Consider the following 72,089-nt stretch of genomic DNA (forward strand, 5'->3'; position numbering starts at 1 on the left):
CGCGCGGGAAGGGTCGTCGCCGGCGGGCGGCTTCAGGCGATGGCATTGAGCGGCGGGGGGGGGGGGGGGGAACGACGCGGTGGGATCGTGCCCTCGATCTCGATCCAGATCGGGGGAGAAGGGAGAGAGCGTGTGGGGGGGGAGGGGAGTGGGTGTCGGCGCTAGGTCACGGGGAGGGGAGGAGGCCTAGTAGGCCAGGGGGTGCGGGAGTGGGTCGACTGGGCCGGCCGGGCTAGCCCCGTGGCCAGCTGGGCCGAGGCCCAGCGAGGGGTGGGGCTTTTATTTTTCTTTTGTTGTTGTTTTTTTATTCTTTTCTGTTTTATTTTAGTTGCACTATATTTTTGGTTTAGTAAAATATGAAAATAGCTCCAAAAATAGTGTGTCAAATTAATCCACTGTTCTAAGAAGTTTTACCTCAGAATAAAAATAGTTTAGTATTTGGTAAAATATATTAGGAGTATAACTAATTGTTTTGATGTTGTTTTAATCACTTAAGGGTATTTAAATATTTTATAAAGATGTTGTTACTCCACCAATAATATCCATGATTTATTTGTCACATTAAGAACATTTTAGTTTTGACTTTTGAAAACTTTAATTGTTTGACTTGATTTTAAATTTGAATTCAAACTGTTTTTGAACCATCGCGAGATTAATAATAGTAACCGAGGTGACGTGGTATCATTAGCGTGAAATTACTGTAGCCTAATTATCCGGGCGTCACAATTCTCCTCCACTACAAGAAATCTCGTCCCGAGATTTAAGAGGGGAAGTGACGGGGAAGCGATTTGGTTACGAAATTCTAACGAACCCTCTCGGTCTTGGTTTATCTTCTCGAAGAGGTCGATCCATAACGTTGATGTCTTCATTTCTCTGCTTCAGATCGTCATTAGCGTGAAATTACTGTAGCCTAATTATCCGGGCGTCACAAGTTACTTCACAAAGCCTTCTGTCTGACAGAAACTTTGAAAATTCACCGAGCAAAGTTGGCTAGGCAAATGAAGTTCAATTTTTCCATGAGGCAACGCTTTGGATGTAGAAGCATGCCCAAAAAATTTGGGAGCAAACAAGATAATATAAATGGCACTTCCTTCACAAAATGCCATTCAGGACAGAATAGGAGAAGGAATATTGGGGAATTATTTTTGAACTGGACAAGGAATGTTTTTGGCATATTTGAGCAATATATGACCCAAAGGAATTATGAGAATTTTTTGGGAATTTTTGGGTGGACAAAAATATAGGTTGCTTCACAACCTAGGGCAATTAGGGTTATTTCTTTAATAGAAAAGGAATATTCCTTAGAAAAGAATTTTAGGGTTTGGGCTAGGATGGAAATGGCTTGGTCTTGGGATGATTTTGAGAACGAAGAGTCACTTGGGAGAAGAAATGAGGATGATCTCCCAGGTTGCAAGGCCACAGATCCACTCCAAAAAGAAAAACAAAGCAAAAACCAAATAAATCAAAAGAAAAAGGAAAGGGCCAAAAACCAGGCTGTTACATTATGGCACAATACTTATGCCTTTTGTCACTTATTTTACAAGGTTTACATGAAGAGGGAGAATGCCGACAACTGGAATTTTGGAATGGAAAAGGAGCAAATCTGAGAGACCTATTCTGCACAACTCCAAAAGTCCTAAAAATTTACGGAGAATTATTTTGCAATATATAAAAAATATTGGGTGAAGAAAGCACCCAAGGGGACCCACCAGGTAGCCACAAGGGTAGGGGCGCGCACTACGGGAATCAAGAACTTTGCCGTCTGTCATGGCTGATGGCAAAGGCATGCCTGGCGGACGGCAAAGGCCTTTGTCGTCAGCCAACAGACGGCAACACCTTTGGCTGAACAAACTATGGTAAAGGGCTCTTTGCCGTCTGCTGGCGGATGGCAAAGATGCAAAGGTCTTTTCCATGTGCCAGCATACGGCAAAGGGCCTGGACAGCACAAGTGGCAGCTTAGGTCCGTTAAGGGGTTAATGGCGTGCTTTGCCATCTGCCAGCAGACGACAAAGTGCTTGTATAGGCCAGCCCAGATGCCCCTAGGTAGCTGATATGTGGCATGCTTTGCCGTCTGCTAGCAGACGGCAAAGATGCAAAGGTATTTGTCGTCTGCTAGCAGACGGCAAAGCATGCCATATAGGTTGCACAGGTAGCTGACACGTGGCAGCTTTGTCGTCTGCTGGCTAATGGCAAAGCTCTTTGCCGTGTGCTGGCTGATGGCAAAGCTCTTTGCCGTCTACCAGCAGACGGCAAAGTGCCTGTATAGCCCTGTTTTTTCTTAAATTCAATGAATTTCACAAAATTTCACAGATATATATATACACATTTGAAAATACTTTCAACAAGCATACCAACACATATACATACCAAATCATATCCCTGCCATATCGATATGATCATCCAACACATATACATACCAAATCAAAAGTCCATATGCAACATATATATATATAGCTAGCCAACATATCCAAGAACAAGCATACAATGGTTTCATCCATACATACATATATAGGTAGCAAGTTTCACATTGTTCATCCTACAAAATCAAAACAAAAAGGAAGCACAAGGAGAAGAGTAGACTCCATCAATGCAAGCTTCCTCATCTAAAGCAAATCTGCAAATTGGGAAAGAAGAAAGTTATGAGAAGAAGACTATAAGAAGAAGACTAGCTAGAAGAAGAAGAAGAAGAAGAAGAAGAAGAATTTTTCTTCTCTTCCTTTTTCTCCTCTCCTCTTCTTTATCTTCTTCTTCTAACTAAGGTAGGTAAAAATACCATTTTTTAGCTAAGCTAGGTAAAAATGTAAGTGTAGGTCATTTTAGAGCTAAGCTAGGTAAATATGTCATTTTGGAGCTTAGTAAGATTATTATGTCATTTTTGAGGAAAATAAGCTAAGTCTATGTCATTTTGGAGGTAACAAATATTATCATGCCATTTTTGACCTAAGTATGCTAAGTATGCCATAAATGAACTGAAGAAGCTAAGTATGGGTCATTTTTGTGCTAACATAGGTGATGACGTCTTTTTTGAGCCAACTTACATAAGTATAGCTCATTTTTTTATCTAACTTAGGTAATTATGCCATTTAGGAGGAAAATAAGCTAAGTATGCATTTGTTAAGAAAAACACTAGAGAAAACTTACCCTCATCACAACAAATGCAATGAAGATGCAACTAAGGTAACAATTGATCCAAAGGCATAATGATACCAAGCCTCATTATCAATGGCATATTTTCTAATCTTCTTAATCTTCAAGCGCATTGCATCCATCTTCAAGCGCATTGCATTCATCTTCATCTTGTGATCATCGACGATATCGACAACATACAACTCCAATATCATCTTCTCTTCTTCAATTATTTTAATTTTTTCTTTCAAATACTCATTTTCTTTTTTCAACTAAATTTAACTTCTCGACAAGAGGGTCGGTTGCAATTTCCGGTTCACATACCTCCTAGATAAAAATATCTCTATGTCAACTTGATGGCCATAATTGTCATAAATGTGAAATGCAACAAATAGTTATAAAAGAAAATTTACCACATCTGAATCATAAAGCGGGCGAGGGACGACGAGGATGGATATCAAGACCATGGCACTATGTATAACAAACAATCATACAAAGTAAGAAAATTATACGAGTAACTATATAAATCACACAATCATACAAGTAACTATATAAATCAAGTACAACGTAAAAAATTGAATACCAATAATAATCTGCATCATCGGGTTCAATAAATGCTCTGGGATCAATAAATGCATCATCATCATCACTATCAGTAATGACGTGCTCATCATCATCATCAATAAATGCAGCATCATGTGGAAGTACACCTTTATGTAATCGGTCAAGCATTGACAGGTCATCCGTAGCAGTAACCTCTTCTAGTTCAGGATCTTCTTGTTCTGGCTCTGGGGTGAAGTCAGGTTCACTGTCGCTATCTACTTCAATGTTCTGGAGTGAAGTAGAGCGGTTCTTGAAACGTTTTTTTGGAAAGACGTGTTTCTTGGAAGAATTCTCCTTCATATGTGTCCGGGTTAATGTGAGGTTCATAATCCTCTTCATTGGGGGGAGGTGGTCTAACATGTGGCGCACTTCATAAACGACATCCCAACCATTGATATTTGGGTCACTTTGACAGGCCCACGGTAGATAGAAAACTTGGGTTTCCTATGGAGACGTAATATAGACATCGGGAACATCCAAATTGGTGCTTTATTTGATTTCCACTAGCCCTATATGTTCATGAGTCCTTCTAATCTCCTTCGGCTTTGATTTCCACTTACTCGATGTACGGTCGCACTTCTGTTAGGTTGCTCAAGATATACAACGAAATGGTTTGCCATTCTTCCACATCCAACGTTAAGGAATTAGAAGCACCGGCTGGTGCGACATCCCCTTTGAATAGGCTGAGGTTGGATCCACCCTTTCTAGGGTCGCCAGCATTGTACCGAGGCTTTGGATTATGCAAATGACGATTTTTGGCTTCGTAGTGTGCTGTCATGAAGTTTGATGCCTCCTTAGTAATGAATGCCTCGGCCATCGATGCTTCAATTCTACGCTTATTTTTACATTTTGCTCGAAGCGTCTTCTGCATCCTCTCAGTTGCGTAGCACCAATGATTTTGCATTCCCCCCCCAATCTAGCCTCGGTCGGGAGATGCAAAATCAAGTGCTGCATTGGATTAAATAAGCCCGGCGGAAAGATCTTCTCTAACTTGCAGATCAACTCTGGCGCCAACTCTTCCATTTCTTCTAGCAGGCCAGACAATAGTTCTTTCGCACAAAGAACATGGAAGAAATAGCTTAGCTCTGCCAGTACTAGCCATTCATCCCCAGGGATGAAGCCACGCAACATCACCGGCATTACCCGCTCAATCCATATGTGCCAATCATGACTCTTGAGACCAAATATCTTTAAGTTTTCAAGATTCGCTCCCCTCTTTAGATTCGTTGTAGACCCATCGGGGAACATCAATTGCATTTTCACACACAAGATAATTTCCCTCATAGCTGGCCTTCCAAGATTGAACCATGCCTTTGGCTTTATCCAATTATGCTTTCCTTTCGGTAGTTGCATGTTTTGTAATGGTCTATCACATAGCACCTCTAGATCGACTCTAGCCTTAGTATTATCCTTTGACTTCTGCTCTATGTCGAATAATGTACCAAAAAGTGCCTCGGCGATATTCTTTTCAGTATGCATCACGTCGGTGTTGTGTGGGCAAAGGAGGTCTTTCAAGTAAGGCAGAGCCCACAAGCATGTCTTGTGAGTCCAGGCGTGTTTAAAATTATACCCCTTGAAATACCCTGGACGCTCTGGATCTAGCTCGAGAGCGTTTAACTGATCCAGGGTCTCTTGGCCTGTCAATGCGGGTGGTGCAGAGTTTTTGACAACTCTACCTTTGGTGAAGTTCTTCTTGTCTTTCCTGAACTTATGGCGAGGATCCAGGAACTGTCTATGCAAGTCGAAGCAAGAAAACTTGCGACCGGCCTGAAGCCAACGAAACTCAAGAGCTCCCTTGCATGTGGGGCATGGGAACCTTCCATGCACACACCATCCAACGAATAGCGCATACGCCAGTAAGTCATGTGTCGAGTACATGTACCAGACATGCATTATGAAGTTCTGTTTGCTAAAGGCGTCGTATGTCTTGAACCCATTATCCCAGGCTTCTTGCAATTCGTCCTTCAGCGGGTGCATGTACACATTCATATTCTTCCCCGGATAGTTGACCCCTGGAATTATCAACGTCAGGAAAATGTTCTTTCTTTGCATAATCTGTCTGGGGGGAGATTGAGTGGAATGACAAATACGGGCCGACAACTATATTGGGTTGCCGTCAGACCAAACGCACTGAACCCATCTGTGTTGATGGCGACTCGAGGGTGCCTTCGATATGCCGCTTTTTCATGATGTAATGCATCGAAGCGCTTCCACGCTTCACCGTCTGATGTGTTCATCATCATCATCTTCCCATCTGCATCTAGTTGGGTTCTTTTTCCCATTTGTGTCATGTCATCTATCTGGCCGTCTCTTCGACCGTGAAAAGGCGTTGAAGTCTTGGTACGATTGGCATATACCGAAGAACATTAATGGGGATTTTGGTCTGCGTCTTCTCACCCATACCGTTGTCTACCACAACATACCTGGATGACTTGTAAATGGGACAATAGTTCAAGTCCGCATACTGAAGCCTAAATAAGGCACATCCTTTCTCACAGGCATGTATCTTCTCATAGGGCAACTTAAGAGCGTGAAGGATTTTTTGTAACTGGTAGATGTTTGCAGGTAGTACATGGCTTTTGGGTAGAAAACGTCCAAATACTTTCATCATCGCGTCATAGCATTCTCTGCCCAAGTTTAATTGAGCCTTCAGAGCCATTATTTGTGAGATGGCATCCAACTGACAAAGCTCAGTGTGCTCGTGGAGAGGACGTTTTGAAGACTCCAACATTTCATTGAAGGCCTTTGCAGATTCCTCCATCTCATCATCCGAGTCCCGAGCATCATCAAAGTCTTGCACCATGTCTTCCATCCCGGTACCATGCTCGTCGGTGCGACGATGAAGCACCTCAGCTCTGGCACATTGGGCAGACTCGCCATGAAATGTCCACACCGTATAACCTAGCATAAAACCCCTCTTCTGCAGGTGTTTTCCCATTTCATCCTCTGTCCTCTTGTGCCAATTGTCGCACCCGGCACAGGGGCACCAGGTTGTCCTCTGGCCATTTGCAAATGCGGCTCTCAGAAACCCCTTGGTTTTTGTTAACCATTCAATGGTCATGTCTTTCTGACTAGTGTGACCAGTGTACATCCACGCACGATCACTCATCTTGCCTAGCTACTGGACATAGAAGAAATATATATATATATATATATATATATATATCAGCTTGTATATATTCATCAGTTAATGGAGTTTGTCACTTTTATTACATCCATGCAACCTAGACGCTAATAGGTAAATATAGGTCCTAGTCCCACCCGAGTATGTGTAGATTGGGTTCCTTTTCCCATGCTCTGCTCTGGATCCGACGCAAAATTTCAGCAACACCTCCCCGCTGTTCTCCTGATACACGTCTCGGCAATAAGCATAGAGGATGTGTACCCGGATAACAATAGGGAGGCACTGACGAAATTCTGCATCAGATCCGGAGTAGAGCATATGGGAAAACGAACCCAATCTACACATACTCGGGCTATCCATCGATAAGGTTGGACAATTTGAAAGAGTGACGGTTATAAATATGCAAATGCATGCATATTTATAGATGTAACCCTTTCAAATGGGAGACGCATAGTGGTCACGCATACTGATGACTGAAGACACCTATAGCTAGCAAGTTTCATCGGCACGAAGACCAGAACAGAGCAAATGAAGGGGGGAGGAGAAGATGCCATTTATGCTCACCCACGAACGCAGGGGCGGAGCTTGTCGGATGCACGGGGAGGTCGACGAACACCAGACCCTCGCAGCGACGAAACAACTACACATTTAGAACCACCTGATCAACACAAATATGATGTTTTTATAACAAAATCAAAAAATATATGAACTAACTCATAATTCACAAATATATGACCCCGTCGGCCTCTGGAAGGCCGAAGAGCACCTTTTCAGTCAACAAGAGGCCGAAGAGGTGTCGGAGGTCGGGGTGTCGGGGTGTCGTGTCGGGGTCGGGGTGCTATGTCGGGGTTGGGGGTGCCGTGTCGGGGTCGGGGTGTCATGTCGGGGTCGGGGTGTCGGGGTGCTATGTCGTGGTCAGGGGGTCAGTGTGTCGGGGTCGGGATGGCAAATCCTCGACCCCTCGACCCCTCGGCGACCCTCGATCCTCGACCCCTTGACCATCGACCCCATCTTCTTCTTCTTCATTTTTTTCCTTTTACCACTTCTTCTACTTATTCTTCTTTTTTTCAACTTTCTTCTTCTAATTATCTAAACCTAAACCTAGCACTAACCTAAACCTACCCCTAACCTAAACCTATTAATAACCTAAACCTAAACAGCAAAGAATGGTAGAAAAAACAAAACAAAAAGGTCACCTTGGATCCAACGGTGGTGGAGGAGGAGGAGGGCGGCCTGAGCGGCGGGGCAGCGGGGCGGGGCGCCTTGCGGGTCGGGGCGCTGGGGTCGGGGCGGCGGTGGCTCGGGCACGGGGGCGGCGGCGCGGGTGAGGTGAGGGGAGAGAGGGGGAAGAGAGAGAGGTGTGGGGCGCGGGGGCGGGCGTTGGCCGGTTTTTAGTTAGGTCATAGCTCTTTGCCGTCTGCTAGCAAATGGCAAAGAGCCTAGCTACTGGGGTGGGGCCGGGGGAAATGGCCATTAGGTTGGCCACTTTCTTTGTCGTCTGCTAGCAGACAGCAAAGAAAGTGGCCATTAGGTTGATCTCGTTAGTGGGCCACCCACCCTCTTTGTCGTCTGCTAGCAGACGGCAAAGAGCAGGCTGACAGCAAACATGATCTTTGCCGTCAGCTCATTCTTTATCGTCAGTTTTATGTAAGCTAATGGCAAAGACGTTCTTTGCCGCCAGCTAGCTGATGGCAAACAGCTGGCTGACGGCAAAGATCCTGATTCCAGTAGTGGCGCCCTACCCCCCCCCCTGGGCGTGCCCCTTGCCTTGTGGGCCACTTGGCAGGCCTCCGGTGCCCATCTTCTGCTATATGAAGGGTTTTGACCTGGAAAAAATCAAGAGGGATCTTTCGGGATGAAGCGCCGCCGTCTCAAGGCGGAACTTGGGCAGAACCAATCTAGGGCTCCGGTGGGGCTGTTCTGCCAGGGAAACTTCCCTCCCAGAGGGGGAAATCATCATCATCGTCATCACCAACAATCCTCTCATCAAGAGGGGGTCAATATACATCAACATCTTCACCAGCACCATCTCCTCTCAAACCCTAGTTCATCTCTTGTATCTGATCTTTGTCTCAAAACCTCAGATTGGTACATGTGGGTTGCTAGTAGTGTTGATTACTCCTTGTAGTTGTTGGTTTATTCAGTGGAAGATCATATGTTCAGATCCTTAATGATAATTAATACTCCTCTGATTATGAACATGAATATGCTTTGTGAGTAGTTACGTTTGTTCCTAAGGACATGGAAGAAGTCTTGTTATAAGTAATCATGTGAATTTGGTATTCGTTCGATATTTTCATGAGATGTATGTTGTCTTTCCTCTAGTGGTGTTATCTGAACATCGACTACATGACACTTCACCATGATTTGTGCCTAGGGGGAGGCAATGGGAAGTAATAAGTAGATGATGGGTTGCTAGATGACAGAAGCTTAAACCCTAGTTTATGTGTTGCTTCGTAAGGGGCTGATTTGGATCCACATGTTTCATGCTATGGTTAGATTTATCTTAATTCTACTTTCGTAGTTGCAGATGCTTGCGAGAGGGGTTAATCATAAGTAGGAGGATTGTCCAAGTAAGAACAGCACCCAGGCACCGGTCCAGACACATATCAAATTAACAAAGTAACGAACGTGAATCATATGAGCATGATGAAAACTAGCTTGACAATAATTCCCATGTGGCCTCGGGAGTACTTTGCTTTATATAAGAGTTTGTCTAGGCTTGTCCTTTGCTACAAAAAATATTGGGCCACCTTGATGCACATTTGTTACACTTGTTACCCATTACGAATTATCTTATCACACAACTATCTGTTACCAATAATTTCATTGCTTGCAAAGAATGCCTTGCTGAAAACCGCTTGTCATTTCCTTCTGCTCCTCGTTGGGTTCGGCACTCTTACTTATCGAAAGGACTATGATAGATCCCCTATACTTGTGGGTCATCAAGACTCAAGGTTTACTATAGCTTGGATTTTTTCAGGATTTGCCTCTATCCCCTGCTGGGATACAATGAACCCCAGTAGCTATCCGGCGGGGGCATGCGTTGCACTAGTGCTGGTGGGCCCCACCCAACATCCTTCAAGCTGAATCATTTCCTAAATAGAATCCTCACGTTGATCTTTTCCTTGCTGGGCAGGAAAAGAAACATCAATAATCTTCTTGTTTTAATAATCCTGACGGAGCAAGTAACCTTGGCAAGCAAACACACAAGATCAAACCTAGACTCCTTGTACCCCCCTTCAAAACGTGGCTTACCAAAATAATTAGAATATTCTTTTTCCTGATTTCCGTCAGATGCATGCACGTCCATCCCAATAGCAATTATCATCTCAATTTGAACATGTCTCTCATCTTTTCCTATGCACTGCAACACATCATCGTGCATTAACTTAACTTCTACAAGTGGTTGTTCATCTCCAGAACTTAGGCGTGGTTGCTCCAGTGTATATGCAGTGTATTTTCGGACAACACCAACTTCAGGCGAAACAACAATATTGGTATTTAAATTACATGCGGTCGTATCAACCCCAAAGACACATTTTTGGGGGGTTCGCTTCATGCTGAAATCGCGAAGGTTGTCGAAGGTTTGCTGGAGGTCATCGAGAAGACTTGAACCTTTTTTTTACTTGACCACAATGTCATCGTTGTATACCTCCGCATTAATTTTGATCTTCTTGTTGAAGCATCTCTGCACTGTTCGCTAATATGTAGCCCCCGCATTCTTGAGGCCAAAAGGCATGGTGATGTAGCAAAAGGGTCCATATGGCGTGATGAATGAGGTCGTATCTTGGTAAGACTCTTTCATCTGTATCTGGTGGTATCTGGAGTACGCATCCAGGAAACATAGGCGCTCACAGCCTGCCATGGACTCGATGGTCTGATGGATCCAGGGTAGTGGGAATGGGTCCTTGGGGCATGCTTTGTTGAGGTCAGTGTAGTCCACGCACATGCACCATGTGTTATTTTTCTTCAACACCATTATGGGGTTTGCTAGCCATTTTGGGTGCATGAGCTATCTTACGAATTTGGCCGCGAGCCGACGTGTTATTTCCTCCTCTATCACCATCCGCTTCTCTATGCTGAAGCGGCGTAGGGCTTGTTTCACCGGCCTCGCGTCCTTGCGGGCGTTTAGCCAGTGTTCGGCCGTCCTGGCTGGCACCCCTGGCATGTCAGCTGGCTTCCCTGCAAATATATCCTTGTTTGCTCGGAGGATGGCGCGGAGCTCCGCTTCTTGGCTCTCCGAGAGGTCTCCGCCGATGGTTACTGTTTTCCTAGGATCTTCCCGGTGTACCTAGAATTTCTTTGTTTGTTTGGCCAGTTGGAACATGGGCCCCGGCCTTCGATGGACCTATTCTTTTTCTTATTTTGGCGAGCTCGGCAAAATCCAAGGCGGCTTCGGCGAGCTCACATTGGCCACTTCAGCTTTGTAATCTTTTTTGAGCTCCCCATTACGGTGATCATGTCATCCGGGCTCAGCATCTTTAACTACAGATAGGTGTAAGACGGGACCACCATGAATTTCACGTATGCGGGCCTACCCAAAATTGCATTGTAACTGCTCTGGAAGGGAGTGACGCCGAACTGGATGGCCTCGCTTTGATAGTTGTGCTCGTCTCTGAAGACGACCTCAAGCTCGATCCGCCCGAGGTGGTGGATCGGGCGGCCTGGCACCACCACCTAGAAGCCCACATCCGATCTCTTCAGACTGGACAGTGAGATCTTCATCTTCTCTAGGGTGTTAGTAAAGATGATATTGAGGTCGCTGCCTCTATCCATTAGGACGCATGACAGCCGGCAATCCCCCATGATCAGATCTAATACCAAGGCGTGCTTTCCTGGATAGACGACATTTTCCGGGTGGTCCCCGACGTCGAAGGTCACCATTTCCTGGGACCACGCAAGCCTTTCACTGGTTATGTTTTTTGCTGCATAGATCGCGCATCGTACGAGCTTGTGGTTTCGGGGTGTATCCACTGTCATCAATATCATGTTCTTGGAGGCCTCGCGGCGAGGGGTCTCGCAAGCGGGCTTATGGTTGTGTGGAGCCCGCATGATGCGTATCCATGCGAGGTGGTTGGGGAGATTGTAAACCCCTTGGCCCGCCCTTGCTCATCGTACATGCGGTTGACAAGGCGTGAAGGCGAGATGTCAAGGAATTGTCCTGATCCATTAGCGACCAGCTCAAAAGAGCTAAACATGAGGCAATGGCTTGACTGGAGATCGCCGGCCTTTTCTGTTTCTCCACACCGGTTTAGGTCTCCGATCAGCGTCGCCCTAACCTGGCGCTCCAACTGACGGAGCAAAATACCGTCAGATCCCTCGGTAGGGTTCATGATGAGATCATAAGTATCGGAGTGGAGTCTGCACGCACAGTTTACCCAGGTTTGGGCCTCCGAAGAGTCATACCTTACATCTTGCATCTTCTTGTTATTCATGGTGAGGGGATACCCCATGCAAAGGATTACAATGGGTATGGGGTTTCTACCGAGAGTTTGGATCTGAGATTGGATGATGAATGAAGCCCTAGACCTCCCTTTGTATAGGTAGGGGAGGTCTAGGGTTTACACGAGGGGTAGGTGAGTCGGTTGTAATGTCGGCGTCCTATCTTGGCGATTACGAAGATTGCCTCTGGTTCCTTAGGATTTTCCTCCAGCGTTGGACCTAGTAGGCCCCTTACATTAGGTATCACGGGTACAGGACCCGTCACTTAAAATCTTAAAGTTTGATTAGTGGTGTGCATCCTAGATGTTAAATGTTGTTGAACATCACACTAGCAGCGTTTAGGCGGAAAAACACGCTGCTAACTGCACTAATATATTATGTTGTTCTAAAATAGCAAACCCACCTCATATAAAACCAAAAAATGGAGATGTGCTTTGATTTGTCCACATTAGATGTGTAAAAAAATTAGGTTGCAAAAAATAGCAACACAACCTTGCCCCCTCACAAATCGGACACTTCCTCCCTTGGAACCTTACGAGTCTCCCATTACATCGATAGGTCGTTAACATATCCCATAACTTTTGCGTAACACATTAAATTGTTAATCACATATCTAGTGATCACATGCATGATGACACCATGCAAAGTTTATTTTTCTCAAACAACATTTACAACATTTTGTAAATCTGCTTAAAATCTTAAAGTTTGATTAGCAGCGTACACCCTGGATGGTAAACACTGCTAAACATCACACTAGCAGCGTTCGGGCAGAAAACACATTGCTATTGCACTAGTATACTATGTTGTTCTAAAATAGCAAACCCACCTCGTATAAATCAAAAAATTGGAGGTGCAACTTTGATTTGATTGCATTAGATGAGTACAAGATTTTTAGGTCACACAAATAGCAACACTACCTGCCCCCCTCACATATCGGACACTTCCTCCTTTGAACCAACAAATCTCCCCTGACATCAATAGATCGTTAACATATCTCATAATTTTGTGTAACACATTGAATTTTTAACCACATATCTAGTGATCAAATGCATGATTAGACCATGCAAAGTTGTTTTTTCAAAGAGCATTTACAACATTTTGTAAATCTACTTAAAATCTTAAAGTTTGATTATAAGTGTTCACCTTTGATGGTAAACACTGCTAAACATCACACTAGCAGCGTTCGGGCATGAAAACACGCTGCTAAATGCATTAATATATTATGTTGTTCTAAAATGGCAAACCCACCTCACATATACAAAAATTCGATATGCAGGTTTGAGTTTTCTGCATAGATGTATACAAGATTTTTAGGTCACAAAAATAGCAACACTACCTAGCCCCCTCACACATCGGACACTTCCCCTCCTTCGAACCTACAAATCTCCCCTGACATTGATAGTTCGTTAACATATCTCATAACTTTGGCATAACACATTGAATTTCTAACCACATATTCTAGTGATTACATGCATGATGACACCATGCAAAGTTTTTGTTTCAAACAACATTTACAACACTTTCTAAATCTGCTTAGAACACTATAATTTTTGCTCTATTTTGTGGCATTTCACTTGTGTCACGTAAAACTGTGTTTCATCATGGAAAATACCCTGGTGAAGTTTTCCGGCCATCACCTTCACCATCACTGAAGCGTCGTCACAGAAAATAAAATCTTGACGATTACATGCATGATGACACCATGCAAAGTTTTGTTTCAAACAACATTTACAACACTTTCTAAATCTTCTTAGAACACTATAATTTTTGCTCTATTTTGTGGCATTTCACTTGTGTCACGTAAAACTGTGTTTCATCACGGAAAATACCCTGGTGAAGTTTTCCGGCCATCACCTTCACCATCACTGAAGTGTCGTCACAGAAAATAAAATCTTGACGGTACCACTTCCTCCATCACGGAAGATCATGTCTTAGGTGACGAACCCAATCCGTCGCCAAAGCTCCACGATGGCCAAAAAATGTCACTAGAATCGTCACTATATACGACTTGCTCGTCCCTTATCATAGTTTTCGGTGAAAATACATATATCACTAACAACCGACCCACCATGTTTCACCAGTCAACATTTCTGACATACGAGCTGACATGGCATCTTACAGCTGGGCTTGGCCGAGGTTTTATCACTAATGGTGGCTCTCACTAACAATCAAATTTGACCAGTCAAAGATCCTGGCATGTGGGCCCACAGGATGCTGACGTGGCTGCTGTGACGCCCTCGATTCAATCATACACTAATCATACACACAAATGTGTACGATCAAGATCAAGGACTCATGGGAAGATATCAAAACACAACTCTAGACACAAAATAAAATAAAACAAGCTTTATATTACAAGCCAGGGGCCTTGAGGGCTCGAATACATAAGCTCGAATACACAAGAGTCCGCGGAAGCAACAATATCTGAGTATAGATATAAGTTAGACAATTTTGCCTTAAGAAGGCTAGCAAAAAAAATAACAATGATTGAAAAGGCAAGGCCTCCTGCCTGGGAGCCTCCTAACTACTCCTGGTCGTCGGCAGTCTCCACGTAGTAGTAGGCATCGGCGGTGGCATCTGGCTTCTGGGCTCCGGCATCTAGTTGCATCAACCGAAAAGAAGAAGAAAGGGGGAAAGGGGGGAGAGAAGCAACCGTGAGTACTCATCCGAAGTACTCAGCAAGAAAGGATCTACACTACATATGCAACATTATCAAAGGAAGGCTTTATATGTAGACTGGGCTGTAGAAATGCCAGAATAAGAGGGGGAGAAGCTAGTCCTATCGAAGACTAGCATCTTCTGGAAACCACCATCTTGCAGCAACAAGAGGGAGTAGAGTAGCATAAAGTAAAGTAGTAGTAGTGTTATCAACCTTGGCCAGAGATCCTTTCTCGACTCCCTGCGAGAAAGCAATCCCAGAGCCATACTATCCATTTCTCATATCCATGTCTCATCTCAAGTATCCAGTTCTAGTTGGATCGATCGGGATACAACTCCAAGTGTCCGTTACCGTAGGACAGGCTATCGATAGATGTTTTCTTCCCTGCAGGGGTGCACCAACTTACCCACCATGCTCGATTAACTCTGGCCGGACACACTTTCCTGGGTCATGCCTGGCCTCGGCCAAACAATACGCCGCAACCTGACCTAGGCTTAATAGAGAGGTTAGCACGCCGGACTAAACCTATGCCCCCAGGGGTCTTGGGCCATCGCCCCGGGAACTCCTGCATGTTGTGTGGGCGGCCGGTGAGCAGACCAAGCTACCTCCTTAAAAAAGGTAGGAGCTTACCAGTCCAACCCAGTGCGCACCTCTCAGTCACTGACGTCTAATAAGCTTCGGCTAATGCATACGACGCAGAACGCCCATACTATGCCCACGTGATGGTTAGTGCTATCAGGCCAGAGGCCCCTCGGATCAAATATCCAAATCGTAGTGGATTAGGAACGTGCAGTAACAAGCAGAGACTCACGAAAGATGTGACCCCGTCGCCCTGTCTCGAGGACTTGCGGCAAGGGCTAAGAATGCCCGGCCACACCTTGTAAGAATCTCGCGGGCACCTTCCAGGTCAACCCGACTCCACATCACTCGCAAATAAGCTCGCGCGGGTACCCCTCAGGGCCGACCCGTCGTTAGTAACATGGTTCAGTGTAAAGTCATAGTAACCATAGTAACCGTGTGTCCAAACATCAAGGGGAAAACCCAAGGAATCACCCCCGGTGAATTCCACTCGATGTAATCATCAAGGTGAATGTAAGAGGATCCACCCTCGAGATTCACACTTGAGGGGTTGCACGACAGAGCCGTATCGTAAGTGGTTAAGGAGGAAATCACCCTCGATGACCACGACTGGATAGCTACACTACAGAGATCTCATCAGGAGTGATGTATAAGGTTCCACCCTCGGCACTCGATGGTAACTCTGCAGAGTCGAGCAACAAAAAGGGGTGTGATGTGATGTGAGGTGTCGGGCTATGGTCTTCGATCCCGTTGAGCGGGTCTTCGATGATGAAGCAGGGGCAACAAGGACAAGGTGGGGTCACAGATGGATCACTAACCAACCTATACTAAGTAGTTTAGGATAAGCAGGTAGGTAACAATAAGCAGGTTACAAAAGTAGGCTATGCATCAGAATAGGAGCAATCAATTACAGTAGCAAAATCTAATGCAACATTGAGAGAATGGAATGGATGATATCGGGATGATCAAAGGGGGGGCTTGCCTGGAAGCTCTGCTGAAAAGGAAGAAGTGTCGTCGTCGACGTAGTCGATCACAGGGGCAGCATCGGTCTTGGGGTCTACTAGAGAGAAGAGGGGGAAGAAACAGTAAATACAGAGCAAACAAAGCATCACAAGGCATAACATGGCAATACGCAGCGCTAGGAGTGTTCTAACGTAGTGCTTCACGAAACAGGTGAAGGGGGAATTCAACCGGGAAGGTATTCCCGGTTCCGGACCTGTGTCAGACAGATGACCAGAGGGGGAATGTTCCATATTCAGATAGTTAGAGGCATCTCACAGGAAAACGGACCGCGGATTCGGATTCATTGGATTTTACTGAGCAACTTTCATGTATAAAGTTTTTCGATCCGAGCTACAGTTATTTTTCTACGATTTTTCAAAGATTTAAAAAATTTCTGGAATTATATAAATTAACAGAAAAGAAATACTACGTCAAGATGACATCACTGTGACATCAACAGTCAACAGGACGGCTGACCAGGTCAAACTGACCACTGGGTCCCAACTGTCATAGACATAGGGGCTAACAGTGTTCTATTTTAACTAACCAGAGTTAATTAGCTATTGGACCCCACCTGTCAGTGACTCAATAACTAACTAATTAATTTTAATTATAAAAACGTTTTAATTAGAGGATTAAGCGGTGGGGCCCGCACGTCAGAGGCTGGGGGCTACCTAGTCAGCACAGTTGACTAGGTCAACTGGTCAACAGGGGGCCAGGGCCCACTGGCAGTGACCTAGGGGGTGGCCCCATGTGTGCCAGCTCAGCAGAGCCGCCGGAGTAGCTCCGGCAAGCTCGCGCGCAGCGGCCGAACGCCGGCGAGCGTCGGGATTCATCTACGGGACACCAAATCGAGCGTTGTCTCTTGCGTTCGAAAGAGGAGAGTGCCCCGCGTCTACCTACGTCGTCGGAACGCGTGGGGGTGGCCGGAAACAACGCTAGTGACGAACGCGGCAGACGGCAGTTCGGGCGCGGACGGGGATCGTGCTACGGGGCTCCAAAACGACTGCGGCTGGTCGCATTCGAACATGGAGACGAAGCCGTGTCGAACGGCATCGGTGGAAGCGGCTGAGGCGACCAGGAACGTCGACGGCGACCACCGCGGGCGGCGCCAGATTTCAGGCGAAGGTGGTTTCGGTGCTACGGGGCACGGCAAGCGATGTGGAGAGCGACGTTGGGCTCCTATGAGCCCCAGGAGCTCGACTACGAGATCGGACGCGAGCTTGGGCCACGGTGGCCATGACGGTGGGGTGATCTGCGGCGACGAGCTAGCTAGGGGGAATCACGCGGTGCGAGGAGAAGAATGGAGGGAGGGAGGAGCTCACCGAGCGGCTACGAAAAGCCTGCGACAGCTTAGGAGCGCAGAGGTGGTCAGAGACGGAGAAGATCGCTGGAGCCTGAGAAGAGAGGGGGTGGCTCGATCTGCTGCCTGTGATGCTCCTCGAGCTCGATGGCAAGGCGTAGTCGAGGTAGAGGTCGACGGCGCGCCTTGTGGATGTGCTGGCGAGGCGCGGGGTGGGCGGCGGCCACGGCTACGGCACAGCCATGGCGACGGCGACGCTTGGTTGAGGTGGGGAATGAGGGGGGAGCAAGGAGGGATCTGGTAGAAGAGGGAGAGGCGGAGCGGGCGACAGTGGAGAGCGGGGGGAGATGACCGAGGCGTCTGGAACCTTATCCCCTCGTCGGGCGTCGCCGGCAAGGTGGTTGGACGGCGACGGGCGCGTGCTGTCTTGCCCGGTCGAAGGAACAGGAAGCGACCGGGGGAGGGGGAGGGGGCCGGCCTAGCTGGGCCAGTTGGCTCGGGCCAGGCACTGTGCACTTGGCCCAGTGCATAGTGGCCTGTGCTCTTTCATTCATTTTTGTTAATAAAATCTTTTGTTTATTTAACCGAGATAGAAAGGGAATTATTTGGGCAACTATTTCACTTAGCAAAAATTTGGGAGGTGTCCCATTAAATCCCTGGTGATTATAGACAGTGCCAAAAAAAATTGGAGACCAGAAGAATTCATTTGGTATTTTCCATAGATAGGATAGCATTTAAAAATGCTGAATTGGTGTTGTTTTAATTAATAATGCTCATCTTTGCACAAAAGTGATGTTGTGTTCCTTAACAAATAATTGTTATGGAATTTTTGACAAATGATGAACATTTTTGCAGCAACTTTTGGGCAACTTCAAACTTCTCTTGAATTTGAATTGACTGGAATTTCCAAATGGGGTATTGAACAAAGGTGATTAAGAACTGTTTGGAAAATGATTAGTTTAATCACAGAGGGTTACTGTAGCATGACATTGGGGGTGTTACAGATGCTTACATGTGGATCCGGAAGCTAGTGACGACACGCATTTCCATCACAATTTGTTCAATGTTGGAACTGGCAACCTAATTTAAATTAGTATTTGAACTTTAAAATTAGTAAAATTTCAAAAATGAGAATGAAATGACTTTCTTTATCACTAAAAACAAACATGCTTGACACAATTATAATAACGATTAGCCAACTGAGGAAGTATCACACACGACATGAAAGAAAATAGATAGAGTACCACACATTAGAAAATATAATAAGGGACGACCAAAGTTTTCGGGCGAAGAGCACCATTAGGGTTGTGACATGCTATTGTTAGAGCCCCCCTAAGTGGGTTGCGACATGATGTTATCAGAGCCGTCGTGCATCTTCCTTAAGAGAAAAACAAAAGCTCCTTCTAGTTCTGATTGCTTCTTTTCCATAGAAACGAATTTCTCCTCTTGTTCATTCTTAAGAGCTGCAATTTCATCTCTTCGATTTCCTATTGCTATGTTGCTATTCTGGCATTCAGCTCTTGTTGATACATGTCAGTTGTTGATCTTGCAGCTAGCTCCTTAGTTACAAGCCTCTCTTCAATCTGGAGGCAGAAGACTCTCCCATACTTGTGAGAAACGTGCTATGCTTGGTAAAATCCTTAAGAACCTCTGCAACAATTTGCACATCTGTTTTTGGCTCTTCACCTTCTGCTGAAGTTGCGTTTTGCTTTTCCTTCATTTCCTTCCGCAATATGATTGAAGCATTGTTGGTACATTGTTAGAAACATAATATTTTGGGTGGCACAATACAGGTGAAATCTAAAAATTGTAGAACGCGTACGAGTGTCGTTGCTGCAGTCTCACTCTTGACCGCCATCCTTCTTTATGGTGTGGGTTGCTTCAAAAAATTCAACAATTGTAGGTTTCTAGTTTTGCTCATTACACTAGTACATCAAACAGGACATGGTAAACATTATTTCCACATGCCATTTACTTATGAAAAAATATGATAATTTGCATGTAGGAAGCTGAGGTGCTTACCTTACTGTGATAAGCTGCAATGTAGCATCTAGAGCCAATAGTTTGGTGGAGTTTCACAGCACTTCGGTTTGCTTTACTGTTGGCACATATCTCCTATGGATTGATGCATAAATTTTATGGTATAGTAAAGGTTGAATCTGTTAGATTAAGCACGAATTAGCTGGTAGTGCTCATCCTTCCACTGTTTACTGGATCTTTCCATTCTTTATCTATAACTAGTAAATGTGCACGTTAATATTTAGGCAATATATTAATTGCACACGGATATTAGATATGCTATTATTTGTGTGTTAATTATGTGATTAAAGAAATCTTTGGTATGATGCTAATTGCATGTTCAACACGTTGAACGCTCGCCATTGGAGTAGTCTAGGTCGCTGGATTGACTTAATTTGATGGCCGAGATCAGTTGGATCTGCCCTTTTGGGTCTTTTTATGTTGGTATAGACAATCAATGGCTTCAACTGCAATGCTTACTCATCGATGAGATTTTTAACCTCATTGTAATATTTCATCTTGAGTCGGTGCATGTGTGACCACCCTCTTTTCTGAATGATACCTTTAGTCACTACTTTGGCCAATGGAGCGTTATTTGAAAACTCAAACTTTAGTTGCGGACATCATACACACGGCAAATTTGACAATTTTGACCTCGGAACAAAATCAAATCATAGAATGAACTGCCCATGAAAGTATTTCACGCAGCTGACCTTTTTGTGTGGCGCCTGCGCACACCCTACGGTTCAGTGCCTAGCCCTGGGGCGTTGCACCTCTGTCCACCGTGGCAGCCCCTGGGCCCGCACCCAGCAGTGCAACGCCTCCGAGCCAGGTGCCACACGTTTAATGTGCAGCGCCTGGTGCTTGGGCGCTGCATTGTGACTTATCCAGCTGCTTGGCTGGCCCCCAGCCCACACACCCCAACCCGAGCTCTGCCCCCTCTCAAATCCTCTCCCAAATCTTGCAAATTTGAAGAATTTGTCCATGGATTTTGAAGCCAAACCCTCCCTCAATGTAATCTTCTCTGATCCCCTTGTTTTTATCCAAGTAATGTTATCAAATTTCTCATTTGTTGCTAGTTTGGGGAAACCCTAGTTTTGTTTGGATCTAGAGATTTGCATGGAGATGTGAGATGTTTGTTTGCCAATTTCCTATGATTAGGCTTGTTAGTATGTTAGGGTTATTCTTATGGGTTTTCTTATGTTGGTGGTAGTGTTAGGTTTAGGGCTAGGGTTAGGGTTGTTGTTTCATATATATTTTAGGGTTTGTATTCCGTGTTAATCCTTGGATTAGTACTCATGGAAGCAATGTTACATTGTGTTGTTTGAATGCTTATAGGGATGGGAAGAACATGTGTGTTTGTTCATCATGGGGACAAAGATGCCTTCTTGAAAGGCAATATTGAACTGGACCCGGATGAGCTTGACATGGTGTTTGATAGTAGTCCTAGCTATGCAGAGCTCATGCAACAAGTGAGGAAAGATTTGAATTGGATGGACCCTAGTGATATCGTTGAGTTGGAGGGAAGGCATAATGTTGGTTTTGGAATGCACATCTGTTGGAAGACAATGCATGTCAACTCATAGCAACGTTGGGTTGCATACAAGGAGACGGTGGCCGAATCACTAGACAAGGCTCTTGAGTTATTTGCAACGAAGAAGGTTGATTCAAGTTTGCATTTGGACTTGAACCGGAACCCCTCCCCTTTGGTTGCCAGTAGCCCCCCACCCTTGAAGCGAGATGAAATTGTTGAACCTATTTTGACCCAAGAAGTGAGGCCAACATTGAGCACGTTTCCAAACAACCAAAATGAAGCTTTGCAAGAGGAGAATGATGAGTATGCGGATGATGACAATGAAGTTGATCTCCATGACAACAATGTGGGTGATCTCGACAAATATCATTTACAAAAGACAATGGACCATTGCATCCCTTATTCCCGTGTCTATGCATCGGATTCGGATGATGAAGGTCCTGATGAACAAGTTAATGAGGAGGGGTTCACGGTGAAGGAGGCCGAAGCTTTTGAGAAGGTATTCGGTCATGATCATCGGACTACATTGTTCAAGGATGTTAGTCTCACGGATGAAGCCGTGGTAGATGGTGGCCAAGGTATATCTCTTGGGGTTAGGCCAAGATCTCATCGTGATTTGGATGACGGCAAGAACGGGATTGCTAAAGGGTCTAAGTTCGATACCTTCTTGGAATTGAAGATGTGGCTCGACAACTACTCGGTTACGCATTATCGTCCACACAAGGTGGTGAACTCGGACGTCAATGTGCGCTACATGGTTGCATGTGCATGTGAAGATGAAATATGTCTGTGGATTGTGCGTGCAAGACCATGGAAAGGAGGTCCCACTTCGCACGTAGTGAGTTGTGTGCCAACTCACATGTGCCGAGGCAAAAGGGTGGATGGCAAGATTATGTCCCAAGATCATAGACAACTCACGTCCGATTTCATCGCTTACAGGCTCTCCAACTCAATATCCACACTTCCAACAATGAGCATCCAACATGTCATTGACCTTGTGAAAGCCATCTTTCATTACAAGGTGAAGTACGGCAAGGCATGGAAGGCGAAGCAAGCCGCATTTAAGATGTTGTATGGTACTTGGGAGGAAGCATACAACTGAATACCTAGGTTGTTGTTAGCCATGGGCGCCACAAACCCGGGCATGGTTCATGTGGTCGAGGCTCATGGGGAAAAACAACGGTTCATGAAGGAAGGAAAGTCCGAGTATTTGGCCGTGCATTTTGGGCGTTCGAGCAATGCGTGAGGGCTTTCGAACACTGTAGGCCGGTCATCGCCATTGATGGCACGTTCTTGACTGGACAATACAAGGGCACCTTGTTGGTTGTGATAGCAAGTGATGCCAATAACCGGGTGTTGCCATTGGCATTTGCTTTGGTTGAGGTGGAGAACAATGACAACTGGGAGTGGTTTTTGCGTCTTTTTAGGACGAAGGTGTTACCCGCTCAAAGGGAAATTTGTGTCATATCGAATCGGCATCAAGGAATTCTTAACGCGGTGGAGATTGACATTCCCGGGCATGCTCCGTTGCACCATCGATGGTGCATGATGCACTTTTGTTCGAACTTCTATAGGGCATGTGGCCTTAAGGAGTTGGCCGATGATCTTCAAGATTGTTGTCTCGCTTTCTCCAAGAAGCGGTTTGCCACTTTGTTCAACAAATTTCTCGCACACAAAAAACTTGATCCCGGGGGTCAAGACTTTCTCAATAGGCACATTCAATACCGGAACAAGTGGGCGCATGCTTTTGATGAACATGGCCGAAGATACGGTCAAATGACAAGCAATATGGCCGAATGCTTCAATAGGGTGCTCAAAGGTGCACGTGGATTACCCGTGACTGCAATAGTTCAATACACATTTGACAAGATGAATGCGTACTTTGTAAAGTACTCGATGGAAATGGATGCACAGATAGCGGGTGAGAACCCGCGCAAGTACAAGTACAAGTTCCCACCCAAGGTTGATGAATGGTTGGAATTTCAATCATGGAAGGTGGACTTAGAAGAAGCTATATTATATGACAACGAAGAGTGGAAGTACGAAGTGAAAGAGCCAGGAGGAACCACAAACGATGGCCGCCAACATGGAGGTCGGGCTTTCAAGGTGTCGTTAACACAATGTGATTGCTCTTGCGGAAGGCCATTGTTGCTTCATCTCCCATGCTCACACTTGTATACCGCTGGTCGCGTTAGGAATGTGGACATCAATCACCCACGCACCGTGAGGGAGTCGGAGTTCTCAATCATGACGGTCAAAAAAACATGGGCTCCCCACTTTCACCCGTACTTTGACCAATCACAATGGCCAGAGTACCATGGAGTTCAACTATGGCCGGATCCGGAGTTGAAGATTGTTAAACGGGGTAGACGTAAGACAAAGCATCTTAGAGGCGACATGGACGGATGGGGCCATGGTGGCCGCCGCGAAGCGCGCAACGACCAATTCCAAGAGCCTCGTGAGAGCTCTCGTTGTGGGGAGTGCAAAGGTCATGGCCACAACAAAAGAAAATGTATGAAACCAAGGAAAAGGTCCAAAAAATGACACAAGCACAAGCCAACAAGGAGCTACACAAGGGAGCCAACCAAGTGGTAGACAACAAGTGCCAAGCCAACTAAGAGGTAGCCAACAGTGCGAAGGCAACCACGTGGTAGCCAACCTAGTGGTAGCCAACAAGTGCCAAGGCAACCAAGTGGTAGCCAACAAGTGCCAAGGCAACCAAGTGGTAGCCAACAAGTGCCAAGGCAACCAAGTGGTAGCCAACCTAGTGGTAGCCAACAAGTGCCAAGCCAACCAAGTGGTAGCCAACCTAGTGGTAGCCAACAAGTGCCAAGGCAACCAAGTGGTAGCCAACAAGTGCCAAGCCAACCAAGTGTTAGCCAAAGAGGATCTAGGCAACAAAGAGGTCGGCAACTAGGACTTACAAAAGGCCGTGGTGGTGGTAGAGCTCGTGGTGGTGGTGGTGTTGGCCGTGGTGATGGTCTTGGTCGTGGTGATGGTGTTGGCCTTCGTGATGGTCTTGGCCTTGGTGGTGGACTCTGTTAGGCAACATAGTAATTTCAAAAAAAAAAAATCCTACGCACACTCAGGATCATGGTGATGCATAGCAACGAGAGGGGAGAATGTATCCACGTACCCTCGTAGACCGAAAGCGGAAGCGTTAGCACAACGCGGTTGATGTAGTCGTACGTCTTCACGATCCGACCGATCCAAGTACCGAACGTACGGCACCTCCAAGTTCAGCACATGTTCAGCTCGATGACGTCCCGCGAACTCCGATCCAGCAGAGCTTCACGGGAAAGTTCTATCAGCACGACGGCATGATGACGGTGATGATGATGCTACCGACGCAGGGCTTCGCCTAAGCACCGCTACGATATGACCGAGGTGGATTATGGTGGAGGGGGGCACCGCACACGGCTAAAAGATCAATGATCAATTATTGTGTCTCCAAGGGGTGCCCCCCTCCCCGTATATAAAGGAGTGGAGGAGGGGGAGGGTCGGCCCTCTCTATGGCGCACCCTAGGGGAGTCCTACTCCCATCGAGAGTAGGATTCCCCTTTTCCTAGTAGAACAAGGAGCCCTTCCAAGTAGTAGGAGTAGGAGAGAAGGAAAGGGAAAAGAGAAGAGAAGGAAGGAGGGGGCTCCGCCACTCCCCCTAGTCCAATTCGGACTAAGCATTGGGGGGGCGCAGCCTCTCCTCTCTCTTTCCCCTAAAGCCCAATAAGGCCCATATACTCCCCGGCGAATTCCCGTAACTCTCCAGTACTTCGTAAAATACCCGAATCACTCGGAACCTTTCTGATGTCCGAATATAGTCATCCAATATATAGATCTTTATGTCTCAACCATTTCGAGACTCCTCGTTATGTCCCCGATCTCATCCGGGACTCCGAACTACCTTTGGTACATCAAAACACATAAACTCATAATACAAATCGTCACCGAACATTAAGCGTGCGGACCCTACGGGTTCGAGAACTATGTAGACATGACCGAGACACGTCTCCGGTCAATAACCAATAGCGGAACCTGGATGCTCATATTGGCTCCTACATATTCTATGAAGATCTTTATCGGTCAAACCGCATAACAACATACGTTGTTCCCTTTGTCATCGGTATGTTACTTGCCCGAGATTCGATCGTCGGTATCTCAATACCTAGTTCAACCTCGTTACCGGAAAGTCTCTTTACTCGTTCTGTAATACATCATCCGCAACTAACTCATTAGTTACAATGCTTGCAAGGCTTATAGTGATGTGTATTACCGAGTGGGCCCAGAGATACCTCTTCGACGATCGAAGTGACAAATCCTAATCTTGAAATATGCCAACTCAACAAGTACCTTCGGAGACACCTGTAGAGCAACTTTATAATCACCCAGTTACATTGTGATATTTCGTAGCACACAAAGTGTTCCTCCGGTAAACGGGAGTTGCATAATCTCATAGTCATAGGAACATGTATAAGCCATGAAGAAAGCAATAGCAACATACTAAATGATCAAGTGCTAAGCTAACGGAATGGGTCAAGTCAATCACATCATTCTCCTAATGATGTGATCCCGTTAATCAAATGACAACTCATGTCTATGGTTAGGAAACTTAACCATCTTTGATTAACGAGCTAGTCAGGTAGAGGCATACTAGTGACACTATGTTTGTCTATGTATTCACACATGTATTATGTTTCCAGTTAATACAATTCTAGCATGAATAATAAACATTTATCATGAAATAAGAAAATAAATAATAACTTTATTATTGCCTCTAGGGCATATTTCCTTCAGTCGCCCACTTGCACTAGAGTCAATAATCTAGTTCACATCGCCATGTGATTTAACACCAATAGTTCACATCACCATGTGATTAACACCCATAGTTCACATCGTCATGTGACCAACACCCAAAGGGTTTACTAGAGTCAATAATCTTGTTCACATCGCTATGTGATTAACACCCAAAGAGTACTAAGGTCTGATCATGTTTTTCTTGTGAGAGAAGTTTAGTCTACGGGTCTGCCACATTCAGATCCGTATGTATTTTGCAAATTTTTATGTCAACAATGCTCTGCACGGAGCTACTCTAGCTAATTGCTCCCACTTTCAAAATGTATCCAGATTGAGACTTAGAGTCATCTGGATCAGTGTCAAAATTTGCATCGACGTAACCCTTTACGACAAACCTTTTGTCACCTCCATAATCAAGAAACATATCCTTATTCCACTAAGGATAATTTTGACCGTTGTCCGGTGATCTACTCCTAGATCACTATTGTACTCCCTTGCTAAATCAGTGTAGGGTATACAATAGATCTGGTACACATGATGGCATACTTTATAGAAACTATGGCTGAGGCATAGGGAATGACTTTCATTCTCTTTCTATCTTCTGCCGTGGTCGGGCTTTGAGTCTTACTCAATTTCACACCTTGTAACACAGGTCAGAACTCTTTCTTTGACTCTTCCATTTTGAACTACTTCAAAATCTTGTCAAGGTATGTACTCATTGAAAAAACTTATCAAGTGTCTTGATCTATCTCTATAGATCTTGATGCTCAATATGTAAGTAGCTTCACTGAGGTCTTTATTTTAAAAACTCCTTTCAAATACTCCTTTATGCTTTCCAGAAAATTCTACATTATTTCCGATCAACAATTCACATATATTTATCAGAAATGTTGTAATGCTCCCACTCACTCTTTTGTAAATACAGGCTTCACCACAAGTCTGTATAAAACTATATGCTTTGATCAACTCATCAAAGCATATATTCCAACTCTGAGATGCTTGCACCAGTCCATAGATGGATCGCTGGAGCTTGCACATTTTGTTAGCACCTTTAGGATTGACAAAACCTTCTGGTTGCATCATATACAACTCTTCTTTAAGAAATCCATTAAGGAATGTAGTTTTGACATCCATTTGCCAGATTTCATAAAATGTGGCAATTTGCTAACATGATTCGGACAGACTTAAGCATCGCTACGAGTGAGAAAATCTCATCATAGTCAACACCTTGAACTTTGTCAAAACTTTTTTCGACAAGTCTAGCTTTGTAGATAGTAACACTACTATCAGCGTCTGTCTTCCTCTTGAAGATCCATTTATTTTCTATGGCTTGCCGATCATCGGGCAAGTCAACCAAAGTCCACATTTTGTTCTCATACATGGATCCCATCTCAGATTTCATGGCCTCAAGCCATTTCACGGAATCTGGGCTCATCATCGCTTCCTCATAGTTTGTAGGTTCGTCATGGTCAATTAACATGATCTCCAGAACAAGATTACCGTACCACTCTGGTGCGGATCTCACTCTGGTTGACCTATGAGGTTCAGTAGTAACTTGATCTGAAGTTACATTATCATCATCATTAGCTTCCTCACTAATTGGTGTAGGAGTCACGGAACCAGATTTTTGTGATGAACTACTTTCCAATAAAGGAGCAGGTACAGTTACCTCATCAAGTTCTACTTTCCTCCGACTCACTTCTTTTGAGAGAAACTCCTTCTTTAGAAAGGATTCATTCTCAGCAACAAATATCTTGCCTTCGGATCTGTGATAGAAGGTGTACCCAACAGTTACTTTTGGGTATCCTATGAAGACGCACTTCTCCGACTTGGGTTTGAGCTTATCAAGATGAAACTTTTTCACATAAGCATCGCAACCCCAAACTTTAAGAAACGACAGCTTAGGTTTCTTGCTAAACCATAGTTCATACGGTGTCGTCTCAACGGATTTAGATGGTTCCCTTTTTAATGTGAATGCAGTTGTCTCTAATGCATAACCCCAAAACGATAGTGGTATATCGGTAAGAGACATCATAGATTGCACTATATCAAATAAAGTACGGTTATGACATTCGGACACACCATTACGTTGTGGTGTTCCAGGTGGCATGAGTTTGTGAAACTATTCCACATTGTTTTAATTGAAGACCAAACTCGTAACTCAAATATTCGCCTCTGCGATCAGATCATAGAAACTTTATTTTCTTGTTATGATGATTTTCCACTTTACTCTGAAATTCTTTGAACTTTTCAAATGTTCTAGACTTATGTTTCTTCAAGTAGATATACCCATATTTGCTCAAATCATCTGTGAAGATCAGAAAATAACAATACCCGCCGCGAGCCTCAGCACTCATCGAACCTCATACATCAGTATGTATTATATCCAATAAGTCAGTTGCTCGCTCCATTGTTCTGGAGAACAGAGTTTTAGTCATCTTTGCCCATGAGGCATGGTTCGCAAGCATCAACTGATTCATAATCAAGTGATTCCAAAAGCCCATCAGCATGGATTTTCTTCATGTGCTTTACACCAATATGACCTAAACGGCAGTGCCACAAATAAGTTGCACTATCATTATTAACTTTGCATCTTTTGGCTTCAATATTATGAACATGTGTATCACTACGATCGAGATTCAACAAACCATTTTCATTGGGTGTATAACCATGGAAGGTTTTATTCATGTAAACAGAATAACAATTATTCTCTAACTTAAATGAATAGCTGTATTGCAATAAACATGATCAAATCATATTCATGCTCAACGCAAACACCAAATAACACTTATTTAGGTTCAACACTAATCCCGAAAGTATAGGGAGTGTGCGATGATGATCATATCATTCCTGGAACTACTTCCAACACACATCGTTACTTCACCCTTAACTAGTCTCTATTCATTCTGCAACTCCCTTTCAAGTTACTACTCTTAGCAACTGAACTAGTATCAAATACCGAGGGGTTGCTATAAACACTAGTAAAGTACACATCAATAACATGTATATCCAATATACTTTTGTTCACTTTGTCATCCTTCTTATCCGCCAAATACTTGGGGCAGATCCACTTCCAGTGACTAGTCCCTTTGCAGTAAAAGCACTTAGTCTCAGGCTTAGGTCCAAACTTGGGCTTCTTCACTTGATCAGCAACTTGCTTGCCGTTCTTCTTGAAGTTCCCCTTCTTACCTTTGCCTTTTTCTTGAAACTAGTGGTCTTGTTAACCATCAACACTTGATGCTTTTCTTAATTTCTACCTTCGTCGATTTCAGCATCACGAAGAGCCTGGGAATCATTTCCATTGTCCCTTGCATATTATAGTTCATCACGAAGTTCTAGCAACTTGGTGATAGTGACTAGAGAACTCTGTCAATCACTATCTTATCTAGAAGATTAACTCCCACTTGATTCAAGTGATTGTAGTACTCAGACAATCTGAGCACATGCTTACTGGTTGAGCTATTCTCCTCCATCTTGTAGGCAAAGTAATGTCAGAGGTCTCATACCTCTCGACACGAGCATGAGTATGAAATACCAATTTCAACTCTTGGAACATCTTATATGCTCTGTGGCGTTCAAAATATTTTTGAAGTCCCAGTTCTAAGCCGTAAAGCATGGTGCACTAAACTATCAAGTAGTTATCATACCGAGCTTTTGTCAAAATGTTCAAAATGTCTGCATCTGCTCCTGCAATAGTTCTTTCACCTAGCGGTGCATCAAGGACATAATACTTCTGTGCAGCAATGAGGATAATCCTCAGATCGCGGAGCTAGTCCGCATCTTTGCTACTAACATCTTTCAACTTATTTTTCTCTAGGAACATATCAAAAATAAAGCAGGGGAGCTAAACGCGAGCTATTGATCTACAACATAGATATGCTAATACTATCAGGACTAAGTTCATGATAAATTTAAGTTCAATTAATCATATTACTTAAGAAATCCCACTTAGATAGACATCCCTCTAGTCATCTAAATGATCACGTGATCCAAATCAACTAAACCATGTCCGGTCATCATGTGAGATGGAGTAGTTTTCAATGGTGAACATCATTATGTTGATCATATCTACTATATGATTCACGCTCGAACTTTTGGTCTCCAGTGTTCCAAGGCCATATCTGCATATGCTAGGCTCGTCAAGTTTAACCCGAGTATTCTACGTGTGCAAAACTGGCTTGCACCCGTTGTAGATGAACGTAGAGCTTATCACACCCGATCATCACGTGGTGTCTCAGCACGACGAACTTTGGCAACGGTGCATACTCAGGGAGAACACTTTTATCTTAAAATTTAGTGAGAGATCATCTTATAAAGCTACCGCCGAACTAAGCAAAATAAGATGTATAAAAGATAAACATCACATGCAATCAAAAATATATGACATGATATGGCCATCATCATCTTGTGCCTTTGATCTCTCCAAAGTACTGTCATGATCTCCATTGTTACCGGCATGACACCATGATCTCCATCATCTTGATCTTTTATCAACATGTCGTCACACGGTCGTCTCACCAGTTATTGCTTTTGCAACTATTGCTATCGCATAGCAATAAAGTAAAGCAATTACATGGCACTTGCATCTTATACAATAAAGAGACAACCATAAGGCTTCTGCCAGTTGCCGATAACTTCAACAAAACATGATCGTCTCATACAACAATTTATATCTCATCACGTCTTGACCATATCACATCACAACATGCCCTGCAAAAACAAGTTAGATGTCCTCTACTTTGTTGTTGCAAGTTTTACATGGCTGCTATGGGCTGAGCAAGAACCGTTCTTACCTACGCATCAAAACCACAACGATAGTTCATCAAGTTAGTGTTGTTTTAACCTTCTCAAGGACCGGGCGTAGCCACACTCGGTTCAACTAAAGTTGGAGAAACTAACACCCGCCAGCCACCTGTGTGCAAAGCACGTCGGTAGAACCAGTCTCGCGTAAGCGTAAGCGTAATGTCGGTCCGGGCCGCTTCATCCAACAATACCGCCGAACCAAAGTGTGACATGCTGGTAAGCAGTATGACTTGTATCGCCCACAACTCACTTGTGTTCTACTCGTGCATATAACATCTACGCATAAAACCAGGCTCGGATGCCACTGTTGTGGAACGTAGTAATTTCAAAAAAAATCCTATGCACACTCAGGATCATGGTGATGCATAGCAACGAGAGGGGAGAGTGTGTCCACATACCCTCATAGACCGAAAGCGGAAGCGTTAGCACAACGCGGTTGATGTAGTCGTACGTCTTCACGATCCGACCGATCCAAGTACCGAACATACGACACCTCCGAGTTTAGCACATGTTCAGCTCGATGACGTCCCGCGAACTCCAATCCAGCAGAGCTTCACGGGAGAGTTCCGTCAGCACGACGGCGTGATGACGGTGATGATGATGCTACCGATGCAGGGCTTCACCTAAGCACCGCTACAATATGACCGAGGTGGATTATGGTGGAGGGGGGCACCGCACACGGCTAAAAGACCAATGATCAATTGTTGTGCCTCCAAGGGGTGCCCCCCTCCCCGTATATAAAGGAGTGGGGGAGGGGGAGGGTCGGCCCTCTCTATGGAGCGCCCTAGAGGAGTCCTACTCCCACCGGGAGTAGGATTCCCCTTTTCCTAGTAGAACTAGGAGCCCTTTCAAGTAGTAGGAGTAGGAGAGAAGGAAAGGGAAAAGAGAAGAGAAGGAAGGAGGGGGCGCCGCCCCTCCGCCTAGTCCAATTCAGACTAAGAATTGGGGGGCGCGCAGCCTCTCCTCTCTCTTTCCCCTAAAGCCCAATAAGGCCCATATACTCTCAGAAGAATTCTCGTAACTCTCCGGTACTCCGTAAAATACCCGAATCACTCGGAACTTTACCGATGTTCGAATATAGTCGCCCAATATATCAATCTTTACGTCTTGACCATTTCGAGACTCCTCGTTATGTCCCTGATCTCATCCGGGACTCCGGACTACCTTCGGTACATCAAAACACATAAACTCAATACAAATCGTCATCGAACGTTAAGCGTGCGGACCCTACGGGTTCGAGAACTATGTAGACATGACCGAGACACGTCTCCGGTCAATAACCAATAGCGGAACCTAGATGCTCATATTGGCTCCTACATATTCTGCGAAGATCTTTATCGGTCAAACCGCATAACAACATACGTTGTTCCATTTGTCATCGGTATGTTACTTGCCCGAGATTCGATAGTCGGTATCTCAATACCTAGTTCAATCTCGTTACCGGCAAGTCTCTTTACTCGTTCCGTAATACATCATCCCGCAACTAACTCATTAATTACTATGCTTGCAAGGCTTATAGTGATGTGTATTGCCAAGTGGGCCCAGAGATACCTCTCCGACGATTGGAGTGACAAATCCTAATCTCGAAATACGCCAACTCAACAAGTACCTTCGGAGACACCTGTAGAGCACCTTTATAATCACCCAGTTACGTTGTGACGTTTGGTAGCACACTAAGTGTTCCTCCGGTAAACGGGTGTTGCATAATCTCATAGTCATAGGAACATGTATAAGTCATGAAGAAAGCAATATCAACATACTAAACGATCAAGTGCTAAGCTAACGGAATGGGTCAAGTCAATCACATCATTCTCCTAATGATGTGATCCCGTTAATCAAATGACAACTCATGTCTATGGTTAGAAAACTTAACCATCTTTGATTAACGAGCTAGTCAAGTAGAGGCATACTAGTAACACTATGTTTGTCTATGTATTCACACATGTATTATGTTTCCGGTTAATACAATTATAGCATGAATAATAAACATTTATCATGAAATAAGGAAATAAATAATAACTTTATTATTGCCTCTATGGCATATTTCCTTCAGACTCCAAGTTCAATATTACATATAGAGGATGAAGACTAGTTCCTTGAGCGCTTTTTGGCTCCTCCCCCCCCCCCCCCTCCTGTTGGCTATCTTCTTCGCCTTCCTAGGAAGAGCAACCTGCTCCGGCTCTGGCTCCGGTTCCTCCTCGTCATCCACATAGGCATCCAAAGCCGTCATCCGCGAGGTGTCGACCGTCCTTTTGCCTCTTTGGGTGAAGTATTCAGGAGTGTATTTATTGATTCCTTTCCTAGGCTTTAGCTCGTATGCAGACCGAACTTGGTAGGTCCCCAAGGTCATATCATCGGCAACCTATTACAAAAACAAAAGATATGGAAAGACCGTGTGTCAGGATATAGGATATAGTTAGCAATGCATCAACAATTGAATATATGCTCATGCCATACCTCTTGGGTGACCACACCCACATCCTCATCCTCCAAAGGATCAGCATTGCCAGAAGTGGGATCTGATGGTGTCACCGACCTAGACCATTCTGGTGATACATACTCGGGCTCACGACAACCGAAAAGGTTTGATAGCCGCCTTAACTTTTGGCCCTGGTGCTGCAACATGTACAAGTGAATGAGACATCGAACATAGCAACACATGTTAAGTGCTAGTTTGAAGGAGATGTGAACCTTAATGAAGGCCCGAAGTGCACCTTCCCCATCGCTTTAGCCAGCCGGGGTTGTTTCTAGAATAGTCTCGGTCTCATCAGTTGCTTTCTTGATCTGGGCACGCTATGAACAGAAACGGTATTAACGTGTTAGGCAAGCGAAGATGTGAATAGTGCGAATGGAAAAGCAAAAAGGGAAAATACCACAAAGTTCATCATTGGAGCTGAAGGGATCACTGAGTTGCCTTTCCTGACTAATGTGTTGTACTGGTGCTGGGCTAGCTCATAAAACGGTGGGATCTTCCAAAATCTCATCAGCATACGCCGGCTAGCATACCTCCACATGGGTACTTGCAAGAAACCATGTGAGATAGTTGTTGAACGCGATCGGGCAGCGCTCACGAAGCTGGGCTCATTTTCTAGCCCTAGCTTGCTCCACACTAAGCACAAATTGTACGACATACTTCCTGTGATGCTTGGCCCAATCCTTGATCTTTCGCTGCTTTTTCCTATCCAACCTGCAAGTTAGAAACAGAATATTAGCACCATCAAAACCGCCGAGAAGCTGCTAAGTGCTCAAGGTTAATTTTATCTTACACGTATAGCAACTTGTCCGTGTCCTCCCACTCCGGCGGGTGTGGCTGGAACAAACCAAACTGGCGGAACACCCGATGTGGCAGGTGAAGCTCAACCGCCCAGTTGCATATGAGTGGGCACCGCATATGCCGGAGATCTCTGTCCCTAGTGCACATCGGATTCAGCCTGAACTCTCTAGGGTTACCAAAACTCTCTCATTTTCCATACGGCTCCCATTCCACCTGCAAAATGGGATAGAATGCAAAATTGATATCGAGTTACAATAGAAGCATGATAATCACTTATGCAATGTCGATTCACGTGCTCTGGCGTGATCGTGTCCAGCTCGCTCTTGTAAAACTTGTACATGGCCGAGGGATCATCCGTCGTCTCATTTAACACATCCCACTTGTAAGCCCAAGTGGGGAGCCGTAGTGGATCGTCTTTGTCGTCCCAATCCTCGTACTTCACGGTCTTCGGTCGTCCAAACGGCAAACGCTCCCAGCTCCATATGGAAAGTGCGAGCAAACAACCACCAATACTTCCAGATGGCCTACAACAGGCTTCGTCCAACTGCACATAAAAGAGAACATAGTTGAATTAACAGCAAGATCGCATTAATAATGTAGCAATGAAGTGAAAAAGAAACAACTTCATACCTGTCTATACAAGTAAGCCAGTGTCGCCGAACCCCAACTCCATTTGATATCGAAGACGGTCAACGCCTTCAGCCACATCCATGGAGCATTCTTGCCTGTGTCATCAGCAAACATAGTCATGGATATCACGTACCACATGTAGACACGAGAATATGTCTTGACCGTGTCCTCATTAGCTTCCTCAGGGCAAGTACCAAAGTGCAATGTAATCCATGTGAAAGGAGCACCGGCTATGACTCTTTCCTTCTTGTCTTCTGCTTCTGGTTCCCGAGGCTCCGGAGGAACCATACCGATAAGGGCATGCATCTGCGCGCGCCACCCATAAAAATCGGTGTTCATACATAGAGGATTCCCATCGATAGAAAGACCGGTGATCATAGCAATATCCAGGAGCGTCACGGTCATCTCCCCGGTCCGAAGATGGAAACTGTGTGTCTCCGGCCTCCAATGATCAATAAGCGCGGTGAGTGCTGCAGCATTGTTGGATGGCGTCGACCGGCTGACCAACTGAATGAAAGGGAGAAGTCCTGTCTCCCTTACATACGGTGTGTATCGCTCATCATAGCGCATCCACCCAAGGGTGACCCCGTAAGACCGAAGCATCAGAGGTGCAAGCTCCTACAAACAAACAAATCATAAAATTACATATGGAGCATCTGTGTTTGAAATAAACATGAAATTCATAACACCGACCACTTTCATTATTACCCGCTGCTCCACCGACATAGCGTACGACCGGTGTTGTTTGTCCCAGTGATCATCAAGAAGCCAAACCATCCTAACAATTTGAAACAAAGCTTTCTTGTCAACACGATTATCTCTTGAATACAAATAAACTAAAGTACACCTACTATATGCAAAATTCAAAGCATATGTATTCAAAGCATTCTTGTCAATACGAATATAATTTCAACACAAATAAACTAAACTAGGCCTACTTCATCCAAGATTCAATACAAATATCTTTTCCATAGAAATAACATGTCAACCTATCCAAACCATATCTTTTCAATAAAATCAACTAAACTAGGGTTGCAAAATTAGGTATCTAATACATGCAAGATTCTAATACATGCAACGTTCTAATCTAATCAAAGCAAACAGGGGTTCCCCAAAATCTTCAAAATAACATACATTATATGGATAGAAAGAAGGGGGTTGGAGAAGAATACCTTCTAGGATGGATTGGTGAAGGAATCCACAGACCAAATCATCATATTTGAAGAATCTGAAGAATTTGGGAGAGGGGATTGAGAGGGGGAGAGGAGAGGGCCGCCACCGCGGTTTCTTCTGTTTCTGTAACTGGTGGTGCAATGGGGTGGGTGGGGGAGGAGAAGGCCGCCGCGGCTGGATAAGTCACAGTGCAGTAGCCGAGCGCTAGGCGCTGCACATTATATGTGTGGCACCTAGTTCAGAGGCATTGCACTGCTGGGTGTGGGTCCATGGGCTACCACGGTGGACAGAGGTGCAACGCCCCCGTGCTAGGCACTGCACCGTAGGGTGTGGCACCCGCGTGACGGGCGCCACACAAAAAGGTCAACCGCGTGAAATAGTTTCACGGGCAGTTCATTCTGTGATTTGATTACGTCCCGAGGTCAAAATTGTCAAATTTGCCCATACACACATGCATGTTACAACATTTAGAGTGCAAAGATAAAAAGATGTGGTATGGCACAGTTGTCAAAGAGATCCATTTGATGGCTGACCTCAACTTCAGGAAGCAGGTTTTTATGGGCAATTTCATAACCAACCTCTGAAATAAGTTTTGCTACTTGCAGAGGGTCAATAGGTCTGTTTGCTCCCTCCATGAAGTCAACCTTCATCTTAGTTCCAGTCCTTTGTATCTCTCTTTCTAAACCATGCGATGTCCATGCTCACCTCGCCTCTTCTGGCATGAGCTGCTACTAGATGTTGTTGTGACAGGTATTCATAGGAACGTTTTCTGGTGGTGGGGTGGGGGCGGGGGGAGGGGGATTTGACCTTAACATCATCGACAATGTCTGAACCGTACAAAGGTGCACTGCTGGACCTTATAGCGCCGAGCGCGGCCCGTTGTGGTGCGTCGGGGACACCCTGTTCCTCGCGACACCGACGCTATCAAAGGCCAAGTTGTATATTGAGAGTCAATCGTAAACTAACAAGGGATCTGAACAAATGATCAAAACTCTATCTTTATTGATGATGTACTGGTGCTTATATACAATGGGAAAGGACACAACGGTTTGCTAGGGGTGCCTCTACGGGAGGCAACTGTCGTGACGGTTCCCACAAACATGGAACCGCACATCTAATGAAGCGGGGATTATCCCCCTAATAACCGCTGGTGTTATCATTTTTAACACTCCCCCTAATCACCGCTTGTCATAATAATACATCATCTTGATCAAGTCTCCTCCAAAAACCCTGTGGGAAAAATATGAGTAGTGTATGATATGTTGTGAAAACTCCTGCAAACGCAGTGAAAATAAGGAGAAAATGCGGCAACATACAATGGTTATCATCTCCGTTAACTCAATATGTAAGAACCATAGAGTTTGGAGAACAATAAACATGTCGTTATACTTTCCTAAAAACCCCGGTGGGGAAAACTGAAAGTATGACATATGATCTCATGTTGATATTACCTCATTAAAAACCTTTATGAGAACCTGTATAGTAAACTCATGAAGGAAAAAAGAGTATAATATGATGCATTGAACAGGAACAATTCAGGAAGATACTCCCCCTGATTCTTGCAAATTCTGAAGCCGTCATATACCAATTCCATGAACATATTTTCAGAATGTAGAAGTTGGTAGAGACTTGGTGAACAAATCAATCGCATGATTTGACTTACAAGATATGCAATATAGAGATATTGCTTATTATGTAACCTGTTTGCATCCGAGCAACACAAGCAACATTATCTTTGAGATAATGGTTGGTGGATGTAGCCATGAGGTCTATTACGAATACTCTTCATGAGAGGGCTATCACACCTAGTAGGAACACTAAGCTTGTCTACGATCTGACATAGTGGGGATCTGATCGATGTATCCAATGATACCGGTGTTCACATTTCTGTGAAACTAAAAAACCAGGACAAGATGTTTGATGCCTTGGAGATATCGAAAGACATTCTTGAGTACCAACCAATTTTCTTTGGTGGATCCAATGGCTTATGGAACGTTGAGTCCCAATATCACATTTCCATCATCTCTTGGTCTAAATAGATCTTTCTCTACGTATAGAGAATGAACTACCATGAGAGTTATGGATGGATAAGATTTGTCCACAATGAATTTCTCCAATATATTTTGGATATAGACAACATAGTATACCATAATGTATGAATGAAGGTGCTCAAGTTGTAGTAATGAGCGGTATTTTGGTTTACCCAAATCCTTCATTTTAAACTCCGTCATTTAGATGATTACATGTGTTGTCATTGCAGACACACAAACATGGATAATCATCATTGTAGGAGTAATCCTTGTGTATAAGGATCTCACTACGTCGGCTGTACCATATGTACCGACAAGAATAAGTCGTATAATGACTTATTGATTTTACACAATGTATGTTGCGTTTTGTATTCCGATTCAGAATTGAGATTCCATCGGAAATCAATTATATATGTCTGAATCTACTGATCCACATGGATATGTGATCACTACATCCATTAACTGCATAGATAGACGATTTTGTACTGCCAATGATATAAGTTATCGGAAAGAGATTCCACCTCTGGAGAATAGTTGGGTATCTGCGTGAACCCTTGTGCTACAATACTTGCTCTTTGTTTCACCACCTTGTTGTTCTCAATTCTATTTCCAGAAGAAAACTGGTGTACGTATTGCTTATGAATACCTTCCCATTATTGAGCAAGATCATTTCTACCTAGATTATACCCTTTGCTTGAGTTCAGTCCGTGTGTTGTTCACACTTTGCCATGGCCATGGTCTTTGGACCTGAATCATTTGAAAGGTTTTTGCAATATAGTTGAGAAATGTATGTCGACAGTTGTAGACTTCCGGTTATATGTTTCTCCAGAATCTATATATCAATATATAGTTGATGAAAATATCGTTACCCATGGTGACTGCTCATGATTTCCCAATGCGATTGAGTCGGGTATTCCGATGTCCCGGTCATTGTGTGCACTATAACCTGGGTTGGTGGAGGTTTCCCGTCCACTGGGCGTATACTACCCATCATGTGTCTGTCAACGTGAAGTTGACTTGCATTTACTGATTCACGGGCCTTGATATCCTTGCTTGCGAGAAGCTGAATCCTGATGTACTATTGTCGTACTTCTCCCCCTGTTGCTTTGAACGGGGAGTTGAGTGGTTTTAGTTGGTACCTCCACTCTTTCCGACATATTTTTCAGGATTGTTGGATTGTATGACACCTTTATATTCAGTAAATGAATGTGGCAGGTTATTTGCAATGAGTTGCAAATCTTTTGAACGCATGGTTCAGATCTTTGAGTACGTGGATTTGAGGCAGAAATGTGTTGAACATTCCACTAATTTCCTGGCACTTTTTATGGTACTTGAAATCTCCCCCTAATGCCTGGAAATGTTCCTCATTGAATCAGCATACTGGCCTTGAATAACTCCCCATGCGAGGGGCTCGAGGTATTGACGGAAATACAGTTATTCCTCACATAGATCCCAACTATATGTTGAGGGGCCAATGATGTATGCCGGGTGGTGATATTGGTATGCAACCGAATTACCGCAGATAGGAAATACTTGGTAGATTTCCACATATCAAAGATAGAGGGGGATAATATTATGCAGTTTTGTCATGAGCGTGTAAAACTGCATGACTCCAACGTAAAGTTGGTAAGTTGCAATTCCAAAGTAAAGATAATGCAATGAGCTTAACTCTTTGGATAGGATTCTACCAAACCATTTTGAGTTTAGACATTAGGACAAATTGCTAAACTTCAATCCAAAGGCCATAGAGAAGGTCCTCAAGGAGAATTCAGCAATGTTATCCATTCGATTTGCTTGAAATCGATGTCAGGATAATGGCCAATGGATATGTGTGAATAAAGCACACACTTAAGACCATCATGTAGATATGTCTTTTAGAACCATGGATGTCTGAATAGTCTACTCAATGGCTGGGAACAGCCACTTACCTCGACTTGATGCATTCAAGGAGTCTGAGTGGTTCAGCATGGACTTTAAGGCGTGCGAGCCTTAAAATTAGCTTTCCTGTGTCACTTGTAGTGCACATAAAATCTAAATGTTATTAGAATTTAGCATCATAATAATCATAAACCATTGGAATTGCTGATAGTTTCGGTTTCAACCCAATGTCCATGATGACCAAAGCAGGAACGCCAAGTTTGTCATGCAAAAGACACTCTGGAAAACTATCTCTTACGCAACATATGCTACGGGTTTTGTAGTATGTGTAGTGAAATGCCGATGATACATAGAGAATGTGCTTGCCACATCCGTTGCATATGGTAAAGAGAAAATATTTCTCTTTGTTGTCATCATAAGTTTCGCTATGAAAACTATTTTGACGGATACCTCTATAGTTTAGTAGGGTACGAGCTAAACCCAAAAGCAATAAAGTATCCTAACGTTACTCGAGTACCCACAGGGACAGTAAATATGACTCGAATTGAGCCAACAAATACCTCATCACGTCTAGCGATTTTAAAATATCTCCTATCTCTCAACGAGAGTGGAAAACATTTCACTTTCCTGAGTATAGAGTTTGTGGTGCATATGTCCACAAGGCACATATCATCTTTCATCAAATTGAACCCCGTAGAAATCTATATATAGACATGATGATTCTCAATGAAAATCACTCAGATATATAGAATAAATATATTTGTACCAAAGTGTTGATACAATATATTGTGATATACAATATATGATGACAACAATACTTATGTTCTTATTAAAACATCATAAATGGACATAAATTATGTTGACCACTCAGGAGATTGAGAGACTAGATGAAGTCTTCAAACATGTTAGTTGAGTCATATTCAACCATCATATTCTCCGTGCCCATAGGTCCCGTCACTGCTGGTGATGTCGGGTTGAAGGTTGAAGTGAGCTCCAAACCTTTGCCCTTGAGGTCTGTTGTGTCCTAGGAATTGCTGATACAGAATAACTAGATGCAGAGATCTGAATCGATATAATGCCTTATGATGTATAAGACAATATTTTTTTGTACGGTGTGATTCCGACCAGAGGTTAATCATGTGGTCTTGGATTGCACACGCTATTCCACAAGACACGAGAGTGATCATGATGTCCATGCCCAGGTAGGGTAGTGGTGGCGATTGAGGGCGAATGCCTCAAATTCTCTAGCCATCGGTTACCATCATGGTAATGTTGTAAAATTAATGGATATTTCAAGAAGTTATCTTGAAACCATTAATATAAATCTCAAATTGCTAAGCATGACACCATGAAGATAATCTCCAAAATAAAGTAGATCTCGCAGCACTAGGGAGTATAATCTGATGAAATCAGTAGATACTCACTCCTAATGCCTTATGTCATGACTTAGTAAAATGCATGGGGGTGCACAATGTTGTGCAATCATAATGTCAAATTTGACAAAATGTAGGCTTAAACAATAGTGGTGATAATCTGCAAAGCAGTAGATCTACACACTACCTCGGGATCCCAATACATCAATTTGAAGAAATCACTAAGAATTTTGCATCTGTATTTGCAAGAAAAGAAAATGAAAATCTCAATTGCAAATAGACGTATTAATCTCGACATGTAGCGAACATGGAGATACATACATTCTGGAATACATCGTACTCAACAGAAATACACCACTATTATAATGAATAGTAATGATGTTGTAAACTTGATGTTCAAGTGATAAAAAAACTTGAATTATATACACCTCAAATTAAATGAGATGTTCTTGTATCAAGTTGCAAGATAATTCAGCAGGGTGAATTAATATTTTGCGAGAGAAAATTTAATCTCAATCGCACAGATTGTTTTGCGAGAGAAGAAAATTCTCAATCGCAAATCAGTACTGAAAAGGTACTGAATTTATCTTTGCAAGAGATAAAAAAATCTCAATTGCAAATAATAGATGTAATTAATCTCAACATGTAAGAAACATGGCGATATATTACATCATCATATTATATATCATCATATTATATGGATACATAGTACTCAACATATTTACACATGGGCCACGTATGGCGTGGTAGTCTCCCAACCTGGTCAAGCGAATGGATAAGAGAGAGCGACGACCGACGAGTGGAGGAAAAAAACCCATCGGCTTCAATATCCAAGATACACACGAGACAGGCGGAGAGTTCCATGGCCGGCCGGCGCCACCTCCACGCGCGCCGCTGCACAGGCGTTCACCAGCGGCGAGAGGAACTCCCGCCGTGCTCGTCCTCGTCCGAGGAACCGCCAGGGAGCAGCGTCCCGGGCGCGACGCCGCTCGCGAGTCCCAGCACGGCGCCCACGGCTACTCGATGGCGAGGCCGCTGGTGAGTTGGGCTACGGGAGGCCAAGGGCCACGAGGTGGCGACTGGCGACGTGCGCCTGTCCTCGGCAAAGGCGGCGGTCTCGCGGGGGTCGGCGAGGGAAGAGGCGCGGCAGACGTATTCGCATCCACGGCCGTGCAGCCGAGGGAGGCCGACGTGCTGCCCCTCAGGAGGGCAGCCGCCAAGAGGCGACGGGGTCAACGGGCAGAGGCGCGGTTGAGGCGGCCGTGAACACCACCTTCTCCACGGCGGCGATGGGTGATGAAGCGACAGCGGCGAACGTCGTCGCGACAGAGGCATTGCTCTATTCTCACCTTTAGCCTGTTTTGATCCGGTGTTCTCCATCCCTGCTCCATGGCGGACGACGCCGGAGGGGGTGGAGGCGGAGCCCAGGCGGTTGGCGCAGGCGCGACAGCGGCCACGGGCACGGCCGGGCGGCGGCCAGTCGAGGCCGGGCGAAGCGCGAGGAGCGCGGCCACGGCGTGTACGCAGGCGGCGAGGCCACGACGCAGGAGGTCGCGACCATGACTTTGGCTACAGCCGAGCGCACGGGCATGGAGTCGTCAGCCGTTAGCGGAGGCGGAAGAGGGCCGAGGCGGCGAGGACCGTCTCGGCGCAGTTGGTGTTGTGGCCGCGTTCGACGGCGCGGTGGCCGGGTCTTGTGGTGTGGTGGCCATGGCCTGGTGCGGGCTCGGGCGGAGCGCGGGCAGCGGCCACGACGCACAGCCGGGCGTGGGACGTCTTGCGGCGCGGGGCCCGAGGCGGGCTCGGGCGGAGCGCGGGCAGCAGCCACGGCGCACAGCCGGGCGTGGGACGTCTTGCGGCGCGGGGCCCGAGGCGTCGTGTCCGCGGCTGGTGCGCGAAGTCCAGGCCGAGGGCTCTGCGACTTCAACGCCTTGTGTTCCATGCCGGCGGCGCCATGCACACAGCCGTCATTCCCGTTTTGTGGCCTAATTGCTTCTCGGCAGAGAAAAGTGCTGATAACGTATTGAGAGTCAATCGTAAACTAATAAGGGATCTGAACAAATGATCAAAAGTCTTTATTGATGATGTACTGGTGCTTATATACAATGGGAAAGGACACAACGGTTTGCTAGGGATGCCTCTACGGGAGGCAACTGTCGTGACGGTTCCCACAAACGTGGAACCGCACATCTAATGAAGCAGGGATTATCCCCCTAATAACCGCTGGGTTATTATTTTTAACATTGTATATGGGTTTACTAATTTTCTAAGACAGCATCCGATTCATCCTTACTGAAGGCCAACTCGCAGATGGGTTTACCAAGGCATTGACGGTTCGGACAAAGTGAATTCATGCAACATCTTAACCTTAGTTCATCATGAGAGGTGTACACGTATGAGCTAGAGATAACACCTATATACGCTTACCCATCTTCCTTCTCGATTGACACAAATTTGATGCCTTGCTGTGAGATGGCAAATGCCAGGCAAAATAATATGCGAAGGGTGATGCAAGCTGAGACATTTGTGGCGTAGCATCCATGGTCAAATTCAATTTAAATGAGCAAACTAAATACTTGACCATGCTAGTTTTGAGCATTTCTATATTCGCATCGATACGAGCTTTCGACCACAGTGCAATCTAGGCAGGATGAAGTAGGAACTAGCAGGGCCGTTTCAGCTCAGGACAAAATCCCAGCATCCCGCTGGCCAAATCACAGAAAAGATAAAGAGGATATAATCCACAAACTGGAGTGCTACGTTCATTACAGTGACAAGTTACTTTACCCACGTCCAGGATCTACCTCACGGACAAGATACTCCTTCACATTTAAGCCCCCAGATACCAAAACAACTCAACCAGCAGGTACTAATGGAAACCTGCCATCTCTCACCCAACTCTGTTGGACACCGTCTGGTAAATAGATTTGAGCTGAGTATTCCACTTGTCGATGGCTTGATATTTCCGCATTCCCTTTGACCTGAATAAAATTTGCAAATCTGCACCCTCAGAACTTCCTCACGAAGAATATGTCAAGAAAGTAAGTTAGTGGGAGTACGCACCTGTCACCGCATTCTAGCAGCTTGTTCACCTGATCTATGTGGCCTTGGACACGGTTGTCCAGAATCAATGACACCAAGAGCTGCTCAACATCCTTTTCTGGGACATTTAGCTCCTATAAACACAAACAATTGATTCAAACAGTTGATGTTACGATGAACTGCGTCTTTAGCCACTAAATACAAACTGTTGACTGAAACAGTCAATGTTATGATGAACTAAATGTCACACATGACATGATTTACAAAACTGTACTTCCATGCTGCAAAAGAACTGCATTACTTTGCTAGATTTAAGTGCGCACATATGTTATGTTTTGAATTGAACTGGGATGGTTTAGTTAACAAAGAGAACTAAAGAAATGATCAACCTTCATGCTGTATGTCCTGTATAACCCCTTTAAAGCAGAACAAGCACATAAAGTATCATTCATGTTAATTTTGTTATCACGATAAATTGCTTGTGTTCATCTGATGGAGAACAAGCACATATTGTGCATATGAAAAGTGAAATCTGGCTAGCAAAGTGTGGATATGCTGTAAAATATTCACCTGTGAAATGAATGGAATCCTTATTCTTGTGTATGGCTTAATGAGCTTGAGCAGCACTTGAGTTCTGATGTTCTTCAACAAGTCCTCAATGTAATTACGGATAAAAGGATCATCCATTATTGTTCTTCTATTGCTCTGGCAAAAAAACAAGAAAATTACGATGGAATCAGTGAACCAAAAAATATTAGTTTAGGATCGTGGCAGACAAGGAAATGGCATCTGTTCAAGAGCACTGACCTTTAGGATCTTCTCAAATTCCATGATGTCATTCTTCTGGTATGCTGCAATCAAGTTTGTCATTGCGAGGATTTCAGGATCATTTTTGTACCTGCAGAAATTTGAGTTACACAGAGTAATGAAAATCAACCTACAAGACCTAAGAGGGTGTCATCAGAAGTCTTACGGCTTGGCCTCTTGTCCATCAAAGGGATTCACTTCAGACTCCATCAACATATTGGCAAGAACAAGATATCTAATTCGCAGCAAAAGGAAAATTATGATAGGAAATCACAAAGAGTTATACAAAGTTATGAGTTATGACAGAGAAGATGTGCTTATGATAGTACTTGAGACACTGGATTCTCCGTGGATTGCCAGCTTCGTCGTAGTTTTTGAATGCTTCAAAGAAATCAGTCGCTGCGTCCGCCCACTGCCTCTCGGCCATGTGCATCTTCCCACCACATTCACGAATTATACCCATAATTCTTGGATGAGGTATTGCTGATTTAATAGAAAGAGCCCTCTGGTACAATTCCTGCAACAGCACACAGTTCAATTCGGATGGTGCGTTTAATTCTCACACACATGATACTATAAAAAAGAAGCATAATTCTCAATAAGATTGCTCTTGAGCTAGTGTTGCAAAGAATACAAATGATGCATATCAAAATTGCAGGTTTCAGGTTACAAAGCTGAAAAAAGAACCCATTTTCTCCCATGACCGATGATGTGCACAAGATATTACAATCCTGAAAGCTAAGCATATTTCCCTTAAGAAAGAAAGAAAATTATAACTCTATCCAATCCCAGATAACAATGAATGACAAATACCCCCAAAAGAATCAGCTAATAGTTCAGAATCCTTCGATGAAACAAGCCAATAACATCTGAACTTTGTATGCAATCACATAGCATTTAGCTGTGACCACATAATGCTTTACAAGAAGATGACACAGCGAAAAGTAACACAATTGCACACAACAGAAGAGTGAAAGTTAGCTAACAAGTTAAGAAATAATAATGAACGTACACAAGAACTGATAACTGACCTTTAACTTTTTGTTGTTTTTTGTTTCAGTGTACATTTGAATCTCAATAGCATAGACTTCTAGAAGTTGTGTGCCTTTCTTCTGGTCATCAGAACCATCTTCCTTTTGGCAAGACTTATGCAGCTCCTTCAGTATCTGTCAGTAAAAGGATATATGTGAATTAAATGCATAAAGACTAAGGAATGAAGGAAGCAAGTAATCGGTAATGACAAGAAGAACATATCTAATCACCTTGCTCATGCGACCATACTCCCCCATGTCGAACCAAATTTTGCAAAGCTTCAGGTTTGTCTTAAACCATAATCTCTGCACAACAAACAATGATAATACATGAAGACTAATCGTTTGGTATATCATAATATTTTCCTAGCTTTAATAATACAACAAACGTAACCTCATTTTTTGCCTCTTCAAGAGCTTTAAGTGTTGTCTGGTAGAACTCTTGCAGAAGATTGAAGTGCTGACTAGCAGATCCAGAAACAAAATCCATTATGTTGTTTATACATTTCTCACTGTAGTTACGTGTCACAGCAGATTTTATGTATGTCAACATCTCTCTGTAAGCATCCATCATTTCTTTGTACTTCCCCAGCTTATAATAAAGCTTCACAGTTTGTTTGAGAGCCTTGAATCCCCTATGAATGAACATATATATAATTAAAAGATAAAAATTAGACACCTCAACATAAATGTTTATTTATGCAACAGCTAAATTCACTGAGGAAACAGTGTGGCTGAGGAGTTATAATTCAACTAGACTGATTAAATATTGTCTTTGTTACTTCACTGGAAGCATGGGTCAAGGCACTCAATTTTACAAAGTAATGTCCAATTAATAGAGGACAATACCAGTCCTGACCAAGAACTGCCTGTAACAGGCACTGAACATGTCAACAAAAGGAGCCTAGCTTTCAAGGAATTGACCAATAACCTAACAAATAGGCATGAAAAGTGTTCAGTATATTAAGATGGTAGAGTTCCACTGACTCCTATGTGAAAATTTTAGCTGGTTTTCTAGCATTCTATTTGCTGCCTCTTTTCATATTCTTCAATCTGTCGTTAATCTAACTGCTACTAGCCTCAGCTAGACTACAGTGACCTGGAAATGGACTCCCACCAAATAAATGATGAATAGACGCACCGAGGTCCTCAGGACAAACTAATAATCTAATACACCGCACAGTTTAAGGTTGTTTCGCATATCTTCTGTTGCTTAACAGCAGCTACTGCCTAGTGAAAATACTGATTAACGAAATAAAAACATTCATCCAAGTGTGTAAAAGCTTCCAAAATCCAACAAAAAAGTAATTCTTCAGTAAGAGTTCCACTTGCGGCACAAGCTATTTCATATCAGGCCAAGTCCCAATGACTCCATTTTATGACCTAAATTTATCCACAACCAACGCTTGGTCCTAACTGATAGGCCCACAATACATGTGACAGCTTGTGGGCAAAGCATATAATCTACACACCCAACATCTTAATGCCTCAAGCTCCAACCTTAAGGATAACAGATAGTAGCACAGATATCAGATAGGACACTTTATAGACTTGAGCATTCATATTGTGCTGGAGCAAACATAGGGAAATTGCAGATAAAACAGAATAATGCAACAGAATAGGTAAAAATGCTAACCATTCCGCCTTTTCAGGCTCCATGCGAACTACAGCATCAAAACCAGCAAGTGCACCCTCCGGGTCTGTCTCAACCATACCTGCAGAAGGATACTCATTCAACATCATACCGTGCAGCAACATATGCATAACACCATCAACCACTACAATGTGTTAGATTAATGAATTGTAAATTTGCTTACATTTCATAGATAAATAACTGTATGTTGCCTAAAGTGCACAAAATAGGACAACCATAATCCTAGTATTTAAGTTCTGCCATATTAAAAGACCAGTCCAAAAAAAACTTAGTTTCCATTTAGAGTAAAGCCGCTATTTTATTTTGATCCATCTGCTAAAAAAAGATGACCATATGTTAAGTCCCTTACATGTAGAAAACAATAAAATTATCCTAACCCAAACAGTCTTTCATATATAAAATTATCCCTTACATGTAGAGCGATGGGGAGAGTGAACAAGACAGAGAGAGGTTGGGTGGGTTCTGTGCGTGGCAGGTGTGTGGGGTCCACCCTGACGACTGAGGTGACAATAATCTCTCTGTCATCTCTTTTCTCTCTTTGCACAGATCTCGATAGCAAGTAGTGGATGGTGGAGATAGCATTAGCCTAGGTAGTGGTCAATATCAGATATATTATCTATCTCTATATGTGTGTGTGTGTGTGTGTGTGTGTGTTAAGGTAAACAAATAAACTAATAGAGTAGATGCGAAATATGACAATAGTATAAACAACTGAACACAGTGATGTGGCATCTTCCATTAAAATAAGTGGTGTATGAAAATGAAATACCAAAATACATTTGATAAAGAAACATACTTTCATGTAAAATCAGATGTGCAGACTCAATGCATATGCATTTCTTTTTTCATTTTAGAAGAACATACAAGTTTCTTTGGAAGCATCTTCGTTAGTGTAACAAATATGTTACAAAATTGAAAATAGAATGTTTCTTAAAAGGCATCTGCCGGAAAAAGTAGAGCATTAAGCTTTTAGCAGGATCCCAGGCCTTTGCAAAAGTGGTAGGACAGCCAAGACACTGGTTGGAAGAGAGGCATCAGATTGATCACATTCTGCTTCCTAGTGTCAATGATGGCTAAGAAGATCCAGATATAGTCCTGGATCTAAGAGAGGGAAGAAATAAAGGTAGCAGGATATCGAGGAGGTGGCTAGGGCATCACAGTGGCTAGCAAGTATCTTCCCATTCTATACGACCAAGTTTCCCGAACATTTGTCTATCGCAAGCAAGTACTAGTACATACCAGCCTCTTCCTATATAATTTACGTAGAAACACAGGAAAAATCATTTGAAAAGTCTATAAGCTTAAACTTGAACTAGTTTCAACCTGAGTCCAGCACATTGCACCGTGACGGTATTTAGTCACAAATCACAAAACAAGAATCTTATATATATAAACAACTGGCGAAATTTATAAGCAGCCTAATTCAGTTAGAATGCTAGAAAACACTACAGAATTCTCAAATCAAAGAAAGGGAAAATCCTCAGAGTACCGAAGGCGTTATTTGGATAGGTAGTATATACAAAACCAGATCTCCACAAACCAGGGAAATGGTATAAAAAACTAAAATCCTGTTTGGCAACTCCAACTAATCCGTGAATATAGAAAACTTAGCTTTACAAAAACTCAGATTTCAGGTATATTCAATAAACACGATTTACATAAACTGGATTCCAACGGAGTCCTGCAGGCCGGAGGGGACGCGAGAAGCAGCAGGCAGCAGAGTCAGTTCAGGGGGATGACGAACTCGGGGACCATCGGAAGCCCTCGCCGGCGGCTGCGTTCAGAATTAGTGGAGGTCAGAGGGGAAGTGACCCAAGGAAGGATCAGTGCAGGGGAGGGCGACGACCTCGGGGGCCAACGGAGGCCGCACGCGGAGTTGGTCAAGGCCTGGGGGGGGGGGGGGGGGGGGGGGGGGGGGCAAGAAGTAGCCCAGGGAGGCCGCCAGAGACCAGGGGAAGCGTCCACCGGAGGTCGCAAGCGGAGTCATGGTGGCCGGAAGGAAGGACAGCACCAGTCTGGACTGTGGATTCATACCTACGATGTCGAGCGTGGAAGTCTCGTCAATGGGAAAGTAAGGAAGGTCACGGGCGAGGTAGGATAAGGCTAATGTTTGCTATCCAAACACAAAACTCTACAGACCTAGTTTATTAATTTCTAACCCAAACAAAGTTTTCTGTAAACACGTTTTTCACATAAAGGATAGCAAAACCGGTTTTCATAGAAATCAGCTAAAAACTCATTTTCTATATCCCATCACTAATCCTCAGTATCCAAACAACCACTAAGAGGGCAGGAAAGGGAAGATGTTAGGCTTAATCTGGTATTGTGGTGGTCATTGATAAATGATAACTATAAAGATGAAGATTTTTTTCATAAATACTATTTCGATTCTCTCTTACAATTTGAGAGAACAGTTAGTTCAACTAATATGGAAAAACAAAGAGATGGAGAACAGATAGTTCATATACTATTGCAGAACTGAAGAATGAAGTGTGTGGCAGTCAGAATGAAACTCTTGATTAAAGCAATGAGAAGGGTAGCAGAGTCTTCCTATCCTTGCTTCAAAATATATACGAAGCCACATTGTCCGTACTTCTACGGCAGCTTGGGTTATTAAGTTAAATGGTAACAGACTGCCCGCAATTAACTTGCATATCCATTAGTTGCTTATTTTCCTTTTAGTCGAGACAGAAGTGTTCGCCGGAACAAACTTTAGCTGTTAACTGCGAAAGGGCACGATAGGACTAAGACAAACCACACACCGGTGAGCTACTTGGCCCAACAAGCGCCACACGGGCATCAATTCGACAAACAGATTTGTTCCCAAAGCAAAATTAGATTCTAGCTATTCATTCGATGTCCTTACTAAAAGGCACTTCACACTTACGGGACATACCTCGCAGCTAAACTGGCAACTGCACAGTACAAACAAAGGCGATCACCATACATCAAAATTCAAAACGGAACCCCACTACCAGTACAAAACGACGATGCACGAGGAAGTTGGACTAATAATACTCCAATCGAGATTTCTCATAGTAACAGGACCGCTACTCGAAACAGGGATAGGGATCACCAAGGGAAGTAAAATTGGCACAAGGAACCAAACCTTTGGAGTTGTAGTACTGGTTCTCGATGTCGACGTCTTGCTCCTCCGGCTCGTCGTCCGAATACTCGAAACCGTAGTCTTCCATGTCTGCATCTAACCATCGGCACCACGCGCACCAAGAAACAGGAAACGATCACGGAAAGAAACCCTCGTAAGAGAGAGAAACAGCGACAATCCAGACCGTGGGGAATCGAGAAGATGAAAACGGAGGGCACTAAATGCGGGGGTAGGGTTTACCTGAGCCCATGACGGCGGTGAAGAGGCGACTCGAGCGGCAATGGAGGGTCGGGGGCGAGAGCTAGGGTTTGCGAAAGAGGAGTTTGCGGAGCGGATGCGAGGGGAGAGGAGGAAAACGGGGAAGAGAGGGGAGGACAAGTTTTGCGAGCTGGCCCCTCGGAAGCTGCGGCTTTAAAGTAGAGGACTCCTTTGGTTTGTAGGATTTTTTAGGGATTTCATAGGATAGGATTTTTGTAGAAAAAATTTCTTTAGAGCTTTTTGGTTTGTAGAAATGGAATCATATTTTTGTGGAGAAATTCTTTCTATTTTTCACATTTCATAGAAAAATAAACATTAGCCTAGACTTAAAAGCTTGATGCAATAGACTCTCTTTGGTTCCACATAATTTCCTTTTGGCTTTAAGCCTATCAAAAGGTGTAGCTATGGTGTAAATACAATCAAGCCCCCTAGTGATTTCCCTTTTTGGTCTTTAAGCCGATCAAGAGGTGTAGCTATGGTTCGAATACGACCAAGCCCCCTAGTGATTTCCTTTATATCTGTGTGACTTTGTAGGCCGGGTTAATAGAACTCCGCTTTGTAAGTAGAAGCCCCCATGGAACCACACATAATGTAAAAAAGAACAGAGATCCCGTTTTAGCTGAGGCTCCGGTTTATTATATAATATATACATTGTCATAAGTATGTACATAAGAAGAGCCTGTGGCTCAAGTATAGTAAGGTCGAAGAAGAGCTATATTCCATGACCGCTGGGTCTTTTCCTCCGATTTGCGTAAGTCTTTGTGCTCTCGAATATCGATAAGATAGTATGACCCGTTGCACATGTTTTTGTTGATCACAAAAGGTCCTTCCTAAGGTGGGGATAACTTGTGCATATCAGTTTGATCCTGGATGAGCCGGAGCATCAGATCGCCTTCTTGAAAAGTTCTGGTCTTAACCCGGCGGCTGTGATAACGTCGGAGATCTTGTTGATAAATCACCGACCGTGCTGCTGCAAGATCACGCTCCTCATCTAACAGGTCTAGTGAGTCCTGACGTGCCTTCCCATTTTCAGCTTCCACGTAAGCCGCCACACAGGGTGAGTCATGACGGATGTCACTAGGGAGAACCGCCTCTGCTCCGTAAACCATGAAGAAAGGCTTGTAACCCGTAGATCTGTTTGGTGTGGTGTTGATACTCCATAACACGGAAGATAACTCCTCCACCCAACAACCCGGCGTCCGCTTTAAAGAAACCAGAAGCCGGGGCTTAATACCTCTCAAAATTTCTTAATTTGCCCTCTCTGCTTGACCATTAGACTGGGGGTGAGCTACTGATGCTACATCAAGCCGGATGTGCTCACGTTGACAAATTCCTCCATATCACCCTTGGACAGATTAGTACCGTTATCAGTTATAATGCTGTGTGGAAAACCAAACAGGAATATCACCTTTTTGATGAATTGGACCGCCGTAGCTGTATCACACTTAATGACTGGCTCTGCCTCTACCCACTTGGTAAACTTATCAACTGCTATCAACATGTGGGTCCTTTTGTCCTTGGACCTTTTAAAGGGTCCAACCATATCTAGCCCCCAAGTTGCAAACGACCAAGTGATTGGAATCATTCTCAACTCCTGAGCCGGAACATGAGCGCGGCGTGCAAATTTCTGACAACCGTCACACCTTTTTACTAAATCCTCAGCATCAGCATGAGCCGTCAACCAATAGAAGCCGTGACGAAAAGCCTTAGCCACCAAGGATTTTGAACCGGCGTGGTGACCACAATCTCCTTCGTGGATCTCACGCAAAATCTCACAACCTTCTTGAGGAGACACACAACGCTGAATCGCCCCTGTCACGCTGTAATGATGTAACTCCCCATTGATAATGGTCATTAACTTGGATCGCCGGATTATCTGCCGGGCCAAGGTTTCATCCTCCGGTAACTCGCCCCGGTTCATGTAAGCCAGGTACGGGACTGTCCAATCTGGTATAACATGCAAAGCCGCCACCAACTGGGCCTCCGGGTCAGGAATATCCAACTCCTCTTCTGTGGGTATCTTGACTGACGGATTATGAAGTACGTCGAGGAAAACATTAGGTGGCACCGGTTTACGCTGAGAGCCTAGACGACTTAAAGCGTCCATCACTTCATTCTTTCGCCGGTCTATATGGTCAACTTGATAACCTTTAAAATGACCAGCCATTATGTCCACCTCATGTCGATATGCAACCATGAGTGGATCCTTAGAATCCCAAGTGCCAGATACCTGCTGAGCCACCAGGTCCGAGTCACCGAAGCACTTAACCCAGCTTAAGTTCATCTCCTTAGCCATCCGCAGACCGTGAAGTAAGGCCTCATACTCAGCTGCATTGTTAGTACAAAGGAACATTGAGCGGAGAACATAACAAAGCTTCTCACCTCATGGGGAAGTTAATATGACTCCAACCCCCGAGCCCTCCAATTGCCTGGACCCATCAAAGTGAATAGTCTAATAAGTGTTGTCTGGTTTTTCCTCTGGTGTCTACAACTCTGTCCATCATTGATGAAGTCCACGAGTGCTTGAGATTTGATCGCTGTGCGAGGTGTATATTTGAACCCGTGAGGTCCAAGCTCAATAGCCCACTTGGCAATTCGGCCAGTCGCCTCTCTGTTTTGCATGATATCTCCCAGAGGGGCTGAGCTAACCACTGTGATAGGATGACCTTGAAAGTAATGTTTGAGCTTCCAGCTTGCCATAAAAAACCCATACACCAGCTTCTGCCAATGCGGATACCTCTGCTTCGATTCGATAAGCACCTCACTGATATAATAAACCGGCCGTTGAACCAGATACTCCTTTCCAGCCTCCTTGCGCTCCACAACAATAGCCACACTAACAGCCCGGGCATTAACAACCACATATAACAATAAGGTATCTTTATCGATCGAAGCCGCAAGGACTGGCGGTTCAGCTAACTGTCTCTTCAAATCCTCAAACGCTTTATCCGCCGCATCACTCCAGACAAAGTCATCCATTTTCTTTAGCATCTGATATAAAGGGATAGCCTTCTCCCCAAGACGACTGATAAACTGGCTCAAAGCCGCAATCCGGCCCGCCAGACGCTGAACATCATTGATACATGCCGGTTTAGCCAGAGAGGTGATAGTTGTGATCTTCTTCGGATTAGCCCCAATGCCCCTGTTAGACACCAGAAAACCCAAGAGCTTGCCTGCCGAAACACCAAAGACACATTTGTCTGGATTGAGCATCATCTTATAAACCCAGAGGTTGTCAAAAGTCTCTCTCAAGTCATCTATCAATGTTTCCTCCTTCCTGGACTTCACCACAATATCATCCACATATGCATGAACATTGCGCCCAATCTGCTTATGAAGACAATTCTGAACATAGCACTGATAAGTCGCCTGAGCACTCTTGAGCCCAAAGGGCATAGAGACATAGCAGAAGGCTTCAAAGGAAGTTATAAAAGCTGTCTTCTCCTAGTCCTTAACTGCCATTTTGATCTGATGATAAACAGAATAAGCATCCAGAAAACACAAACGGTCACAACCTGCCGTAGCATCAATAATCTGATCAATACAAGGGAGGGCAAAGGGATCAGCTGGACAAGCCTTGTTCAAGTCTGTGTAGTCCACACACATACGCCAAGTGCCGTTTTTCTTAAGAACCAGCACCGGATTAACCGGCCACTCTGGGTGAAAAACCTCCACGATAAACCCTGCGGCCAACAACCGAGCTACCTCCTCACCAATAGCCTTACGCCTTTCTTCGTTGAAGCGGCGGAGAAACTGCCTGACCGGTTTAAACTTAGGATCTATATTAAGTGTGTGCTCAACGAGTTCCCTCGGTACACCTGGCATGTCAGAAGGCTTCCATGCAAAGATGTCCCAGTTCTCACGGATGAACTCGATGAGCGCACTTTCCTATTTGGGATCCAGGTTAGCGCTGATGCTGAACTGCTTGGATGAATCGCCAGGAACAAAATCAACCATCTTAGTGCCTATAGCCGATTTAAACTTCAACGCTAGATCATGCTCCGTAGTTGGTTTTTTCAAAGAAGTCATGTCTGCCGGATTAACATTGTCTTTATAAAACTTCAGCTCCTCTATGGCACAAACCGACTCAGCATAAGCCGCATCACCCTCTTCACATTCCAAAGCAATCTTCCTGCTCCCATGTACTGTGATGGTCCCCTTATGACCCGACATCTTAAGCTGTAGATAAACATAACACGGCCTCGCCATGAACTTGGCATAAGCCGGTCGTCCGAACAGGGCGTGATACGGACTCTTGATTTTCACCACCTCAAAAGTCAACGTTTCTGACCTTGAGTCATGATCATCTCCAAAAGCCACCTCTAGGGCTATCTTGCCCACTAGATACACAGACTTACCAGGCACCACACCATGAAAAATGGTGTTTGACGGTTTAAGATTCTTATCTGTCAATCCCATACGGCGGAAGGTATCATAGTAAAGGATATTGATACTACTTCCCCCATCCATAAGCACCTTGGTGAACTTATGCCCCCCAACCCGAGGTGCCACCACTAAGGCCAGATGACCCGGATTATCAACCCGGGATGGGTGATCCTCTCGACTCCATAAAATTGGTTGTTCAGACCAGCGCAAATACTGAGGCACTGCCGGTTCAACAGAATTCACGGCCCTTTTGTGAAGCTTCTGATCACGCTTGCACAAGCTAGTAGTGAAGACATGATACTGCCCACTATTCAACTGCTTCGGATTGCTCTGATAACCCGACTGCTGCTGCTGTTGATTCCCCTAATGATTATAACCTCCCTGACTGCCCTGATTACCTTGATTGCCATGTCCGGTTTGATGGCCTTGGAATCCTGAACCGGAGCTGCCGCCTCCGTAACCCGGCCCATGAAAACCACCTCCTGAACCGCGGGGCGGGCCATTGTCGTATTGAAACATATTGTAATTTTTGAACTCTTGCATGATGAAGCAATCCTTCCAAAGATGCGAAGCTGGCTTCTCCTTCGATCCATGCTTTGGACAAGGTTGATTTAACAGGCACTCCAGATTGGGGCCTGACCCTCCGCCCCTCTGGGGCGGTTTGCCCTTACGACGCTGACCGTTATCCTGAGCATTGGTGTTAGCCACAAAGTCCAAACTATTGTCTGCCTTGCGCTTACCATTATTCCCATGACCTGCTGGATTGTGCTTCTGCCATTTGGTATTGCCGTTCTTTTTCCCCTTTCCCGGTTTGTCATCCTCAGACTCGGGGTCTTTGGTACTATCTGAATCGGCATATTTCACCGAAGCAGCCATAAGGGTTGACATGTCATTGAAGTGACGCTTGAGCCTCCCTAACTTCAGTTTTAATGGCATAAACCGGCAATTGCCCTCCAACGTCAAGACCGTTGTATCCGTATTGATACGGTTCGGCGAATGCAGAATAGCTGAGACTTGCTTCACCCAATGGGTTGTGGACTCCCCATCCTCTTGAACATAAGCGGCCAGGTCCACAATCGACATAGGCTGCTTACAAGTATCCTTAAAGTTATGGATAAACCGGTATTTTAACTCGGCCCATGACTCGACGGAGTTAGCCGGTAAGCTCTTTAACCAAGTACGAGCTGTTCCTTCCAACATCATGGTGAAATACTTAGCACACATCGCTTCATCCACATCCAACATCTCCATTGCCATCTCATAACTCTCAACCCATGATTCAGGGGGTAAATCGGCGGTGTAATTGGGCACCTTGCGAAGGCCTTTGAAATCCTTGGGTAGTCGTACATTGCGCAAGGCCGGGGTGAAGCAGGGCACCCCCAAAGAACTGAAGACCACACCTGGCTCCACTGAGGTGGTCGGACGAATCGGAGTAGGCTAGTGAGCTGCGTGCTGAGCTGCTAACTCGGCCTCTCGACGTGCTCGGCCATGATCCACCACATCTTGTGCATTGGCACCACCGCCTGCCGGGTTATGGTGCCGCGCACTGCTTGACAGCCGGTTCCTCAACATGCCTGCTATAGCTCCGGCTTGGACATGGGGTGGAATGGATCTTCTCGCGACTATGCGAATAAGCCTGCTGCTGGTTTAAAGCTGTTTGAAGGAGCTCTCTGGCCCGTCGCGTCTCAATCGCCACTGGTGATTCGCCGTCAATTGGGAGGGCTGCCAATCGTGAAGCGGCAGCCACAATGTTATCCAACAGGTTGGAGTAATGCCCCGGGGGCGTCGGGACATACTGTGGCACAATGTTGTTCTGACGAGGCGGGTTCATCGTGCGCGGCTGAACCGGCGCTCCTGTTACCAGTGCCTCAGTCCGGTTTACCACCGGCTGGTTACTGGTTCCTGCTCCTGGCGTGTTGATGAGATTTCTTGGCTCATAACCTGGCGGGAGGTGTGACCGGTATCTCCTCCTCATGACATCATCTGAGGCACTCTGATCCAGCCTAAGCCGGTAGGCCTGAGCTTCTAACTCAACCCGTTCTGTAGCCATCCTGGCATTCTCTGCTGCTAGGTCCGCTTTAGCCTGAGCTATCTGATCTTTCACCTTCGCAATCTCCGCATTGTGCTGATCTCGGGTTGCTGCATCCACTTCTGCTGCCAGCAATGTTGCCAAAGCGTCGAACAAATCAGACAAAACCTGAGCCGGAGGTGGCGCAAAGCCCCCTGCTCCCGCTGGCGTTGCTGTTGCTGAACCAGAGATCATTGCCGCGGCGGTAGAAGAGTGCTGTGCTGGCTGTGTACCGGCGATGAAGACCATGACCCGGTTTGGCAGATCAAGGGGGTCCGAAATACTGTTGCCATCGGAACCTCCACTAATCTGGCCATCCTGTAACTGGTATAGTGACTCGGTCTCTCCGGTTGAAGACTCGTCATCAGAGCAGACAACGGTTTCGCCACCAGATACCGATCCATCCGCATATTCCGCTCTGTGGATGACACCCACGAAGACGTGCTTTACAGCGGGCTGAGCCGTGGCAGAGCTTGCACGCTGAGCCGTCTCGGTGATGTTAGTGCAGATGTCTGGCTCAGGGCCCGGTTCGCCGATCTTGCCGATGAAGACGTGAATTCCACCAAAGGGGACCCGGTACCAGTATTCAATTGAACCGGCCTCGGGACCCCACCCTGTGTCGTCGATGTAGAGTTTGCCGCGATGACTCTTAGTCATCCGGCCCACAGCGTATCCCTTGAGTCCTTCGAAGCTGCCCTTCAAGAACTCGAAACCATCGTGCGATAGCCCCACGGTGGGCGCCAACTGTCGTGGTTTTGTCATAACAGATGTCCTCATGAAAGGACTTAGTCGTGGAGCCATCGCTATGGGTTAGATTAAAGGGGTTAAACCGGACAAGGGACACGAGAGTTTTATACTAGTTCGGCCCCTTCGATGAAGGTAAAAGCCTATGTCTAGTTGTGTTGGTATTGCTAGGGTTTCGATGACCAGGGATCGGATCTGCTTTGCCTGGCTCTCGAGTTGTTGTATGTTGTTCCTAAACCACTGCCCGGTCATCCCTTTATATACACAGGTTGACGCCCGCCAGTTTACAGAGTCCCGAGGCCGGATCATAAACGTGTCCGGCTCGGTCTCCATCTTCCTATCTTACAATGCAAGTTACATGAGAAAGTCGGTTTACATCTACAGGCCTTAAACCCGCCTTTGGGCCTTGGGCCTTCGTAAAGCGCCACCATCCTTACGTCTTCATGGGCTTCTATTCTTCGTAGGGTTAACCCGGCTACTCCTGGCCGGTTTACATCCAGTAGTAATATCCCCAACACTTATGGTTGTCTCTTTATTGCATAACATGCAAGCGCCATACAATTGCTTTACTTTATCGCTATGCAATAGCAATAGTTGGCAAGACGACCATATGATGACACATTGATAGAGATCAAGATGATAAAGATCATGGTGTCATGCCGGTGATGATGGAGATCATGATGGTACTTTGGAGATGGAGATCAAAGGCGCAAGATGATCATGGCAATATCATGTCACATATTATGATTGCATGTGATGTTTATCCTTTATGCATCTTGTTTTGCTTTGTTTGACAGTAGCAATATGAGATGATCTCTCACTAAATTTCAAGGTAAAAGTGTTCTCCCTGAGTATGCACCGTTGCCAAAGTTCGTCGTGCCGAGACACCATGTGATGATCAGGTGTGATAAGCTCTACGTTCATCTACAACGGGTGCAAGCCAGTTTTGTAGACGCAGAATACTCGGGTTAAACTTGACGAGCCTAGCACATGCAGATATGGCCTCGGAACACTGGAGACTGAAAGGTCGAGCGTGAATCATATAGTAGATATGATCAACATAGTGATGTTCACCATTGAAAACTACTCCATCTCACGTGATGATCGGACATGGTTTAGTTGATTTGGATCACGTGATCTATCTAAGTGGGAGTTCTTAAGTAATATGATTAATTGAACTTTAATTTATCATGAACTTAGTCCTGATAGTATTTGCATAACTATGTTGTAGATCAATAGCTCGCGATGTTGCTCCCCGTTTATTTTGATATGTTCCTAGAGATAAACTATGTTGAAAAATGTTAGTAGCAATGATGCGGACTAGCTCCGTAATCCGAGGTTTATCCTCATTGCTGCATAGAAGAATTATGTCCTTGATGCACCGCTAAGTGACAACCCGATTGCAGGAGCAAAAGCAGACGTTATGAACGTTTGGCAAGCTCGATATGATGACTACTTGATAGTTTAGTGCACCATGCTTTACGGCTTAGAATCGGGCTTCAAAGACATTTTTGAAACACCGCAGAGCATATGAGATGTTCCAAGAGTTGAAATTAGTATTTCAGACTCATGCCCATGTCGAAAGGCTTAAGACCTTTGACAAGTACTTTGCCTACAAGATGGAGGAGAATAGCTCAACTAGTGAGCATGTGTTTAGAATGTATGAGTACTACAATCGCTTGAATCAAGTGGGAGTTAATCTTCCAGATAAGATAGTGATTGACAGAATTCTCTAGTAACTATCACCAAGTTACTAGAACTTCGTGATGAACTATAATATGCAAGGGATAACGGAAACGATTCCCAAGCTCTTCGTGATACGGAAATCGACGAAGGTAGAAATCAAGAAAAGCATCAAGTGTTGATGGTTGACAAGACCACTAGTTTCAAGAAAAGGGAAAAGGGAAGAAGGGGAACTTCAAGAAGAACGACAAGCAAGTTGCTGCTTAAGTGAAGAAGCCCAAGTCTAGACCTAAGCCTCAGACTATGTGCTTCTACTGCAAAGGGACTGGTCATTGGAAGCAGAACTGCCCCAAGTATTTGGCGGATAAGAAGGATGGCAAAGTGAACAAAGGTATATTTGATATACATGTTATTGATGTGTACTTTACTAGTGTTTATAGCAAACCCGTAGTATTTGATACTAGTTCAGTTGCTAAAGATTAGTAACTAGAAACAGGAGTTGCAGAATGAACAGAGACTAGTTAAGGGTGAAGTGACGATGTGTGTTGGAAGTGGTTCCAAGAATGATATGATCATCATCGCACACTCCCTATACTTTCGGGATTAGTGTTGAACCTAAATAAGTGTTATTTGGTGTTTGCGTTGAGTATGAATATGATTTGATCATGTTTATAGCAATACGATTATTCATTTAAGTTAGAGAATAATTGTTATTCTGTTTAGATGAATAAAACCTTTTGTGGTTATACACCCAATGAAAATGGTTTGTTGAATCTCGATCGTAGTGATACACATATTCATAATATTGAAGCCAAAAGATGCAAAGCTAATAATGATAGTGCAACTTATTTGTGGCACTACCGTTTAGGTCATATTGGTGTAAAGCGCATGAAGAAAATCCATGTTGATGGGCTTTTGGAATCACTTGATTATGAATCAGTTGATGCTTGCAAACCATGCCTCATGGGCAAAGATGACTAAGACTCCGTTCTCTCCAGAACATTGGATCGAGCAACTGACTTATTGGATACATACTGATGTATGAGGTCCGATGAGTGTTGAGGCTCGTGGCGGGTATCGTTATTTTCTGACCTTCACAGATGATTTGAGCATATATGGGTATATATACTTGAAGAAACATATGTCTGAAACATTTGAAAAGTTGAAAGAATTTCAGAGTGAAGTGGAAAATCGTCATAACAAGAAAATAAAGTTTCTATGATCTGATCGCAGAGGCGAATATTTGAGTTACGAGTTTGGTCTTCAATTAAAACAATGTGGAATAGTTTCACAAACTCATGCCACCTGGAACACCACAACGTAATGGTGTGTCCGAACGTCATAACCGTACTTTATTTGATATAGTGCAATCTATGATGTCTCTTACCGATTTACCACTATTGTTTTGGGGTTATGCATTAGAGACAGCTGCATTCACATTAAAAGGGCACCATCTAAATCCGTTGAGACGACACCGTATGAACTGTGGTTTAGCAAGAAACCTAAGCTGTCGTTTCTTAAAGTTTGGGGTTGCGATGCTTATGTGAAAAAGTTTCATCTTGATAAGCTTAAACCCAAGTCGGAGAAGTGCGTCCTCATAGGATACCCAAAAGTAACTGTTGGGTACACCTTCTATCACAGATCTGAAGGCAAAATATTTGTTGCTGAGAATGGATCCTTTCTAGAGAAGGAGTTTCTCTCGAAAGAAGTGAGTGGGAGGAAAGTAGAACTTGATGAGGTAACTGTACCTGCTCCCTTATTGGAAAGTAGTTCATCACAGAAATCTATTTCTGTAACTCCTACACCAATTAGTGAGGAAGCTAATGATGATGATCATGTAACTTCAGATCAAGTTACTACCGAACCTCATAGGTCAACCAGAGTGAGATCCGCACCAGAGTGGTACGGTAATCCTGTTCTGGAGGTCATGTTAATTGACCATGACGAACCTATGAACTATGAGGAAGCGATGATGAGCCCAGATTCCGTGAAATGGCTTGAGGCCATAAAATCTGAGATAGGATCCATGTATGAGAACAAAGTATGGACTTTGGTTGACTTTCTCGATGATCGGCAAGCCATAGAAAAAATGGATCTTCAAGAGGAAGACAGACGCTTATAGTAGTGTTACTATCTTCAAAGCACGAATTGTCGCAAAAGGTTTTCAACAAGTTCAAGGTGTTGACTATGATGAGATTTTCTCACTCGTAGCGATGCTTAAGTCTGTCCGAATCATGTTAGCAAATTGCCACATTTTATGAAATCTGGAAAATGGATGTCAAAACTATATTCCTTAATGGATTTCTTAAAGAAGAGTTGTATATGATGCAACCAGAAGGTTTTGTCGATCCTAAAGGTGCTAACAAAATGTACAAGCTCCAGTGATCCATCTATGGACTAGTGCAAGCATCTCGGAGTTGGAATATACGCTTTGATGAATTGATCAAAGCATATAGTTGTTGACACCAGATTTTGGCACGGTCAAGAATTTAAATAATATGGCTTCAAATGGAGAAGTGATCTACATAAAAAAGTTTCGTATTGTCGATATGAACATCTTTGAAGTTTAGGCTATCGCCATCCGATCTTATCTCGAAGGCCGAAGTTGTATTCGAAATACCAAGATTTTGTATTCAGAACACTATTCGGCTGATTACGCCCCCAGGACTGGCTCATATGGAAAGATGATCTACATGAATTGTCTTCTTCTCGTCGAAACGATCGATTTTGATATAAATATCGTCTTAATTTGAGGTCGTATGCAACCCGTGGAGGCAAAACAAGGTCAGAAATAGAAGCTGCAGAGTCATTTCGGACCGGCCGAGTTGATTTGATCGGTGAGACCGAGTTTGTCCGAAAATTTACCAGAAAGTTGGCAATGTTGACTCGGTAGGACCGAAGCAAACCAATCGGTGAGACCGAGATTGATCTGTAAATTACAGAAGGTTACAGAGAGTTGGCCGCGTTCACTCGGTGGGACCGAAGCAAACCAATCGGTGAGACCGAGATTGATCCGGAAATTGCCAAAGATTCCTGTCCGAGTTAGGTTAGGGTTTTTGATGTTTTGGATGGAAATTTTAGTCCTTTTCTTGTATGGAAAGTCCATCTGCATCATAAGTAGATGAGAGGTGAGGGCCGATTAAAGAACACACAATCACAAAAAACACATCTACTACTTTTTCATCTACATTTTGTCTCTCCCCCGTTCTTGCTTCCTCGTTCTTCGTCGTTCTTCGTGTTGGAGAGCTGCAAATTCCGAGGCTCTAGGGGCGGTTGGACCGACCTAGGGCAGCCCATAGCCACCGCACTCCCCGATGGGGTCCCTCCCGGGAGTGTGGGGTTTCGGGTCCTCAAAAGCTCTCGCTGGTCGACTTGCGAATCACGCTTCCGGTGAGACTCCTTCGACGTGAGCTGCGATGCATCACCCCCGGCGTCGAGGGTACACGTGACGTGTTCGTGTGCGAACACACTTTTTGGCGACTCCGTTGGGGACAAGATCAAGCATCATCATTATCCATCATGTCTGGCAACGATAAGATTCCCAAGCCCTCGGAAATCAACGCCGATAACATAATCAAGCCCAATTTTGAGGAGTTACCGGAGGAACATCGCCAAGCTTATGAGGAGTACAAGAAGGCGCGTGAAGAGAAGGAGATGCAGGAGTTCCTTGCTAAGTTCAAGAAGGATTGCCAAGGCAATATCACTCCGGTTGGAGAAATCAAGTTCCCTCCTCTTCATGATGAACAGGTTAAACCCTTTGTAAGTAATACCTTCTCTCCCGAGGTATGGGCTGAAATTGATAGTTGCATTACTGATAGCAATAATCTCTTATACCAAATTTTCTTGGAAAATAGTAATGCTAAAAATAGTATGCCTCAATCATCTAGTGGTAATGTTGGTGTGTCTGTTACTGCAGAAATCCCTAGTCCAACTTTGCCTATTTCATCGGTGCCTCCCGTGCCGATGAATTTTTATCCTAACCCCACAAACCAAATTGTTGCTGCACCCATTAATCCTATCATGAGTATGCCAAGTTCGGTGGTGACACCGAACCAAACCCTACCTACAAGAGCAAACACTGTTAGATCACTGCCGAATTACAATTCGGCATACATGCCACAAATCACACCTGCAACTACTAACCCTACTCCTCCTATGCTACTACCACAAGCTTCATCGTCCACCGTGGATGATGGTCTAGCTAATCTTAGAGGGGAGATGGCTAAGATGCTCCGAGAGAATTTTGGAGTTGAGTTACCAAGGAACCGTATTTACTAAAAGCCATATCCAGAATACTTTGATGCAATTCAATGCCCTCCAGGATATAAAATTCCAGATTTTGTTAAGTTTAATGGAGAGGGCACAAAAACCACCTGGGAGCATGTTAGTCAGTACTTGGCACAATTAGGTGAGGCAAGTTCACGAGATGAGTGGAGAATACGTTATTTTCCTTTATCTTTAACCGGTACTGCTTTCTCATGGTTTTATGCATTACCACTCGGTTCTATTACTACATGGTTTCACTTGGAACAAAAGTTTCATGATCATTTTTATAGTAGTGATAATGAGCTTAAGTTGTGACATCTTACATCGGTTAGACAAAAGCATGATGAATCGGTCTCCGATTACGTCAAGAGATCTAGAGATACAAAAAACTGGTGCTATAGTTTGATGATAACCGAGAGAGATTTAGCTGATCTTGTGCTTAGTGGTTTGAGAACTCACATTAGAGAAAGGCTAGAAGGACATGAGTTTTTAAATATCAACCAAGTCTTGCAAAGGGCTTTGGCTCAAGAAAGCCGAAGCAAAGATCTTAAAGAGGTGCATAGATATAAAACTAATCATCCTAAGATGAATATGGTTGAGTATGGTAGTGACCACTCGAACGATGAGGGTGATATTTATGATGCTGAATTTGTTTGGCCATCTAAGTCCAAACCATTTACTTGCAATGATTTAAAGCTGATTCATAAGAATCGTGATGAGGAGATGAAATTTACTTTCAACATTGCTAAGTGTGATAGAATATTTGATGCTTTATTGCAAGCAAAGATTATTAGAATATCTCATACTTTACCGCCGTTTGAAGAGCTGAAACGGCGTGCTTATTGCAAGTATCATAATTCTTTTTCTCATGCTACTAATGATTGTAATGTTTTTCGACGACAGATACAATCGGCCATTAATGACGGACGATTGAATTTTTCTAAGATGCAAGTTGATAGGCAGCCTTTCCCAATGAACACCATGGATTTGGAGGGGAAGAAGATGTTAATTCGGCCCAGCATAGCCGAATCAGCTAATAAGAATAATATTGTCATTGGTGAGCCCAGAAAGATAAGGGGAGCGACAAGGTCTTGGGGAGACAAGTTGTGCTTGATAAGCAACCCGATGGCAAGGAGATAATCAAGATCACCATCAAGAACCCTACACTCGGGGGGCAACCACAAGTGCAAGAGAACACTCATGTCAAATTTGTTAAACCCAAGAGTCCAGAGGTTGGCAAGTGGAAGACAAATGAAGCTAAAGTACAGCGCAAGAAAATCAAGCCAACTTTTGATATGTTGTTGTCCAAGTATGCCAATCAAGTGACCGGTTCTAGCTCTAACCAGTCATCAAATTTGAAGCGCTCAAGGTCACCTCCTCGGGAAGAATTTCGACATCATGCAAGGCCATATGGGTCATGGGCACCGGGACCATGGATGGCGCCACCCCCCTATGCGCCATACTACATAGGTGGTTTCAATGGAGGATGGGGGCAGCCCCCAATGGCCCCTTATGCTTTTCATTCGGGTTGGGCGGAACCAAGGAGGCCCATTCATGAGAGGCTTTCTTATCCCACACGAGGCCGTTTGAACAATGGTGTCAATCAGCCAATGCAAGATAATCAAAAAAGGGTTAGCAGGCAAGTGTGGCATGCCAAATCACCAAGTGCTGAAATTTCAGAGCCTGGCAAGCAAAAGGAGAAGAGTACTAGTGGTGAAACTATTATGATAGGAACTAAAGAATTAATAATCGAAGAGCCGATTATTGTTGATAATCTGGTTGATTCTAATAAAGATGTGGCTGCTGCTCAGCAGGGTCCCATGGCTAATGATCATGAAGCTAGCACAAGCAAGGCCAAGTCAAGGGATCCAAAATATACTCAGCCTAAGTGGTGTCCTTCCGGTCTGACCAAGGCGCAAAAAAGGAGATTGCAGCGCATGAGGAGTCATGAGATGGAGGAACAAGAAGCAGAAAAGCTAAGGGATAAATTATTCAATGAAAGTCGTCCCATGGTACCCCCAAAACAAGTTTGTAGGCCAAAGCAAAAGGAAAACATGGCAGCTTCTGCGTTGATCATAGCAACACCTACACCACCAACGAAGGACGATGCAGCTACTATTACATCATCCACTTTGCCTACTACTTCCTCTTCCCTTGGAGATATTTCGGAGTCAGTGGACATGCTTGCGGAAGGAGATGAAATGCTTGATTATGAGTCTACACCGGTTCATGAAGGTATGGATATTAATATGGTGTATTACTTACCCGCTGAATTTGGTGCTATAGATGAAGAATGGGAAGTAGCTCAGCTAGATTTTGGTCCTAAAAATGCTATATTCGAGAAGCCAAAAGAACCGGTGACGCACTTGAAGCCATTGTTCCTTAAAGGTCATATTAATGGATTGCCGGTTGCTAGAATGCTTGTTGATGGTGGTGCTGTGGTGAATCTTATGCCATATTCGGTCTTCAAAAAATTGGGGTTGCGTAATGAAGATTTAATAAAGACCAACATGGTGCTTAATGGAATTGAAGGCAAAGAGAAAACTGAAGCCAAAGGTGTAATGTATGTGGAGCTTACGGTGGGAAGCAAAACTTTGGCTACCGCATTCTGTGTCGCCGAGGTGCAAGGTAACTACAATGTGATATTAGGCCGCGATTGGGTTCATGCAAACCAATGCGTGCCATTTACTATGCACCAGTTTTTAATTCAATGGGTTGATGATGAAGTAGAAGTCATTCATGCGGATAATTCGGCTTGTGTTGCTTTGGCCGATGCATCGGTGGATTGGCAACATCCCAATGCTACTTGTTTGACGGGGCGCGACTTGTTAGAATTTGATTTTCTTAGCGCCACAAAAAGTGGTTTCGTGCCCGTTTCTTTAAAGCCGGTTGGTGATAATCGGCTCCAAGGTATGATGTATTTAAATGGATCCTAACTTAGAGTGGTTACAAAAGCGTCTTGTAGAATATCGCTCCAACTAGAACGATATGTATGAGTACATAGAAGAGTTAGATGATATGGATAAATTAGGACAAGGTTTTACATCAGCCGATCCATTAGAAGAGATAGATATAGGAGATGGTTCAATTCCTAGGCCGACATTTGTAAACAAAAATTTAAGAGCCGATCATAAGGCTAAGTTGATCGAGCTGTTGAAAGAATATGTTTGTTGCTTTGCATGGGTATACCATGAAATGCCAGGTTTAACCCGAGAGCTAGTGGAGCATCGGTTAACTATAAAGGCCGGGTTTAGACCATACAAACAATCGGCCAGAAAGTTTAATCCAAAAACGTATGACCGGATCAAGGAAGAGATCGGTCGTTTGCTTAAAGCTAATTTTATTAGGCCTTGCAGGTATGCCGAGTGGATTTCTAACATTGTACCAGTAGAGAAGAAAGGCTCCGGCAAGTTGAGGGTGTGCATTGATTTCAGAGATTTAAATAGAGCTACACCTAAAGATGAGTATCCTATGCCAATAGCCGATATGCTTATTAATGATGCTTCTAGACATAAGTTCATTAGCTTTCTTGATGGTAATGCGGGGTATAACCAGATTTTTATGGCCGAAGAGGAAATGTCCTAAATGGCTTTTTGATGCCCAGGTTTCCTTGGTTTATTTGAGTGGACGGTGATGACCTTTGGATTAAAGAATGCCGGCGCCACGTATCAAAGCGCTATGAATTTAATTTTTCATGATTTACTCGGTGTCATACTTGAGGTCTATATTGATGATATTGTTGCCAAATCGGATGCTTTTGAATCTCACTTGGCCGATTTGCGTTTAGCTTTTGAAAGAAAGAAAAAGTATGGATTGAAGATGAATCCTTTGAAGTGTGCATTCGGTGTGTCAGTTGGTAAGTTTTTGGGTTTCATTATTCATGAAGATGGCATAGAGATTGATCCCAAAAAGATAGAGGCCATACAAAAAGTGGAGGCTCCAACATGCAAGAGAGATATGCAAAAGTTCCTTGGCAAGGTCAATTACTTGAGGAGGTTCATAGCTAATCTGTCAGGGAAGGTTGATGCGTTTACTCCTATCCTTCGGTTAAAGAATGATACTCATTTCACTTGGGGGGCAAAACAACAAGAAGCATTTAATATGATCAAGACTTATTTGTGCACTCCTTCGGCACCCAAGCATAGGGAACCCTTCAGGCTTTACATTGCAGCAGAGGAAGGAGTTATTGGTGTTGTTCTGACTCAAGAAAACGAAGGAAAAGAGCATGCCATCACTTATTTGAGCCGCCGTTTATTGGACGCTGAGACAAGGTATACATTTATTGAAAAATTATGTCTATGTTTATATTATGCTTGCACAAAATTGAGACATTATTTAGTGCTGAGTGCTTGCATAGTAGCTTGTCAGACCGATGTCACTAAATACATGTTGCATAGACCAATTCTTAGTGGTAGAATTGGCAAGTGGGCTTATGCCTTGATTGAATATGATTTGGCTTATGAATCTCTAAAATCCATGAAAGGCCAAATCGTTGCTAATTTTATTGTTGAACATCGGATTGATGACAAGCATGATGTTGATATAAACCTTGTCTCACTAGTACCATGGAGATTATATTTTGATGGTTCAGTTTGTAGCAATGGCCAAGGTGTTGGAATTGTTTACATATCCCCTCATGATGCTGTTTTTGAAGCCTCTTGCCGCTTGGAATATTTTTGTACAAACAATCAAGCCGAATATGAAGCATTATTATTCGGCCTGGAGATGTTACTTGCTATAGGTGTTACACATATTGAGGCTTAGGGTGATTCATTATTAGTAGTGCAGCAAATATCCAAAGTCTTTCAATGTTTTAACGAATCACTTAATGTCTATCTTGATAAATGTCTAGATATAATTTCTACTTTGGATTATTTTAGCATTACTCATATATCTAGACATGACAATTGGAAAGCAAATGAGTTGGCACAACAAGCATCCGACTATCATGTTGATCATGGCATGTTTCATATTTCTGAAAATCCGATGTCTAGTCTTGCCAACATAGGGGAGGCCGAACCGGAGCCCACTGTTTCAGCCGCTAATGAAATATTCAATGCAGGAGAAAATCAAGACTGGAGGAAACCCATCATTGATTATTTGTGTGATCCTCGTAGAAGGGTGGACAGGGCTGTTCGGCGTATGGCTTTCAAATACACAATGAGAGATGATGGTCTCTATCGCTGAACGGTCAATGATGTTCTTTTAAAGTGCTTGGATGAGGACCAAGCGAGAATTGCTATGGGAGAGGTCCATGAAGGTATTTGTGGCACTCATCAGTCGGCTCCCAAGATGAAATGGTTACTATGACGTGCTAGGTTTTATTGGCCGACTATGATTAATGATTGCTTCAAATATTATAAAGTATGTGAAGCTTGTCAAAAGTTTGGTGATATTTAGTTGGCTCCTGCTGCTATGCTACATCCCATTATCAAGCCGTGGCCTTTCAGAGGATGGGGTTTAGACTTTATTGGACAAATTCATCCGTCTTCCTCAAAGGGGATCGGTTCGTATTGGTAGCAACCGATTATTTCACTAAATGGTCTGAAGCAATACCTCTCAAGAAAATGACACATACGGAGGTAATTAAATTCATAACCGAGCACATTATTCATAGATTCGGCATTCCTCAAACATTGACTCCAGATCAAGGCTCATCTTTCATGTCACACCAAGTCAGAGAATTTGCCGAATCTTATAACATAAAGTTGCTCAATTCCTCTCCGTATTATGCCCAAGCCAATGGACAAGCTGAGTCTAGCAATAAAATTCTAACCAAACTCATCAAGAAGAAGATTGAGGATAATCCAAGGAGATGGCATGAGTTGTTATCTGAAGCTTTGTGGGCACATAGAATTTCAAGGCATGGTGCTACGGAGGTGACTCCATTTGAGCTAGTATATGGTCAAGAGGCTGTTTTACCAGTGGAAGTAAATTTGAATGCTTTGAGAATAGCCAAACAAAATGATTTATCGGCAGTGGATTTTTATAACTTGATGATGGACAATATTGATGAGGTTGCCGATAAACGTTTGGCCGCTTTGAAGTCCATAGAGAGACAAGTTGAGGGTTGCGAGAGCTTACAATAAGAAAGTTAAGTTGAAGAATTTTCAAGTTGGTGATCTCGTCTGGAAAGTGATTCTGCCGATTGGTTCAAGAGATAAAAAAATTGAGAAATGGTCTCCAAGTTGGGAAGGTCCTTTTAGGATTACAAGAGTGGTTCCCGGAAACTCATATTTGGTGGAATTTGTACAAGGCACATTATTACCTCAAGCTCACAATGGCAAATATTTAAAGAAATATCACCCAAGTGTGTGGCAAGAAGCCTAGATAGGCAATAGCCGATAGACAACTATCGCCCTTAGCATAAACATGGCCGATACATAAGTATCGTCCTGAGAAAAATAAATGGCCGATGGAGTGTTGACATCGTCCTTAGAACAAATACATTGCAAATTAGTTTTCGGCATGCAAGTTTTGCCGAAAAACAGGGGGCATGTGTTGACACCAGATTTTGGCACGGTCAAGAATTTAAATAATATGGATTCAAATGGAGAAGTGATCTCCATAAAAAAGTTTCGTATTGTCAATATGAACATCTTTGAAGTTTAGGCCATCGCCATCCGATCTTATCTCAAAGGCCGAAGTTGTATTCGAAATACCAAGATTTTGTATTCAGAACACTATTCGGCTGATTACGCCCCCAGGACTGCCTCGTATGGAAAAATTATCTACATGAATTGTCTTCGTCTCATCGAAACGATCGATTTTGGTATAAATATCATCTTAATCCGAGCTAGACTCAATAATAAAGTTATTATTTATTTCTTTATTTCATGATAAATGTTTATATTCATGCTAGAATTGTATTAATCGGAAACATAATACATGTATGAATACATAGACAAACATAGTGTCACTAGTATGCCTCTACTTGACTAGCTTGTTAATCAAATATGGTTAAGTTTCCTAACCATAGACATGAGTTGTCATTTGATTAACGAGATCACATCATTAGGAGAATGATGTGATTGACTTGACCCATTCCGTTAGCTTAGAACTTGATCGTGTAGTATGTTGCTATTGCTTTCTTCATGACTTATACATGTTCCTATGACTATGAGATTATGCAACTCCCGTTTACCGGAGGAACACTTTGTGTGCTACCAAACGTCACAACGTAACTGGGTGATTATAAAGGTGCTCTATAGGTGTCTCCGAAGGTACTTGTTGAGTTGGCGTATTTCGAGATTAGGATTTTTCACTCTGATTGTCAGAGAGGTATCTCTAGGCCCACTCGGTAATGCACATCACTATAAGCCTTGCAAGCATTGTAACTAATGAGTTAGTTGCGGGATTATGTATTATGTAACGAGTAAAGAGACTTGTCGGTAACGAGATTGAACTAGGTATTGAGATACCGACGATCGAATCTCGGGCAAGTAACATACTGATGACAAAGGGAACAACGTATGTTGTTATGCGGTTCGACCGATAAAGATCTTCATGGAATATGTAGGAGCCAATATGGGCATCCAGCTTCCGCTATTGGTTATTGACCAGAGAAGTGTCTCGGTCATGTCTACATAGTTCTCGAACCCGTAGGGTCCGCACGTTGAACGTTCGTTGATGATATAGTATTTATGAGTTATGTTTGTTGGTAACCGAATGTTGTTTGGAGTTCCGGATAAGATCACG

General features: G+C 44.0%; 1 protein-coding gene across 2 annotated transcripts; it reads right to left on the minus strand.

Moving 5' to 3' along the window:
* Positions 1-43,997: 43,997 nt before the first annotated feature.
* Positions 43,998-51,397, minus strand: FUS12 (proteasome family protein). 2 transcript variants are annotated; one of them, XM_048707142.2, is made up of 12 exons: positions 51,227-51,397; positions 50,990-51,082; positions 47,863-47,941; positions 46,621-46,861; positions 46,458-46,532; positions 46,227-46,361; positions 45,525-45,712; positions 45,362-45,430; positions 45,196-45,286; positions 44,959-45,093; positions 44,410-44,522; positions 43,998-44,327 (listed from the first exon to the last, which is right to left on the minus strand). In XM_048707142.2, the coding sequence occupies exons 1-12, from the start codon at positions 51,234-51,236 to the stop codon at positions 44,237-44,239; spliced, it is 1,320 nt and encodes a 439-aa protein (XP_048563099.1). In that variant the 5' UTR covers positions 51,237-51,397; the 3' UTR covers positions 43,998-44,236. The 2 variants fall into 2 exon arrangements, with proteins under 2 accessions (XP_048563099.1, XP_048563100.1); XM_048707143.2 differs by having other exon boundaries at positions 50,990-51,076; positions 51,227-51,381.
* Positions 51,398-72,089: the final 20,692 nt, after the last annotated feature.

The sequence above is a fragment of the Triticum urartu genome, chromosome 3A, assembly GCF_056163025.1.
Source record: "Triticum urartu cultivar PI428250 chromosome 3A, HENAU_Tu73, whole genome shotgun sequence".
NCBI lineage: Eukaryota > Viridiplantae > Streptophyta > Magnoliopsida > Poales > Poaceae > Triticum > Triticum urartu.

What these genes read in the sequence shown, in the direction of transcription:
- FUS12 (XM_048707142.2), bottom strand. An exon ending in TTGAAGAGGCAAAAAATGAG is followed by an intron (nt 46,533 to 46,620) that starts GTTACGTTTGTT and finishes TTTGTTGTGCAG; the next exon opens with AGATTATGGTTTAAGACAAA. An exon ending in AATTTGAGAAGATCCTAAAG is followed by an intron (nt 45,094 to 45,195) that starts GTCAGTGCTCTT and finishes TTTTTTTGCCAG; the next exon opens with AGCAATAGAAGAACAATAAT.